General features: G+C 34.5%; 1 protein-coding gene and 1 long non-coding RNA gene across 5 annotated transcripts; one reads left to right on the top strand and one right to left on the bottom strand.

The window, feature by feature from the left end:
- The first annotated feature begins 20201 nt into the window (after nucleotides 1-20201).
- LOC139904009 (uncharacterized) lies at nucleotides 20202-24003 on the top strand. Of its 4 annotated transcripts, XR_011778626.1 has the most exons (7): nucleotides 20205-20528; nucleotides 20775-20849; nucleotides 20925-21553; nucleotides 22194-22240; nucleotides 22478-22561; nucleotides 23126-23301; nucleotides 23658-24002. It is a non-coding gene; the product is annotated as an uncharacterized lncRNA (long non-coding RNA). The 4 variants fall into 4 exon arrangements; XR_011778625.1 differs by having other exon boundaries at nucleotides 20202-20528; nucleotides 20775-21553; nucleotides 23658-24003; XR_011778627.1 differs by lacking the exon at nucleotides 20775-20849 and having other exon boundaries at nucleotides 20208-20528.
- Nucleotides 24004-24294: 291 nt separating this feature from the next.
- Nucleotides 24295-26704, bottom strand: LOC139904008 (endo-1,3;1,4-beta-D-glucanase-like). The gene is made up of 7 exons (XM_071885943.1): nucleotides 26493-26704; nucleotides 26295-26316; nucleotides 26024-26141; nucleotides 25443-25533; nucleotides 25249-25338; nucleotides 24838-24938; nucleotides 24295-24752 (listed from the first exon to the last, which is right to left on the bottom strand). The coding sequence occupies exons 1-7, from the start codon at nucleotides 26698-26700 to the stop codon at nucleotides 24594-24596; spliced, it is 789 nt and encodes a 262-aa protein (XP_071742044.1). The 5' UTR covers nucleotides 26701-26704; the 3' UTR covers nucleotides 24295-24593.
- Nucleotides 26705-60948: the final 34244 nt, after the last annotated feature.

Raw genomic sequence — 60948 nt, 5'->3', positions numbered from 1 at the left:
GATAATATAATAATTTAAAATCTCATTTGATATTATAAACATTGGGTTAACAACATTTAACAAGATCGTTAACCTAAAGGTTTCAAAACAACACTTACATGTAACGACTAACGATGACTTAACGACTCAGTTAAAATGTATATACATGTAGTGTTTTAATATGTATTTATACACTTTTGAAAGACTTCAATACACTTATCAAAATACTTCTACTTAACAAAAATGCTTACAATTACATCCTCGTTCAGTTTCATCAACAATTCTACTCGTATGCACCCGTATTCGTACTCGTACAATACACAGCTTTTAGATGTATGTACTATTGGTATATATACTCCAATGATCAGCTCTTAGCAGCCCATGTGAGTCACCTAACACATGTGGGAACCATCATTTGGCAACTAGCATGAAATATCTCATAAAATTACAAAAATATGAGTAATCATTCATGACTTATTTACATGAAAACAAAATTACATATCCTTTATATCTAATCCATACACCAACGACCAAAAACACCTACAAACACTTTCATTCTTCAATTTTCTTCATCTAATTGATCTCTCTCAAGTTCTATCTTCAAGTTCTAAGTGTTCTTCATAAATTCCAAAAGTTCTAGTTTCATAAAATCAAGAATACTTTCAAGTTTGCTAGCTCACTTCCAATCTTGTAAGGTGATCATCCAACCTCAAGAAATCTTTGTTTCTTACAGTAGGTTATCATTCTAATACAAGGTAATAATCATATTCAAACTTTGGTTCAATTTCTATAACTATAACAATCTTATTTCAAGTGATGATCTTACTTGAACTTGTTTTCGTGTCATGATTCTGCTTCAAGAACTTCGAGCCATCCAAGGATCCATTGAAGCTAGATCCATTTTTCTCTTTTCCAGTAGGTTTATCCAAGGAAATTAAGGTAGTAATGATGTTCATAACATCATTCGATTCATACATATAAAGCTATCTTATTCGAAGGTTTAAACTTGTAATCACTAGAACATAGTTTAGTTAATTCTAAACTTGTTCGCAAACAAAAGTTAATCCTTCTAACTTGACTTTTAAAATCAACTAAACACATGTTCTATATCTATATGATATGCTAACTTAATGATTTAAAACCTGGAAACACGAAAAACACCGTAAAACCGGATTTACGCCGTCGTAGTAACACCGCGGGCTGTTTTGGGTTAGTTAATTAAAAACTATGATAAACTTTGATTTAAAAGTTGTTATTCTGAGAAAATGATTTTTATTATGAACATGAAACTATATCCAAAAATTATGGTTAAACTCAAAGTGGAAGTATGTTTTCTAAAATGGTCATCTAGACGTCGTTCTTTCGACTGAAATGACTACCTTTACAAAAACGACTTGTAACTTATTTTTTCGACTATAAACCTATACTTTTTCTTTTTAGATTCATAAAATAGAGTTCAATATGAAATCATAGCAATTTGATTCACTCAAAACGGATTTAAAATGAAGAAGTTATGGGTAAAACAAGATTGGATAATTTTTCTCATTTTAGCTACGTGAAAATTGGTAACAAATCTATTCCAACCATAACTTAATCAACTTGTATTGTATATTATGTAATCTTGAGATACCATAGACACGTATACAATGTTTCGACCTATCATGTCGACACATCTATATATATTTCGGAACAACCATAGACACTCTATATGTGAATGTTGGAGTTAACTATACAGGGTTGAGGTTGATTCCAAAATATATATAGTTTGAGTTGTGATCAATACTGAGATACGTATACACTGGGTCGTGGATTGATTCAAGATAATATTTATCGATTTATTTCTGTACATCTAACTGTGGACAACTAGTTATAGGTTACTAACGAGGACAGCTGACTTAATAAACTTAAAACATCAAAATATATTAAAAGTGTTGTAAATATATTTTGAACATACTTTAATATATATGTATATATTGTTATAGGTTCGTGAATCAACAGTGGCCAAGTCTTACTTCCCGACGAAGTAAAAATCTGTGAAAATGAGTTATAGTCCCACTTTTAAAATCTAATATTTTTGGGATGAGAATACATGCAGGTTTTATAAATGATTTACAAAATAGACACAAGTACGTGAAACTACATTCTATGGTTGAATTATCGAAATCGAATATGCCCCTTTTTATTAAGTCTGGTAATCTAAGAATTAGGGAACAGACACCCTAATTGACGCGAATCCTAAAGATAGATCTATTGGGCCTAACAAACCCCATCCAAAGTACCAGATGCTTTAGTACTTCGAAATTTATATCATATCCGAAGGGTGTCCCGGAATGATGGGGATATTCTTATATATGCATCTTGTTATTGTCGGTTACCAGGTGTTCACCATATGAATGATTTTTATCTCTATGTATGGGATGTGTATTGAAATATGAAATCTTGTGGTCTATTGTTACGATTTGATATATATAGGTTAAACCTATAACTCACCAACATTTTTGTTGACGTTTAAAGCATGTTTATTCTCAGGTGAATATTAAGAGCTTCCGCTGTTGCATACTAAAATAAGGACAAGATTTGGAGTCCATGTTTGTATGATATTGTGTAAAAACTGCATTCAAGAAACTGATTTCGATGTAACATATTTGTATTGTAAACCATTATGTAATGGTCGTGTGTAAACAGGATATTTTAGATTATCATTATTTGATAATCTACGTAAAGCTTTTTAAACCTTTATTTATGAAATAAAGGTTATGGTTTGTTTTAAAAATGAATGTAGTCTTTGAAAAACGTCTCATATAGAGGTCAAAACCTCGCAACGAAATCAATTAATATGGAACGTTTTTAATCAATAAGAACGGGACATTTCAATTGGTATCAGAGCGTTGGTCTTAGAGAACCAGAAAATTTGCATTATTGTGTCTTATCGAGTTTGTTAGGATGCATTAGTGAGTCTGGACTTCGACCGTGTTTTCTTTAAAAATGATTGCTTAACATTTTTGTTGGAAACTATATATTTTTAACATATGAATATTATGTGATATATTAATCTCTTAACGTGTTTGATATTATGTGATAGATGTCTACCTCTAGAACAAGTCCCATTGACTCACCTAATAATAATGAAGAGTCAAATGTAAATTGGAATGATTTGTGGACTGATTCACAAGTTCCCGAAGAGGAACCGGAAGAAGAGTCGGAACCGGAAGAAGAATCGGAACCGGAAGAAGAATCGGAACCGGATGAAGAAATAGAACCGGTGGGGGAAATAATAAAACGGTTAAGTAAAAGAAAATCCTCAACCAACCGACCAAAGTTAATTATGGTCAATGGTGTTTCCGCCAAGGAAGCAAAATATTGGGAGGATTACCAATTCTCCGATGAATCGGATTCCGACGAGAATTCCGATGATGTTATAGAAATTACCCCAACTGAATTTAAAAAGGCAAAAGAAAATAATAAGGGAAAGGGCATAAAAATAGAGAAATCTAATTCCAACCCCGATGAACTTTATATGTATCGTCAACCCCCGAAGTCCTTAAGTTGTAACAATGACCCGGGAACCTCTAAACCACCAGGTTTTTCTAAACCAATGTGGACAACGACGGCTCGTATTAGGGGAACATCATATATCCCTAGAAACTTGGCAAAACGAATCAAAACCGAAGAAGAAGAAACGAGCGAGTCGGAATAAGATAGTTGTATTCGTGTGGTGTAATATATGTAATATAGTGTTCTTATGCTTTATGATATATGTAAAAATTGCTTGTATTAATAAGTATTTTTTTTATGAAACTAACTCTTGTCTATTTTACAGTTTAAAAACACAAAATGGATAGACAACCCAATATTTTAAGAGACCTACCCGGAGACATGATTGATGAAATCTTGTCTAGAGTCGGCCAGAATTCTTCGGCACAACTATTTAAGGCAAGATCAGTTTGTAAGACATTCGAAGAACGTTCCAAGAATGTCTTGGTTTATAAGAGACTTTCGTTTGAAAGATGGGGGATATCACATTGGGAAACCCATAAGTTACGATGTGTTTACTTTGACGCATATATTGCGCGGAACCCAAATGCTATTTTACGCAACGGGTTAAGAAATTATTTTGACTCAATATATCCGAATATTGGACTTCGTGATTTAGAAAAAGCGGCTAACATGCAACATAAAGAAGCATGTTATGCTTACGGATTAGTAATGTTCGCTTCTCACCAAAGTGAGAACAAGAACATCGGGCTACAACTATTAAACAAAACGTTTCCACAAGTGACGGAGTCGGTAATTGGGGTAAGAAATGAGGTTTTTAGATTATTACGGGACTGTTGGACATTACGTAACCCTCGTCCCTTTGATGACGTTACAACACGCTATCTTATCAACGGCCATAACGGTTATGTTGCACAAGACCAAGGATGGGAAGTAGTCCTAGTAAAACCAGAATGCATGACTTGTTTCTGGACGTATGAATTACGTGTCTTTATTGCCTTTGCCGAACGACTTGTGTACTAGCTAGAATTGTCTTCACAACTATCTTGTATCAAAGTTATTGTGTGCTATATTTCATGCTTTATGTAAAATAAGCGGTATTGTAAATTTGTAAAATATTGTATAAAAGTTTGAACGCGAAATATTATTACAATCAGTTTTTCATATAGAATTGTAGTAGTTGAATTGTATATTAGCTACTAAGTATGAACTTAACGGGTAGGTACTACCCGAATTTAAACTTATAAAACGCTAATATGAAGAAAAAGCTTTTATAAATGAGTTCATATTATGCTACGAAATACTATTAACTACTCTTAATATTCTGTATGATTAACTTGTTCCATTTAACTATTTTGAAGGAAATGGCACCGACTACTCGACACACCGTGAATATGAATGAAGAGGAATTCCGTACTTTTCTAGCTTCAAACATAGCCGCAGTACAGGCTGCGCTACATACCAACAATAACCTTGGATCTAGCAGTACAGGAAATCGTGTAGGATGCACCTACAAAGAATTCACTGCCTGCAAACCTTTGGAATTTGATGGAACCGAAGGACCGATCGGATTGAAACGGTGGACCGAGAAGGTTGAATCGGTGTTTGCCATAAGTAAGTGTACTGAAGAGGACAAAGTGAAGTACGCTACGCATACCTTCACAGGTTCTGCGTTAACATGGTGGAATACCTATCTAGAGCAAGTGGGACAAGATGATGCGTACGCACTACCGTGGTCAGCATTCAAGCACTTGATGAACGAGAAGTACCGTCCCAGAACCGAGGTCAATAAGCTCAAGACAGAACTTAGAGGGTTACGAACCCAAGGATTTGATATTACCACGTACGAAAGACGATTCACAGAATTGTGCCTATTGTGTCCGGGAGCATTCGAAGATGAGGAAGAGAAGATCGACGCGTTTGTGAAAGGATTACCGGAAAGAATCCAAGAAGATATAAGTTCACACGATCCCGCCTCCATACAACAGGCATGTAGAATGGCTCACAAACTAGTGAACCAGATTGAAGAAAGAATTAAAGAACAGACTGCTGAAGAGGCCAATGTGAAGCAAGTCAAAAGAAAGTGGGAGGAAAACGGTGATAAGAATCACCAATACAACAACAACAGCAATTACAACAATAATCGCAACAATTATCCCAACAATCGCAATATCAATCGCAACTACAACAAATGGCCCAACAACAACAACAACAACAACAGCAACTACAACAATCATCCCAACAACAATAATAACCGCAACAACAACAACAATCAGAAGCAGCTATGCCAAAGGTGTGAAAAGAATCACTCGGGGTTCTGCACCAAATTTTGCAACAAGTGTAAAAGAAATGGTCATAGCGCGGCGAAGTGTGAGGTCTACGGACCAGGGGTTAATAGAACGAAAGGAACAAATGGTGTCGGAACGAGTAATGGCGGAGCAAGTAGTGTCGGAGCAAGTTATGCCAATGTAGTTTGTTATAAATGTGGAAAACCAGGCCACATTATTAGAAATTGCCCGAACCAGGAGAACACGAATGGACAAGGCCGTGGAAGAGATTTCAATATTAATGCGGTAGAGGCACAGGAAGACCCGGAGCTTGTTACGGGTACGTTTCTTATTGACAATAAATCTGCTTACGTTTTATTTGATTCGGGTGCGGATAGAAGCTATATGAGTAGAGATTTTTGTGCTAAATTAAGTTGTCCATTGACGCCTTTGGATAGTAAATTTTTACTCGAATTAGCAAATGGTAAATTAATTTCAGCAGATAATATATGTCGGAATCGAGAAATTAAACTGGTTAGCGAAACATTTAAGATTGATTTGATACCAGTAGAGTTAGGGAGTTTTGATGTGATAATCGGTATGGACTGGTTGAAAGAAGTGAAAGCGGAGATCGTTTGTTACAAAAATGCAATTCGCATTATACGAGAAAAAGGAAAACCCTTAATGGTGTACGGAGAAAAGGGCAACACGAAGCTACATCTTATTAGTAATTTGAAGGCACAAAAACTAATAAGAAAAGGTTGCTATGCTATTCTAGCACACGTCGAGAAAGTACAAACTGAAGAAAAGAGCATCAATGATGTTCCCATTGCAAAAGAATTTCCCGATGTATTTCCGAAAGAATTACCGGGATTACCCCCACATCGATCCGTTGAATTTCAAATAGATCTTGTACCAGGAGCTGCACCAATAGCTCGTGCTCCTTACAGACTCGCACCCAGCGAGATGAAAGAACTGCAAATCCAATTACAAGAACTTTTAGAGCGTGGTTTCATTCGACCAAGCACATCACCGTGGGGAGCTCCTGTTTTGTTTGTCAAGAAGAAAGATGGTACATTCAGGTTGTGTATCGACTACCGAGAGTTGAACAAACTTACCATCAAGAACCGCTACCCACTACCGAGAATCGACGACTTATTTGATCAACTACAAGGCTCGTCTGTTTATTCAAAGATTGACTTACGTTCCGGGTATCATCAAATGCGGGTGAAAGAAGATGATATTCCAAAGACTGCTTTCAGAACACGTTACGGTCATTACGAGTTTATGGTCATGCCGTTTGGTTTAACTAATGCACCAGCTGTGTTCATGGACCTTATGAACCGAGTGTGTGGACCATACCTTGACAAGTTTGTCATTGTTTTCATTGATGACATACTTATTTACTCAAAGAATGACCAAGAACACGGTGAACATTTGAGAAAGGTGTTAGAAGTATTGAGGAAGGAAGAATTGTACGCTAAGTTTTCAAAGTGTGCATTTTGGTTGGAAGAAGTTCAATTCCTCGGTCACATAGTGAACAAAGAAGGTATTAAGGTGGATCCGGCAAAGATAGAAACTGTTGAAAAGTGGGAAACCCCGAAAACTCCGAAACACATACGCCAGTTTTTAAGACTAGCTGGTTACTACAGAAGGTTCATCCAAGACTTTTCCAGAATAGCAAAACCCTTGACTGCATTAACGCATAAAGGGAAGAAATTTGAATGGAATGATGAACAAGAGAAAGCGTTTCAGTTATTGAAGAAAAAGCTATCTACGGCACCTATATTGTCATTGCCTGAAGGGAATGATGATTTTGTGATTTATTGTGATGCATCAAAGCAAGGTCTCGGTTGTGTATTAATGCAACGAACGAAGGTGATTGCTTATGCGTCTAGACAATTGAAGATTCACGAACAAAATTATACGACGCATGATTTGGAATTAGGCGCGGTTGTTTTTGCATTAAAGACTTGGAGGCACTACTTATATGGGGTCAAAAGTATTATATATACCGACCACAAAAGTCTTCAACACATATTTAATCAGAAACAACTGAATATGAGGCAGCGTAGGTGGATTGAATTATTGAATGATTACGACTTTGAGATTCGTTACCACCCGGGGAAGGCAAATGTGGTAGCCGATGCCTTGAGCAGGAAGGACAGAGAACCCATTCGAGTAAAATCTATGAATATAATGATTCATAATAACATTACTACTCAAATAAAGGAGGGAAATTTAAAGGATGAAATACCCAAAGGATCGGAGAAGCATCTTAATATTCGGGAAGACGGAACCCGGTATAGGGCTGAAAGGATTTGGGTACCAAAATTTGGAGATATGAGAGAAATGGTACTTAGAGAAGCTCATAAAACCAGATACTCAATACATCCTGGAACGGGGAAGATGTACAAGGATCTCAAGAAACATTTTTGGTGGCCGGGTATGAAAGCCGATGTTGCTAAATACGTAGGAGAATGTTTGACGTGTTCTAAGGTCAAAGCTGAGCATCAGAAACCATCAGGTCTACTTCAACAACCCGAAATCCCGGAATTGAAATGGGAAAACATTACCATGGATTTCATCACTAAATTGCCAAGGACTGCAAGTGGTTTTGATACTATTTGGGTAATAGTTGATCGTCTCACCAAATCAGCACACTTCCTACCAATAAGAGAAGATGACAAGATGGATAAGTTAGCACGACTGTATTTGAAGAAAGTCGTCTCCAGACATGGAATACCAATCTCTATTATCTCTGATAGGGATGGCAGATTTATTTCAAGATTCTGGCAGACATTACAGCAAGCATTAGGAACTCGTCTAGACATGAGTACTGCCTATCATCCACAAACTGATGGGCAGAGCGAAAGGATGATACAAACGCTTGAAGACATGCTACGAGCATGTGTTATTGATTTCGGAAACAGTTGGGATCGACATCTACCGTTAGCAGAATTTTCCTACAACAACAGCTACCATTCAAGCATTGAGATGGCGCCGTTTGAAGCACTTTATGGTAGAAAGTGCAGGTCTCCGATTTGTTGGAGTGAAGTGGGGGATAGACAGATTACGGGTCCGGAGATTATACAAGAAACTACCGAGAAGATCATCCAAATTCAACAACGGTTGAAAACCGCCCAAAGTCGACAAAAGAGCTACGCTGACATTAAAAGAAAAGATATAGAATTTGAAATTGGAGAGATGGTCATGCTTAAAGTTGCACCTTGGAAAGGCGTTGTTCGATTTGGTAAACGAGGGAAATTAAATCCAAGGTATATTGGACCATTCAAGATTATTGATCGTGTCGGACCAGTAGCTTACCGACTAGAGTTACCTCAACAACTCGCGGCTGTACATAACACTTTCCACGTCTCGAATTTAAAGAAATGTTTTGCTAAAGAAGATCTCACTATTCCGTTAGATGAAATCCAAATCAACGAAAAACTTCAATTCATCGAAGAACCCGTCGAAATAATGGATCGTGAGGTTAAAAGACTTAAGCAAAACAAGATACCAATTGTTAAGGTTCGATGGAATGCTCGTAGAGGACCCGAGTTCACCTGGGAGCGTGAAGATCAGATGAAGAAGAAATACCCGCATCTATTTCCAGAAGATTCGTCAACACCTTCAACAGCTTAAAATTTCGGGACGAAATTTATTTAACGGGTAGGTACTGTAGTGACCCGAACTTTTCCATGTTTATATATATTAATTGAGATTGATATTTACATGATTAAATGTTTCCAACATGTTAAGCAATCAAACTTGTTAAGACTTGATTAATTGAAATATGTTTCATATAAACAATTGACCACCCAAGTTGATCGGTGATTCACGAACGTTAAAACTTGTAAAAACTATATGATGACATATATATGGATATATATATATATATATAGTTAACATGATACTATGATAAGAAAACATATCATAAAGTATATTAACAATGAACTACATATGTAAAAACAAGACTACTAACTTAATGATTTTTAAACGAGACATATATGTAACGATTATCGTTGTAAAGACATTTAATGTATATATATCATATTAAGAGATATTCATACATGATAATATCATGATAATATAATAATTTGAAATCTCATTTGATATTATAAACATTGGGTTAACAACATTTAACAAGATCGTTAACCTAAAGGTTTCAAAACAACACTTACATGTAACGACTAACGATGACTTAACGACTCAGTTAAAATGTATATACATGTAGTGTTTTAATATGTATTTATACACTTTTGAAAGACTTCAATACACTTATCAAAATACTTCTACTTAACAAAAATGCTTACAATTACATCCTCGTTCAGTTTCATCAACAATTCTACTCGTATGCACCCGTATTCGTACTCGTACAATACACAGCTTTTAGATGTATGTACTATTGGTATATACACTCCAATGATCAGCTCTTAGCAGCCCATGTGAGTCACCTAACACATGTGGGAACCATCATTTGGCAACTAGCATGAAATATCTCATAAAATTACAAAAATATGAGTAATCATTCATGACTTATTTACATGAAAACAAAATTACATATCCTTTATATCTAATCCATACACCAACGACCAAAAACACCTACAAACACTTTCATTCTTCAATTTTCTTCATCTAATTGATCTCTCTCAAGTTCTATCTTCAAGTTCTAAGTGTTCTTCATAAATTCCAAAAGTTCTAGTTTCATAAAATCAAGAATACTTTCAAGTTTGCTAGCTCACTTCCAATCTTGTAAGGTGATCATCCAACCTCAAGAAATCTTTGTTTCTTACAGTAGGTTATCATTCTAATACAAGGTAATAATCATATTCAAACTTTGGTTCAATTTCTATAACTATAACAATCTTATTTCAAGTGATGATCTTACTTGAACTTGTTTTCGTGTCATGATTCTGCTTCAAGAACTTCGAGCCATCCAAGGATCCATTGAAGCTAGATCCATTTTTCTCTTTTCCAGTAGGTTTATCCAAGGAAATTAAGGTAGTAATGATGTTCATAACATCATTCGATTCATACATATAAAGCTATCTTATTCGAAGGTTTAAACTTGTAATCACTAGAACATAGTTTAGTTAATTCTAAACTTGTTCGCAAACAAAAGTTAATCCTTCTAACTTGACTTTTAAAATCAACTAAACACATGTTCTATATCTATATGATATGCTAACTTAATGATTTAAAACCTGGAAACACGAAAAACACCGTAAAACCGGATTTACGCCGTCGTAGTAACACCGCGGGCTGTTTTGGGTTAGTTAATTAAAAACTATGATAAACTTTGATTTAAAAGTTGTTATTCTGAGAAAATGATTTTTATTATGAACATGAAACTATATCCAAAAATTATGGTTAAACTCAAAGTGGAAGTATGTTTTCTAAAATGGTCATCTAGACGTCGTTCTTTCGACTGAAATGACTACCTTTACAAAAACGACTTGTAACTTATTTTTTCGACTATAAACCTATACTTTTTCTTTTTAGATTCATAAAATAGAGTTCAATATGAAATCATAGCAATTTGATTCACTCAAAACGGATTTAAAATGAAGAAGTTATGGGTAAAACAAGATTGGATAATTTTTCTCATTTTAGCTACGTGAAAATTGGTAACAAATCTATTCCAACCATAACTTAATCAACTTGTATTGTATATTATGTAATCTTGAGATACCATAGACACGTATACAATGTTTCGACCTATCATATCGACACATCTATATATATTTCGGAACAACCATAGACACTCTATATGTGAATGTTGGAGTTAGCTATACAGGGTTGAGGTTGATTCCAAAATATATATAGTTTGAGTTGTGATCAATACTGAGATACGTATACACTGGGTCGTGGATTGATTCAAGATAATATTTATCGATTTATTTCTGTACATCTAACTGTGGACAACTAGTTATAGGTTACTAACGAGGACAGCTGACTTAATAAACTTAAAACATCAAAATATATTAAAAGTGTTGTAAATATATTTTGAACATACTTTAATATATATGTATATATTGTTATAGGTTCGTGAATCAACAGTGGCCAAGTCTTACTTCCTGACGAAGTAAAAATCTGTGAAAGTGAGTTATAGTCCCACTTTTAAAATCTAATATTTTTGGGATGAGAATACATGCAGGTTTTATAAATGATTTACAAAATAGACACAAGTACGTGAAACTACATTCTATGGTTGAATTATCGAAATCGAATATGCCCCTTTTTATTAAGTCTGGTAATCTAAGAATTAGGGAACAGACACCCTAATTGACGCGAATCCTAAAGATAGATCTATTGGGCCTAACAAACCCCATCCAAAGTACCGGATGCTTTAGTACTTCGAAATTTATATCATATCCGAAGGGTGTCCCGGAATGATGGGGATATTCTTATATATGCATCTTGTTATTGTCGGTTACCAGGTATTCACCATATGAATGATTTTTATCTCTATGTATGGGATGTGTATTGAAATATGAAATCTTGTGGTCTATTGTTACGATTTGATATATATAGGTTAAACCTATAACTCACCAACATTTTTGTTGACGTTTAAAGCATGTTTATTCTCAGGTGAATATTAAGAGCTTCCGCTGTTGCATACTAAAATAAGGACAAGATTTGGAGTCCATGTTTGTATGATATTGTGTAAAAACTGCATTCAAGAAACTGATTTCGATGTAACATATTTGTATTGTAAACCATTATGTAATGGTCGTGTGTAAACAGGATATTTTAGATTATCATTATTTGATAATCTACGTAAAGATTTTTAAACCTTTATTTATGAAATAAAGGTTATGGTTTGTTTTAAAAATGAATGTAGTCTTTGAAAAACGTCTCATATAAAGGTCAAAACCTCGCAACGAAATCAATTAATATGGAACGTTTTTAATCAATAAGAACGGGACATTTCACCGTCAAACATGATTTGGTCGGGTCGCTACAAACTCAAACCTCTGTTCTTGAACGTTTTTGCCAAATCCTTGAATTCGAATTAAATTTCAAAAAGTGTTAATGCAGTCTTGTTAGGAATCTCATACCTAAACTTTCTGTAAAGTTTCAATCGTCAATTTTTCATATTGAGTTCGAATTTGAAGGTTAAACTTTTATTTTCAAAAGTCAAACATTATGTTCTAAGAAGGTTTTAAAACATATTTCATGAAGGAATCGTGAGCCAAAACGTCCTCAATTGCAAAATCATTATTTTTTTAAGTATATCGCGACAGCACATTAGTTTATTTATTTATTTTTATTTTACTCTTTTCTGTTAATTTAAATTACCACAACCAAATAGTTTCTGTTTAAATTCCAAGCTCTAATCATATAAATAAATCGTTGTTATGATTTTGTTTTGATTTGGTCGAATCACTTTTGAGAAGATGAAGAATAAAATAGAACAGATAGTAATGGATTATATAAATTCTAAGTGAGGTTTAATCAGAAATGGAAGGAACGGATGAATGGTCTTGGGTGTATTGGGTGAGCGATAGGTCTCGGGTTCGAGCCCGGTCTGGGGCTATTTTTTTTAGAAAATCTTTTAAAAAAAGGGTATACCTTTTTCTTTCATTTTTTTTTATTATTATTAGTATTATTATTATTATTATTATTAAGTATTACGAGAATTATTATTATTATTATTGTTATTGTTATTAAGTATTAGTATTATTATTGTTAGTAGTATTATTATTATTATTACTACTAAGTATTATTAATATTATTGTTATTATTATCATTATCATTATTATTACTTTTACCATTATTATGATTATCACAACTATATCATTATCATTAGTAATAAAAAATTACTATTATTATAGTCGTTATTATTATCGGTATTATTATGATTATCATTATTAATAGTATCATTATTTTAAAAATTTATAATTCGTATTTTCATTGAAATTAATATCCTTATTAAAACTATCATTTTATTATCATCAAAACTATCATTATTAACAAATAAATAATTTTGTATATAAAAATATATTTATTACATATACTATAATTAAATTAATATTTCATATAGTTATATATCAGACATATTGATATTACTTATATAAATAATTACACATAACGGAAAATAATATTTTTATATAACAAAATGAATATATGAAATATATATATATATATATATATATATATATATATATATATATATATATTACTAATATAAAAAGGATATATAATAAATTTATATATATATATTTGTTCGATTACAACTATGTATATTAATAAATATACAAATGATATATGTTCGTGAATCCGAGGCCAACCTTGCACTTGTTCAATGCCATTATATGCTTAATTACTACGAAATACAATATTGTGAGTTCATTTGATTCTCTTTTACTCTTTACATTTTTGGGACTGAGAATACATGCGCTGTTTTTATAACTGTTTTATTAAATGTTTTTGAGATATATTTTTGAACTGAGAATACATGAACTGTTTTTTATAAATGATTGACGAAATAGACACAAATATTCAAAACTACATTCTATGATAGAATTATTTGGATTCAGAGGTTCGATTTCTATAAAGTTTATATTATCGACCATCGGTGTGATGATTTTGCATTGCACGCACGCATTAGCTACCGAAATGTTTCAATTTAGTAGTTAGTAACGGTGTGATGATTTTGCATTGCACGTACGGATTAGCTAACGTTTTAGCTGCCCTCGGTGAGATGATTTTGCATTGCACGCACGCATTAGCTACCATTGTAAAATTATTTATGGGGAGATGATTTTGCATTGCACGCACGCATTAGCTCCCGTTATTGAAATTATATTGTATTAACTACCACGGTGAGATGATTTTGCATTGCACGCACGCATTAGCTACCGTTGGTGAGTTGTTTTGAAAAGTTCCGGTGTTCTTCATATGAATGATTTTACAGGAGGAGAAACCTGCACATATTGTTTTCTAAATATGAGTATCTTGTGGTCTATTATATAATTGGAAATGATTGATTATGATAAACTAATGAACTCACCAACCTTTTGGTTGATACTTTAAAGCATGTTTATTCTCAGGTATGAAAGAAATCTTCCGCTGTGTATTTGCTCATTTTAAGGATATTACTTGGAGTCATTCATGGCATATTTCGAAAGACGTTGCATTCGAGTCGTTGAGTTCATCAAGATTATTATTAAGTCAATTATAGTTGGATGTATTATGAAATGGTATGCATGCCGTCACTTTCGATTTAAAGAAAGTTTGTCTTTTAAAAACGAATGCAATGTTTGTAAAATGTATCATTTAGAGGTCAAATACCTCGCGATGTAATCAATTATTGTGAATCGTTCATAATGTATATGAACGGGTCCTTTCACCCTCCCGGGACAAGCATGCTATCCCGGAGAAAGTGCACTGTCGCGGAACAGACACCTCATCCCGGAACAAGCATGCAAGCAAATTGCATGTCACGTCAGCCCACGAATCTAGGAAAGTTTGTTAGGATCTGCTTGATTATTCCCATGAAAAAGACAGGTGCCACGTCACCCCTCGGGATTGGCAAAGTTCGTTACAACCATGAAAGGGACATGTGCCACGTCATCATTTCCTCCTAACATCTATAAATTCATGAACAAGATCGTTTATTACACAACACTGCATGCATTAATGTTACTCTGCCCAAATTAATCACGATAGCATTACTCCAATCGTTAACTCAATTCTGATCAACGCTCCGATCATCATCGGAGCCAATCTTTACTTTAAGATATTAACTTATTCGATTCCGATCGAATAAGGTTAACTCAATCGATTGTTTTACGCCCTTGGAATCCAGATTCCAAATCGGGGTTCGTACAATTATTGGAGTTAAAACATTCGACTCACTTTTTTCCCAAATCAAGCACTCAAACCCGAAATCTATTTATCATAACGATTTTGGTTTGATCATTGATGAGTGGCGGGACTTGAACGTAAGTTTCGGGGACCAAAACTATACTGATATTAATTGCTTTATACACATTTTATAAATATTTTTGGTTGCAACATTGATCTGAAATGCACATCTAAGCTACTTTCTTCAACTTACGATGCTGGCAGTTCAAAGATGACCGTAATATATGGAAAATATAAGTGTAATTTGTTGATAAATGCAAATTATGTTAATCCATTTTAGTCTTATCTCCCTCACACGAATTTCGATTTAGTTGATTAAAAAGTTCAAACGTTTGTTAATTCACATAGCTACGTATTTTATTACTTAGTCAAATTCAAAAGGGCCGACGATCTCTCCCTACCCTACATAAGATCCACCCGTGATGTTGATACATAAGGTTTGGAAAAAGTATAAAATCAACTACCGTTCTATACTACGTACAATAGTTCTTTTAGTAAAATATTCGTCCTCTTCGAATACGGAGTAGTATTTTGAGAAAGTTTATGTTGAATACTCAAGGTATAACCATAGTATGACACTGAAGACTAAGGACTAAATATGTATGTATATCATAGTTTTTCATGAAATATCTTGATTTTGATAACTGGGAAAAAATGTTGGTTTTAAAGTCAATCTAGTTTTAAAATCAATGTTTCATTTTCATGGAATAATAAGTGGCATATACTTTTATTAAATGGCACTAAATGTGTACAACTACTTTAATAAACTGGTAGCTAGATTTGAATTGTATGGATAAACAAAAAACATCAAACATCTAACCAAACGAAATACTAATAATATTGATATATAAATACTACTCCACTCTGTAGGTCTCACAATTTTCACAAGTGTTGTCTAAATGTCATTATACTGTCATATTTTCACATTAAACACGTATAACAAGTTAATGAAGGGGATCTAAAAGAAGTGAAACCGACCCGACCTGACCGACCCTTCACCAGCCGATCTCATTGTTAGGGTGTAAACTAAAGTCTCACATCAGTCATGGGACAAAACAAATGTATGTATATAAGTCTAAGGGAAAGTCATTCCATCACCAATTGGTTTTAGAATAAGGATAAACTCTTGGGCTTATATTGCAGGACATTGTGTTTGGGTTATGCGATCCTTACAGAGCTAGGCTATAGCCCCGATGTGATGACCCGGAAATTTCGACTAAATTTAAACTTAATCTTAAATGATTAATGACTTCGACACGATAAGCAAAGCCTATGAAGTTGAATCTCAAAATTTTGAACTATTCAATTACCCTTCGGTTGTTCTCAACGATTCGCGAACCATTATATGTAAACAGATACATATATATACTATAACTTGAAAACGTAACAAAGTTTTAATTGCATGATACCGTACATTAAACTTATTGGTTTATATATCTATTTGAATATATATGATTTCAAGTTATTTAGTAAACGATAGTAACATTCGATTATTGATTCGATTGATATTTAGATAAGTTAACTAAAGCGTTTAAGATGAACCAGTTAAACACTAATTTGTTACAGTGTTTTCAAATTGCCACATTACTCAAAATGCTACAGTGTTTTCGAAAATCACTATTTGCTACAGTGAAATTGACTTTGCTACAGTGAATTGCTACAGTAAAACGCTATTATAAAAATGTATTTTAACAAATAGCGAGACGATGATTTATAGAAGTAAATGACCAAAACACTCGAAAGTTTAAGATACACTTTGAGTGATATAATTAAGGGATAATTTAAGGCTATTGATAAGGCTAAAAAGGAACATATATTTCATAGCATTATCCCCCAAGAAAGACAGGATTTTAGTTGTAATTGTTCCATATTCAAGTAATATTCGTTTATATTTAATAAGTGCGAAGACAAAAGGCGAAAACGAAGAATTGAAGACGGAAAGGTCCAAAATGCTCAAATGTACAAGATACAATTAAAAAGGTTCAAATTATTGATGAAGAACGTCTAAAAATGACAAGAGTACAAGTTGCGGAACGCAAAGTACACGATATAAAATAGTACGCAAGGACGTCTGAAAATCCGGAACCGGGACCCGAGTCAAGAAGAAACGCCCGACGCAACGGACCAAAAATATCTAGTCTACTATGCACAAGAATAAAATATAATATATAAATAATTATATTAATTATTTATATATTTATATTTATTTTATATTATGTCGACAAGCTAGGAGCCAAAACAATGTGAGCTGTCCCTGGTCCTCATGCGAGTCGCATGGCCAGAAGGCCATTTCCATGCGAGTCGCATGACTCCAGATTTCAGGCCAAGTGCTATAAATTTTCGAGTTTTGGCTAGATAAATCACACACACATATATATTATTTTTACTCCGTATTTATTTATTTTATTATTATTATTATTATTATTATTATTAATAATAAGATTATTATTAATCTTATTATTTTTATTATTAGTGTTATTATTTTTGCGATACAAAAATAATAATGTACATAAAATATTACGACGGAGTGCTGTCCAAGTAATTTTTCAAAACGAGTTTCCGAGAAAGCTAGAGCTAAGGAAAATATGGGTTATTGCCAAGGAGGTTATGGGTAATATTCGGGGGTATTTTTGTGAATCAAACCTCGTGCTTATTATCTCCAATGCGTCTACGTGCTTTCCTGCAATATTGTATATCAATATTAAACTGTGAGTTTCATATGATCCCTTTTTCAAATTATATTTTTGGGCTGAGAATACATGCGCAGTTTTATAAACTGTTTTACTAAATAGATACAAATACTAAAACTGATTTTGTGTGAGTTTCATATGATCCCTTTTACTCCCTACATTTTTGGGCTGAGAATACATGAAAATGCTTTATTAACCGATATACAATATTTATATGCGTGAGTTTCATTTACTCCCCTTTTACTCTTTACACTTTTGGGCTGAGAATACATGCAAATGCTTTATTAAATGTTTTACAATATTTATATGCGTGAGTTTCATTTGCTCCCTTTTTAAATGATTTTGCAATATATATTTTTGGGCTGAGAATACATGTACTTTATTTTAAAAACAATGGACACAAGTACATACTAAATTCTATACTGAGTTTGAACCAAAAATCCCTTAGCTTTGGTAACTAGTAACTGCCGGTTATAAGAACTGGTGGGCGCGAGTAGTAGTATATGGATCCATAGGGCTTGACATCCCCGTCTGTTCCAGGTATAGAAAGAAACTCTAGCCTGAACTATAAAACAGACGTATGCTATTTGAAGTTAGTACACGTTGGATTGCGTGTATTGTACATGTTGGTTGCATGTTAAACGAGGGGTACTTATTATATACGTTAAAGTTTGGTTACCAGGGTGCTCAACTTCGTAGAATATTTTGATAAACGTTTCGGATGAAACAACTGAAATCTTGTGATCCCCCTTTTATGTAAAACCTATTGATAAACGTTTTGAATAAAACAACTGAACTTTTGTAATCCACATTGATATACGGATTATGTGTAATATTAAAACTATGAACTCACCAACCTTTGTGTTGACACTTGAAGCATGTTTATTCTCAGGTTGCCTAGAAGTCTTCCGCTGTTTGCTTATATGTTAGACAAGCTATGTGCATGGAGTCATACATGGCATATTTTTCAAGGAAACGTTGCATTCACCAAATCATCACCATGTATCTTATTTTGACTGTACTGTCAACGGAAGTACTATTGTAAACTATTATTTACAGTGATTGTCTATATGTAGAAATCATCAGATGTTGAAAACCTTTGATTTAAATATTCATTTATGGTGTGCCTTTTCAAAAGAATGCAATGTTTACAAAATGTATCATATAGAGGTCAAATACCTCGCAATGAAATCAATGAATGACGTATTGTCCATATGGATTTGGAGCGATCGTCACAGTCGATGTAGTGGACGGCGTAGTAGGGCGCACCCATGAGTGCACGGTGTGACGTGGCGCACCCCTCGGTGCTGTCAGCGATGAGTGGACCCAGCTATCGTTCGAGAGGACCCTGGCACGATGAGTTGATCCTGGAAGCCTTGTATCGAAATCTCCCTGCCCTTCCACCAGGTTGAGAGTTCCGAGTTGGCGGCGGTAAAGGTTGGATCTAGACTATCCTTGGAGGGGAGGCCCAGATGACTTGGGTTTGAGGGGAGGTTTGTTAGGGTGCAAACCAAAGTACTACATCGGTCATGGGACAAAACAAATAAGAATAGACTCTTGGGCTTATATTGCAGGACATTGTGTTTGGGCTATGCGATCCTTACACCCATGGCCAACACAAAGAGGAAACAATACCAAATATAAAATTGAATAACTGAAAAAGAATACTACGGAGTAGTAGAGATCTGAAACAAAATACAAAAACAATGGAATCAAATACAAAAACAAGAATACACATGAAATATCATTGAAATTTGCCAGAATTTATAAGCAAACAATGTAGAACAGCGGAAACAGCACTTTAAAACTGTTTTTTTTAAAGGGACACAATCCCTTCCTCACATAAATCATGGTGTTTAAATCCATGTGTCAGACCCACAATCCTAGACTCCATCCAATCGCCACATGTCTTCATTCTCTGATTTTCTAATTTTTTTTTTATTTTAAAAACCAACTAAAATTACGAATTATCCTCCGTTCCACAATTTTTTTCACCGAACCCTCTCCATTCTTTTCATCTCCTTCATCCTCCTTTCTGCTATTATCGCCGAACACGGTTTCCCAAGGAGTGATAAACCTTAAATTACTGCACGCTTATTCAATTAGTACCCATTCTTGGTAGTTACAACCACACCGTTACCATCTCCGTCGCAACCACGTCGCCTTATCCCCGGTTGTAATCCAATCTGTCACATCCACCGTTGTTGTTTCCACCGTCGTGGTAAGTGAATTCTCTTTTGTTACGATTTTGTAAAAGTTAGGGTTTTAAGATTTGCCGATCAAAATGACGGACGAATGTTTAACAGATTTTGTAAAAGTTAGGGTTTCAAGATTTGGATCAACAGATTTGTTCGTTATTTAATATGCTGAATTGAGAAAATCATTTTTATATTTATGTTAAGCTTTTTTCTTAACATTTGGTTTAATTTATGTGGTTGGATATTCCTTTATATTTGATTCATTGTAGGTCGTCTGAGTTTTTGTTCAGCAATTGGGAATAGACTTCTCTAATATGTTGTTCATCCAGCGATTTCTCCAATTTGTAATTATATTTGATTCTTTTATTTTTTTCTTACAATTTTTGATTTTACTTAATATTGAGATTTATTTTTTCTAGGGTTTGGTGATTTCCTGATATGAGGAATGAATAGAACAGTCACAAGAGCTGCTTGATTTCTTTATATGTAGTGTTGAGGTATATATTTGAGTTATCATTTGTATCAATAGATCTTAAGAACCATGTGTGTGTAGGCTCTATTTTATTTTTTTCAAAGTCTGTTAGACTCTGCTGATGGAATCCCAATTGTTGGTGCTTGACATTTGGTACAAGTATATGTGTAATATGAATGCCATTTGTGGTGGGATCTGAAATAATTGGCTGTTTCATTTCACAATGTCTTTGAAGTAAATTTTGAATCATAGATTGACTGATTTGTTGGTACATGTGTATGTTATTCATTTACATGTACATGGTATCTTTACCCATTTACTGATTTACATACTAATTAATGAGACTAAGTCAGGTACAGGTACATGGTATCTTTACCCATTTACATACTAATAGATGTTAAAGGTATATAAAACAAAGGTGGCTATCTTTACCCATTTATAGAATGATATGTTAAAGATATACAAGAAATGGGCTATCCTTACCCATTTACACAGTGATAGATGGATCTGAATTGCGCATTCTCTCCAAGTTGGTGTCTCGGTACTGTTACTACGAATATTGGCGATATAGCAAAGGTATGTATACAACAACAAATGTACATTGTCCCCATTTTCGTAGGTATGATTAGATTTGGATTTCGTATTATCTTAAAAAAAGTGTTGTAACATTTGTGATTTTCATAACTTGGTTTATATTATTTCATTATCACTATTTAGAACTTAAGATTTTTAAGAGTTATAATATAGTGTGGTTTATATTACTAATTATTTTTAATTTCTGATGTTACTTGCACCTTTTTTATTTTTATATACACTAATTGGTTTGCTCCTTACAATTAAAGAAATACTCTGTATTTTTGCTCTTTATGAAACACCAGTTTTTTTTTTTTTTTTTTTTTTTTTTTTTTTTTTGCTGATTTTTTATGGCTTATATTTAAATGGAAGTTGTGCATTTGTTCATGGGTTTCTGTTAAGTAAAAAAAATTAGAGGTTGAACATAATGGTGTGTGTAAGATTGTCCACAAATGTGACATATTCATGATTGGTTATATAAAAAAGGTGCAATTAAACTATTGATGACTTTCTATGTAATTAGTTAATAGGGATGATATGTGTATCTCCAGGTTTTAAATTTTGCTCTGTTACACGATAAGTTGCATCATAACATTGAAATCTAAATGGAATGGGGAAATAATTTCGAATAGCCTAATTGCAGGTTGGTAGCGATGCTCACTCAGAAAGATCCGTACCTACAACTACAAGGTATATATTTATTACAACGTGACACTATATTATTTTTATAATAGGTGTAAATTTTGAACCATTTGGTAATTAATGGGTTCATTTGGGTCAAATGAGTTGAAAGTAAAAGTGGCACTCTAATGCTCATAAATATTATATTACTATTTATAACTTGTCATCTATTTATACATTTTCTCTACCCTATATTCGTGTTAATTTGTCAATAACACATTGTGTACATTGTAATTTATGTATCAGGACAATAGGGTTACTGACCACAGATTAAAAATGAACTTCGAGCTCACTTCATTTCTTGACGGTGATATAGACACACCTATTCAGGTACCATTACTTGTATGATTTCCATCCACACCACACACCGATGAGCATATCCGGATGTAAACTGTCAAATAACCCATTTACATATATGTGAAAATGGAGGTGGCAATTGTAACCCATTCACCAAAGATGTAAATTAGAGGTGGCTATTTTAACCAACAGCAATTGTTGGTTAAAAGTGCTACCTCTTTTCAAACCCATTAACTTATATGTGGGTCTATTTGGGTAGTTTATAATCTCAACGGGTCAAATCAAAATAGCTGTAAAATGGCTAACGAGTCAAATAACCAAATTAGTTGAATGGTTCAAAATATTCCAGTGTCTATTTCTTAAAGCTTACACCTTCTAAATCATTATTTTATTAAAAGAAAAAATTATTCGTCTGATTCTATTAGTTTTAATAAAATTTAGGGTTTTTTTTGTTGACTCTGCTAAATACAGCAAGTTAAAGTATCCAATTTTTTTTGGATAAAAGGGTTTGACTCATTAATATGTAATTGTGTATAATTGGTCTTTGAAATACATGCTAATGTTGTTTACTAATTTAATTCTATCATTATAATGCAGGTATAGAACCAGTCACATAAATGTTAGTAAATCGTGTATTACACGAGATCGAGAAGATACTACAAGGCAATACTTTGTAGGTTCTTTGCGATATTTGGAGATCGGGTGGTCTTCCGTGTGAGAAATCTGAGCATCAAAGACATGTTTTTTTTGCAGCTGTTGATCTTGAATATCAGGTCATTAATTACATACATATTTTGTTGACGAAAGGGGTATAGAGTCATTTGGGTGGCAATTTTCCCCAATTAACATATGAAACGGTCAATTTAGGTCAATGTTTTTTTATTACAGTCAAATTGAAAAGATATGCAAACAAAAGGAACATAACACTGAGTTGAAAGTTACTCTAAGTAGTATTAAAATTAATATTATTTCCTACCATTTCTTTATATAAAAAACTTTTATGATTTTTGAATTTGAAATATGGGTAATTACTTTCTAATTTATTTAACATTGTGTTCAAACTTTCGTTTAAAGGACGGGCTCATAAAACTATTAACACACATACACTTACTTTTAATGTTATTTGCAGGGTTATAAATTTGTAAAAAACGAACAAGGAAATCTGGACCAGTACTTTGAAAATGTAGTATTCAAGGTTGAAAACCTACTAACTTCAAGTAACGCAATAGCTTATAGCTGGAAGACATGGCGGTCCTTTTATCTATAAATACATTCCTTTTTAGTCTAGCATAGTAGTTGTTAGTGATGTTAGTGTTTTATCTCTTATGCCATTAACTATGTTACTTTATTTGTTCTAATTTCATTTTGAGGTAGTACCATCATTTGTTTGTGGGTTGTTGAGTATACCAAATTGTTATGGAGTGAATTTAAGGATATGTGATGGTATTATTTCAGTAAGTCAAACATGCATGCATATGATATTTGGAGATTTGGCTATTAATATCCAGTTAATGATCAAAATGTTGCATAAAATAGTGGTACGATCATACATATATATAGTTACTACTTATTCTGTTACTACCAATCTTATACTTAGTCTTTATAGGGCCCTCCGTGCAACGCACGAGCTCTTTAAGGCTAGTAAGGATATAAGGGATATAATGCTACTATAAAAAATTAAAACACACACATAGAGGATTAGAAATTCATATGGATTCACATTATGCACACTTTTGTAGGTGAAGTCTCCTTATTTGAACTTATTATTATCACACCCAGTTTATATGTTAAAAAAAACAGATTACACGTAACCCAAATCATTTCACCAAATAAAACTAGTCACATCAATTCATAAATGATAACAGATGAAGTCGCTTGATATGAGCCTGAAATTATCTTATAGCATCTTCAAAATCAAGAATATAAACTCAACCTTGGATAAGCTAAATAACTAATTATTTGCACAAAGAATTGAACATGTGACATAGCATCTTCAAACACAACTTTATAGTTCTAATGAGGCTTTCATACGTCTTTATCGCTCTGTTGTTTCATGATTTGCGCTTTAGAGGGCCGAATGAGTCGTCTTAAAGCACTTACCAAACCAATCCAAAAGATCCTGATGTGCCTCTTGTGCATATTTCGTAGATGTAATGTCTTCATCTCTATATCGGACAGTCCAACCATGAGATACACCTGGATATATTTTCACAAAATGATCAACCTACAATAAAATGATTATATGTGTAACGGGTCAAAATAAGTTCAAGTTGAAACGGGTCAAGTTGGGTTGACCCACAAACACTTACCTCAGGTTTGGCTTGCAACGCAGCCTTAAACTGTTTAACAACTTCCGGAGGAGATATTCTATCAATCTCTGCCCCTAGTACTGCAACTGGAACCTTAACACCTAATACGTTATATCAACCACACAAATTCTCAAGTTTGCTAGGAGATTTTAATTACAAAATTTGAAAAATTAAAGAGAAAAGCAAATTCTAAGAGGACCCACATTGCGATACAACGTATAAACTAATATGAATTCATCCAATTTCTTACTAAACTGATAGCTAGATTGAATTGAATCATAGTATAAAAGAAACAGACGATACTCTACAACAAAAAACAAACTTTTTGACAATCAATACGAGATATTATTAGAAAATTGATCAAATGTTAACCCCTTTTAAAAAACGGAGGGATTATGATGGAAATTGTACCCTTGATATCATCTAAAGTGACAAAAGTAGGATGCAAGAGTGCAGCAGCTTCTATATCAGCATCCTTTGCGAGCTCTACAACGACCTTGGCTGTTACAGACATTTGTTGCAATTAAATCAGTCACTTATGATTGAATTAATATTATTATAAACCATGAAAAATTAATAAACTCGTCACAAACTAGTGATCTTACCACCCCAACAAAAACCTGCAGCGCCAATTTTAGATATACCCTTTTCTTTGAGAGCCTGAACAACCCGTTTTGCTAATTCAACTGCAGGTTTCTACAGAAATAATAAAATACATAATTTCTTAACTTTAACATGAAGATCCAGGCACATTTTAAGGACTAATATCATATCAAGCAGAAAACGAAATGTTATAGCATCTATGAACTATCTATCTATTAACCATACTTTCTTTATTTGTTTAATGTATATAAATGTATCACGTATATTGATAGCCCAGTGGTTGGGGCCCTGAGTTCCTTGCAAGAGGTCTCAGGTTCGAATCCCGTCTGGGACGAATATTTAGTGGTGGCCAGGGAAGGGTTGGAAACAACCAGGGAGTAATCCTGCTGGGCTGCGTACATCAAAGTATGGGGTCGGATTACACGCCCTCCCGGGTAGCCCGAACAGGGAAAAACTTCTACCTTTCACCTTTTAAATGTATCACCTATATATCTTCTATAAGTTAAGAACATGTAACCATGAAAGTCACACTTTACGTATTTCTCATTCGAATAAATAACATGTTAATTAGGAGATTACGAACCGTGGGATGAATTTTAATCCAATCTGGTAAATGAGTTTTAGGAATAAAAGGATGACCATCAAAAAAATCAGGAACAACTACATAATATCCAGCAGATGCAATTTTGTCTGCAAGTATCCTGCAATGTCAAATATAACACCATAAATTAATTTATTTTTTTCAAAAAAGAGAATATCATACATATGTCATATTGTGATTTATATTGTCCATACAACAAACTAACTGCCATTTTGCATAAATTATTTTATGAAATTGTTGTTACATGGCATACCTCAATTTTGGAGCTTCATAACCTGCCCAAAAGACCAAATAAACTTATAAGCTAATAATAATAATAATAAGCATAATAAATTCAAGAGCATTTTAACATAAGAAGTATAAGAAAATTATTAATTAGCTAACCCAAACACCCAAAATGGTTAAGAGTTAAAATAAATAAGTAGAACATAGTTGGAAAGTGAATAAATACCATAAACATCAGAAGCAAGAATAACAGATACTTTTGAATCATTGTTGCCGGATATATATGAATTCAAGGAGGCAATCTGCACAACCTCGCCGGATTCACTGCCGGAGGAGGCTGCCGCAGGTGGGTTGTCACAGCAGGCTGGGCCAGACATATGAAAGATACTGGTGTAGTTTGTGGAGCAAGTTTTTGGGTCAATAGTCAATACCATCCGGTGTTTTTGTCAAGTTAAAAGTTTGGACTTATCGTGCAATTTGATGCCCTAAAGTTCCATAGATCTTCCTAATCTGGTACCTGAAGTTCCATAAATGTTCAGAAAAAGTCCATGATACAAATACCCTAAAATTACCCGCAAAAAATAATAAAAACCGAATGAAGGGGAAGATAAAATAAATTACAAAAACTGTTATGTTGTGCGAGTTATATAAAGGGGTTTTTGTAGGGTTTTGCGACAATTTATTCAAGACTATTTTATCCAAACCCAACGTATCTAAAAAATGGGTTCTTTGAAGAATGAAACAGAGCATAAAAATGGTGAAGAAGGTGAACAAGAGTCAATATTAATGAAGCGGAACCAGAAAATTTGTATGTTCCCAATTAGATATCATCAACTTTGGGAGATGTATAAGAAGAAAATATTTGGGCTGGTAATAATATTTTGTTAATATAATTTTAATTTAATAACTTAGGCTCTGTTTTTATTGCTTTTGATTATGGTAAGTTCAATTAATTGTTGATATTTTGTTGTTTCTGTTTGATATATTTGATATGATGAATATCTATGCATTTTATTAAAATCCTAAAATTAGAATCACGGTTTTGGTCTTCATTATCCAAATTTTAGGTTAAAACCGTCGTTGCCCTATTCCTCACCATCTTCTACATCGTCATCCTCCACCGAAGCTTCGAACGATTTTTATATATCTGTTGTCTCTAATTTTTGGCAGGTATTTTTATCAACAACTCTTCTCTATTGCGAATCTCTTCCCTAAATCAAAACATGTGATTTGTCAGGTATGTTCATGTTTTAAATCGTAATCGTATCTGTACGAAACTATGAACACACAAAGAAATTACACCAAACCTTGAAAATTATATGATTAAAACCAAAATTACAGAAGTAGAATCAATAACAAAATGTAGAAAAGAACAGCTCTAAGATCTAGCAGACTAAAACAATCTCTCAAAAGAACACTAAGTATCAAGATGATACTTCTCAAATCAACCGATTTTATGAACTAGGGTTTGGAGATTAAACGAGAGAAAACAGAAGATGAACAAAAGAGCTGTGTGTGAATTAATGAAAAGAAACCAGAAAAGGTGTGTATATATATATATATATATATATATATATATATATATATATATCCACATATTGCACTTTGGTCCTTGCAGCATATAGACTTCACAAAATGATCCCTCAAGTCTTCAATATCACCATTCAGCAACATAACTCTTTAAATCATTAAAAATAAAAAACCTACAAGATAAAACAAATATAAGAATAAAATACAAATATAGAAAAACAAAACATTTCAGAATAAGATTGAATATATATGTATAAATTTAACATTCCCCCTCAATCTTATTCTGAAAATAATCCAATAATTCCAATCTTTGAGAAAGAAAATGATGTTGAGCCTTGCATAATCCTTTAGTGAAAACATCTGCAATTTGATCTTTTGAATCAACATATTCCAACCTTAAAAGTCCAGAAAGATTTTTTTCTCTAACAATATGAACATCAGTTTCAAAATGTTTTTATCTTTCATGAAATACAGGATTAGCAGCAAAAAGAATAGCAGATTTATTATCACAATATAGATGAACAGGTAACAGGTTATGAATGCCAAAATCATCAAGAAGTTTAAGAACAAATATAATTTCACAAGTAGTAGCAGCTAATGATCTATATTCAGATTCAGTTGAAGATCTAGAAACAGTAGGCTGTTTTTTACTTTTCCAAGACACAAGAGAACCACACAAAAACAAACAGAAACCTGAAACAGACCTTCTAGTACTTAAACATTTTCCCCAATCTGCATCTGAATATGCAACAAGATTAAACATATCATCAGCTTTTTTTTTATACATACTCCTTTTCCAGGAGATCCCTTAAGATACCTTAAAACCCTTAAGGCAGCCTTAACATGTGATTGTAAAGGAGCATGCATATGTTGACTTAAGGTTTGAACAGAATAAGATATGTCAGGTCTGGTATGTGTAAGATAAATAAGTTTTCCAATTAATTTTTGAAATTCAGTAATGTTTTCCAAAAAATCATCACCTTTTGATGCTTCAGAAGCTAAAACTGAATTAACTTCCAAAGGTGTATCAATAGGTTTGCAAGCAGACATACCAAACTCATCCAACAAATCCAAAAAATATTTTCTTTGTGACATGCACAAACCTTCTTATTAGAATCAATACCTTTATCACAATCAAAAATATACAAGCCCCCTACTTCATTACCAATCCCTACAACCTTCTTTAGATTCAAATCCTGAATAAAACAGTTATTACTAGTGAAACCAATGAACATAGGATAATCTTTTGAAAGCTTATTTACAGACAGCAAGTTAACACAGTATACAGGAATCACAAGAACATCTTTTAGCACACAATTATTAGTTAAGTGAAGGTTACCAATTTTTGTAATTTTAGCAAGAGTACCATTTGGATGACCTACAGTCATATTTAATTTTGACACATCAAAAACATTGACTAAACCTTCACTTGAACATGTCATATGTCTAGTTGCTCCATAATCAATAATCCATTTCTTATTAAAATCATTGTTACTAGAACCATTTTGTTTAAAAAATGTATCAAACTTTGAGTTAAACACAATATTAAAATTTAAAAAAGTACCTGCCATATTGGCATGTACATTTCCTTGTGTAGATTGATCATGCAATAAACTCATAAGCTGTGAAATTTGCTCAGAAGAGAAAGGATGAGAACTGTTATCACTAGTATTCACAGCAGGCACAAAATTATGACTAACAGCAGACTTAGTATCATTCCTTTTAACCCAACCAGGAGGATAACCAACAATTTCATAACATCTTTCAATAGTATGACATAATCTTTTACATTTAGTACACTTAAGATTAGGATTAGGTCCATTACCAATTCTCCTTTTGTTATCAAAAGTCTTGGATACTAAGAAAGCAGAATTTTGATTTTTAACAGAACCAGGACTACTAGTTTGAGAAGAGGTTCTATGAGACTCTTCTCTTTAAACAATAGCAAAAGCAGTTTTAACACTAGGAAGAGGATCAATTAACAAAATATTACTTCTCACAGAAGAATAAGACTCATCTAAACCCATTAAGAACTGCATTAGCTTAATTAAATCATTATGAGTCTTAAATTCTTTATTAGCTTCACAAACACATGTGGGTAGTTTAACAAGAGCATCAAACTGTTTCCATAAAGCATTTAACTTATGATAATAATCAGATACAGTAGAGTTACCCTGTGTTAATGAATTAAGTTTTTGATGCAGATTAAAAGTAACAGAACCATCTATCTTATCATAAGTTTCTTTAAGTTCTTCCCATACAGTTTGAGCAGATTGAGCAAAAACTTGACCACAATACAATTCATCAGATATAGAATTTAAAATCCATGAACGAACCACAGAGTTGCATCTATCCCATTGTAACATTAGCACATTATCTGTTTTACTTTTCTTACAAGAACCATCAATAAAACCAAACTTATTTTTGGTATGTAGGGCTAGAGTCATAGCCCTACTCCAAACATTGTAGTTCTCTGTCCCCTTAAGTTTTAAGGAGACAAGAGCAGTAGTACTAGTATCACTAACATGTAGATAAAGAGGATCACCAAAATCAAGATCACTCACTTGAGTGATCTTGGTGTATCACCAGAACCAGAATCCTTTGTCATATTAACAAATAATCAAGAAACATAGAAAACAGAGAGCAAATAAGCACACAACAAATAATAAGCAAAAAATCACAACCACAGCAACAATTGCTGGCCAGACACCTGTAAGGAAGAAAACAACTTACAAATCTCCGGTAGCAATTGGTTACTAACCAAGCACCCTGTAAGGATAAGAACACACAAAATATATAATATAAACAGGTCAGAATCAACCAAGTGCTTGATCAGGTATTCATACGTTTCAAGAACGTAGATCAAGAGTTGGGCGCTGGGATTCAGTCAAAATAGGGTAAAAATAAAAAACTAGAAGATAAACACAAGAAAACTCCCCTATCAAGAATAAATCCTGAAAAGAAGAAGAATAACAGCAGCGGAAGACAAGAATCAACTTAGATCGCCCAAAATGAAGAAAAACCTAATTTGACAAATTAGGGTTTGAAGAAGAATCACCGAAAAAAATCAACAATAGTTGAGAAGATACACCGGATAGAAAGAATAATCAGAACAGCAGCAATAGAACATCAATTTAACCAACAGAACCCCAAATAACGAAACCCTAGAATCAGATCTTCAACCCAAATCTAAATCTTCAACCCACAACGTCTCAGATTTGAACGTAGACGCTCTGATACCATGTACGAAACTATGAACACACAAAGAAATCACACCAAACCTTGAAAATCATATGATTAAAACCAAATTTACAGAAGTAGAATCAATAACAAAATGCAGAAAAGAACAGCTCTAAGATCTAGCAGACTAAAACAATCTCTCAAAAGAACACTAAGTATCAAGATGATACTTCTCAAATCAGCCGATTTTATGAACTAGGGTTTGGAGATTAAACGAGAGAAAACAAAAGATGAACAAAAGAGCTGCGTGTGAATTAATGAAAAGAAACCAGAAAAGATGTATATATATATCCACATATTGCACTTTGGTCCTTGCAGCATATAGACTTCACAAAATGATCCCTCAAGTCTTCAATATCACCATTCAGCAACATAACTCTTTAAATCATTCAAAATAAAAAAACCTACAAAATAAAACAAATATAAGAATAAAATACAAATATAGAAAAACAAGACATTTTAGAATAAGATTGAATATATATGTATAAATTTAACAGTATCTTTCTCATAGTTTTTTAAATTGATGTTGATTCATTTAGGGTTTTTATTGCGTGAATTGCTGAATGATTTTGTTAAAAACCATTGTTTTATCAAAGTTAATTTCATGTTCATGTGCTTTGATGTAGATTCCGATAATTTTAACTTTTGTTGCTTTTGTTGCGATTCAGAATGAGGTTAATATTATATTCTCTTGTGTAAATCAGGTTTGCAATTCTTTAATAAATCGTTGATTATTAACATAATCAGTGTGTGCAAAGGTGTATCTGATATGTACAAGCCGAACCTTTTGCTATTACTGACTGTCTTTTTTTCTAAATATTTCATTATTATTTCAACTACTGCTTTTGTAAATTGATAAAAGTATTGTAGTGACTAATGACTATCCGTGGACACTCATCTACAATGGCTTCTATCTATTAGTGATTATGAAGATACAATGGCTTCGATGTAATCGATCGAATTATCCATTTGTCTAAATGAGGTTGATCATTTACAACTTACAACTTAACTCACTTTGACTCGTTATCTTGCAGAGGAACTAGCACTTGGTGAATTACTTATTCTGAAACTTTGATGTTCTTTTTCTATGTAACATCCCGCCTTTTTCCATTTACTTTCCGTTTAAATAATTTAAAGTCCGTTATTTAATTATAACATCTCTCGTTTACTCTACATATTTAAGGTAATTCGTTTGGTTAATTCACGCACCTGTATTTGAACTTGAGGGACTAAAGTTGTCAAGTGGGCAAAGTCATGACTAGGTCAACTAGTCAACCTTCATCCTCCTCCATTCATTTCATCCTCCCCATTCTAATACTTTCACCTTTTTGCTCTCAAACCTACAAACAAAGATTCATCATCTATTCAAGATCTAGCAAGCATCAACTCAAACAAATTACATATTTGGAATCCTTGCAACTTCCTCTTCGAATCCATACCAACTTCATCTCATTTGGGTAACTTTCTAAAAACACTAAATTTCTTGTTCTTGATCTTTTAAACTTAAAAGTGTGTTAATTAGTGTCTATGGCTCAAGTCTAACATGAATATGTGATTTATATGCTTGTTCTTGTCATTTTGATGTAACTAGCTTAAACTTGAAAGATTACTTGCTTAATCTTGGGTTTTGGTTGATCATATGTTGTTAGATGTTAAAAGTGCATGTATTAAATATGTTACTAGCATCACTAGCTTCAATTTGGTATGTAGGTTGACTTGAAAAAGCCTCATTAACATGATTAAGGATTTTATGATTTTTGGTTAGGGTTTGGTAGCTTTAAATGTGATTTTTGATGCATTAAAAGCCTTGCAATGTTGTTTGTAAGTGTTTAGTAGTATTGTATGCGTAATTAGCTACAAAACGGCGTATTATATGTGTGTATTAAGTTCCCGAATCATCTTATGCAATTTATGAACTTGAAACTTTGAAAATGAACCTTTAATGATCACTTGATGAGGATTCGATTATTTTAAATAATGTTTTTGTTTGATGAAATGTGTTTAGTTGTATTCCTCGTTAAATTACCTTTCCAACGATATAAGATACGTGTCCTAATTGTTTACGGTTCATAAATTGTGATTGTTTGAAGTTAAATTCGTGCACTAGTCAAAAATTCAGCAAACAGCATGGAAAACCACAACCTCGCGATCGCATGATCTGGACCTCGCGATCGCGAGGTGCCCCTGACCAAAAAACCACTTTGTTTTTCACAGTTTCATTCCCGCTTAACCGCAACTTCGTTTAACATGAAATTTTGCCAACATGCTTATATATGACTACGTTTTTATGTGGAATGGTCGGAAACCCGACCCAACCCCGTTGACTTTGACTTTGACCAAGTTTGACTTTTAGTCAAACTTAACCAAACGCTTATGCAATCGTTCTAACATGCTTTTATACTTATACCTTGCATGAAACTTGACAATTTGACTCACATGCTAAAATAATCGAGTCGTAACGAGCCATAGGACTAATTGAACACTTTGACCGACTTTATACTTTACCGATATTGATACAACCTATTGTTTAGGTCAAGACTAGCATTCGTTCTTACACACGTTAACTTTGTGAAGTATAATTATTCTCGTGCACTCAAGGTGAGATCATAGTTCCACTTTTACTCTTTTATACTTATACTTAGGATGAGAAAACATAAACGTTTCGTTTTACAAAGTGAACACTAGTACGAAAACAAACATTCTACGTACGAGTTAGAACAAAAAGCCTCAATTCAATTATCATTAGTTACACTTGTAGGGTGTAAGCGAGAACTTATGTTGTGTGGCCATATGAGTTTGACGAACCCTCATTCGGACGGTTCGCTACCGTCAGCGGATGAAATGTATTTTCGGGTATAGTGTAGGTTCTAACACTATGATTCAGAGGTACTATTCAGTTAAGCCTTGATAATTGGGTGCTCGTGATACAACAACATCTTTTGGAATGTAAACGATTTGGATAATCAATTTCTATACTAAATCTTGTGGTTCAATACAATATACTTACTAAACCTATGATTTCACCAACGTTTTCGTTGACAGATTTTCTATGTTTTTCTCAAGTCCTTGAATGCTAAGTGATACATGCTTCCGCACTCTACTTTTTGACTCTTGCTTGGATGTCGAGTATACATGCATACATGGAGCGTCTTTTGACTTACTTTTAAATTGTGTCGCATCCGTTTCATTTGTACTTTAAACGTTGTAATGTAACTAGTCGTTGAACTACTTTTGTAAACTTTGAAACATCTTTACATTTGAAATGAATGCGACATATTTTGGTCAAACGTTGTTTTAAAGACTTATGACCACGTAACGGTGTAGTGACCCGAACTTTTCCATGTTTATATATATTAATTGAGATTGATATTTACATGATTAAATGTTTCCAACATGTTAAGCAATCAAACTTGTTAAGACTTTATTAATTGAAATATGTTTCATATAGACAATTGACCACCCAAGTTGACCGGTGATTCACGAACGTTAAAACTTGTAAAAACTATATGATGACATATATATGGATATATATATATAGTTAACATGATACTATGATAAGTAAACATATCATTAAGTATATTAACAATGAACTACATATGTAAAAACAAGACTACTAACTTAATGATTTTTAAACGAGACATATATGTAACGATTATCGTTGTAAAGACATTTAATGTATATATATCATATTAAGAGATATTCATACATGATAATATCATGATAATATAATAATTTAAAATCTCATTGATATTATAAACATTGGGTTAACAACATTTAACAAGATCGTTAACCTAAAGGTTTCAAAACAACACTTACATGTAACGACTAACGATGACTTAACGACTCAGTTAAAATGTATATACATGTAGTGTTTTAATATGTATTTATACACTTTTGAAAGACTTCAATACACTTATCAAAATACTTCTACTTAACAAAAATGCTTACAATTACATCCTCGTTCAGTTTCATCAACAATTCTACTTGTATGCACCCGTATTCGTACTCGTACAATACACAGCTTTTAGATGTATGTACTATTGGTATATACACTCCAATGATCAGCTCTTAGCAGCCCATGTGAGTCACCTAACACATGTGGGAACCATCATTTGGCAACTAGCATGAAATATCTCATAAAATTACAAAAATATGAGTAATCATTCATGACTTATTTACATGAAAACAAAATTACATATCCTTTATATCTAATCCATACACCAACGACCAAAAACACCTACAAACACTTTCATTCTTCAATTTTCTTCATCTAATTGATCTCTCTCAAGTTCTATCTTCAAGTTCTAAGTGTTCTTCATATATTCTACAAGTTCTAGTTACATAAAATCAAGAATACTTTCAAGTTTGCTAGCTCACTTCCAATCTTGTAAGGTGATCATCCAACCTCAAGAAATCTTTGTTTCTTACAGTAGGTTATCATTCTAATACAAGGTAATAATCATATTCAAACTTTGGTTCAATTTCTATAACTATAACAATCTTATTTCAAGTGATGATCTTACTTGAACTTGTTTTCGTGTCATGATTCTGCTTCAAGAACTTCGAGCCATCCAAGGATCCGTTGAAGCTAGATCCATTTTTCTCTTTTCCAGTAGGTTTATCCAAGGAACTTAAGGTAGTAATGATGTTCATAACATCATTCGATTCATACATATAAAGCTATCTTATTCGAAGGTTTAAACTTGTAATCACTAGAACATAGTTTAGTTAATTCTAAACTTGTTCGCAAACAAAAGTTAATCCTTCTAACTTGACTTTTAAAATCAACTAAACACATGTTCTATATCTATATGATATGCTAACTTAATGATTTAAAACCTGAAAACACGAAAAACACCGTAAAACCGGATTTACGCCGTCGTAGTAACACCGCGGGCTGTTTTGGGTTAGTTAATTAAAAACTATGATAAAATTTGATTTAAAAGTTGTTATTCTGAGAAAATGATTTTTATTATGAACATGAAACTATATCCAAAAATTATGGTTAAACTCAAAGTGGAAGTATGTTTTCTAAAATGGTCATCTAGACGTCGTTCTTTCGACTGAAATGACTACCTTTACAAAAATGACTTGTAACTTATTTTTCCGACTATAAACCTATACTTTTTCTGTTTAGATTCATAAAACAGAGTTCAATATGAAACCATAGCAATTTGATTCACTCAAAACGGATTTAAAATGAAGAAGTTATGGGTAAAACAAGATTGGATAATTTTTCTCATTTTAGCTACGTGAAAATTGGTAACAAATCTATTCCAACCATAACTTAATCAACTTGTATTGTATATTATGTAATCTTGAGATACCATAGACACGTATACAATGTTTCGACCTATCATGTCGACACATCTATATATATTTCGGAACAACCATAGACACTCTATATGTGAATGTTGGAGTTAGCTATACAGGGTTGAGGTTGATTCCAAAATATATATAGTTTGAGTTGTGATCAATACTGAGATACGTATACACTGGGTCGTGGATTGATTCAAGATAATATTTATCGATTTATTTCTGTACATCTAACTGTGGACAACTAGTTGTAGGTTACTAACGAGGACAGCTGACTTAATAAACTTAAAACATCAAAATATATTAAAAGTGTTGTAAATATATTTTGAACATACTTTGATATATATGTATATATTGTTATAGGTTCGTGAATCAACCAGTGGCCAAGTCTTACTTCCTGACGAAGTAAAAATCTGTGAAAGTGAGTTATAGTCCCACTTTTAGAATCTAATATTTTTGGGATGAGAATACATGCAGGTTTTATAAATGATTTACAAAATAGACACAAGTACGTGAAACTACATTTTACGGTTGAATTATCGAAATCGAATATGCCCCTTTTTATTAAGTCTGGTAATCTAAGAATTAGGGAACAGACACCCTAATTGACGCGAATCCTAAAGATAGATCTATTGGGCCTAACAAACCCCATCCAAAGTACCGGATGCTTTAGTACTTCGAAATTTATATAATATCCGAAGGGTGTCCCGGAATGATGGGGATATTCTTAAATACGCATCTTGTTAATGTCGGTTACCAGGTGTTCACCATATGAATGATTTTTATCTCTATGTATGGGATGTGTATTGAAATATGAAATCTTGTGGTCTATTATTATGATTTGATATATATAGGTTAAACCTATAACTCACCAACATTTTTGTTGACGTTTTAAGCATGTTTATTCTCAGGTGATTATTAAGAGCTTCCGCTGTCGCATACTTAAATAAGGACGAGATTTGGAGTCCATGCTTGTATGATATTGTGTAAAAACTGCATTCAAGAAACTTATTTTGTTGTAACATATTTGTATTGTAAAACATTATGTAATGGTCGTGTGTAAACAGGATATTTTAGATTATCATTATTTGATAATCTACGTAAAGCTTTTTAAACCTTTATTGATGAAATAAAGGTTATGGTTTGTTTTAAAATGAATGCAGTCTTTGAAAAACGTCTCATATAGAGGTCAAAACCTCGCAACGAAATCAATTAATATGGAACGTTTTTAATCAATAAGAACGGGACATTTCAGTTGGTATCCGAGCGTTGGTCTTAGAGAACCAGAATTTTGCATTAGTGTGTCTTATCGAGTTTGTTAGGATGCATTAGTGAGTCTGGACTTCGACCGTGTTTACTTGAAAAATGATTGCTTAACAAATTTTGTTGGAAACTATATATTTTTAACATGTGAATATTATGTGATATATTAATCTCTTAACGCATTTGATATTATGTGATAGATGTCTACCTCTAGAACAAGTCCCATTGACTCACCTAATAATAATGAAGAGTCAAATGTAAATTGGAATGATTCGTGGACTGATTCACAAGTTCCCGAAGAGGAACCGGAAGAAGAGTCGGAACCGGAAGAAGAATCGGAACCGGAAGAAGAATAGGAACCGGATGAAGAAATAGAACCGGTGGGGGAAATAATAAAACGGTTAAGTAAAAGAAAATCCTCAACCAACCGACCAAAGTTAATTATGGTCAATGGTGTTTCCGCCAAGGAAGCAAAATATTGGGAGGATTACCAATTCTCCGATGAATCGGATTCCGACGAGAATTTCGATGATGTTATAGAAATTACCCCAACTGAATTTAAAAAGGCAAAAGAAAATAATAAGGGAAAGGGCATAAAAATAGAGAAATCTAATTCCAACCCCGATGAACTTTATATGTATCGTCAACTCCCGAAGTCCTTAAGTTGTAACAATGACCCGGGAACCTCTAAACCACCAGGTTTTTCTAAACCAATGTGGAAAACGATGGCTTGTATTAGGGGAACATCATATATCCCTAGAAACTTGGCAAAACGAACCAAAACCGAAGAAGAAGAAACAAGCGAGTCGGAATAAGATAGTTGTATTCGTGTGGTGTAATATATGTAATATAGTGTGCTTATGCTTTATGATATATGTAAAAATTGCTTGTATTAATAAGTATTTTTTTTATGAATCTAACTCTTGTCTATTTTACAGTATAAAAACACAAAATGGATAGACAACCCAATATTTTAAGAGACCTACCCGGAGACATGATTGATGAAATCTTGTCTAGAGTCGGTCAGAATTCCTCGGCACAACTATTTAAGGCGAGATCAGTTTGTAAGACATTCGAAGAATGTTCCAAGAATGTCTTGGTTTATAAGAGACTTTCGTTTGAAAGATGGGGGATATCACATTGGGAAACCCATAAGTTACGATGTGTTTACTTTGACGCATATATTGCGGGGAACCCAAATGCTATTTTACGCAATGGGTTAAGAAATTATTTTGACTCAATATATCCGAATATTGGACTTCGTGATTTAGAAAAAGCGGCTAACATGCAACATAAAGAAGCATGTTATGCTTACGGATTAGTAATGTTCGCTTCTCACCAAAGTGAGAACAAGAACATCGGGCTACAACTATTAAACAAAACGTTCCCACAAGTGACGGAGTCGGTAATTGGGGTAAGAAATGAGGTTTTTAGATTGTTAAGGGACTGTTGGATATTACGTAACACTCGTCCCTTTGACGACGTTACAACACGCTGTCTTATCAACGGCCATACAGGTTATGTTCCACAAGACCAAGGAGGGAAGTAGTCCTAGTAAAACCAGAATGCATGACTTGTTTCTGGACGTATGAATTACGTGTCTTTATTGCCTTTGCTGAACGACTTGTGTACTAGCTAGAATTATCTTCACAACTATCTTGTATCAAAGTTATTGTGTGCTATATTTCATGCTATATGTAAAATAAGTGGTATTGTAAGTTTGTAAAATATTGTGTAAAAGTTTGAACGCGAAATATTATTATAATCAGTTTTTCATATAGAATTGTAGTAGTTGAATTGTATATTAGCTACTAAGTATGAACTTAACGGGTAGGTACTACCCGAATTTAAACTTATAAAACGCTAATATGAAGAAAAAGCTTTTATAAATGAGTTCATATTATGCTACGAAATACTATTAACTACTCTTAATATTCTGTATGATTAACTTGTTTCATTTGACTATTCGAAGGAAATGGCACCGACTACTCGACAAACCTTGAATATGAGCGAAGAGGAATTTCGTGCCTTTCTTACTTCAAACATAGCTGCAGTACAGGCTGCGCTACATACCAACAATAACCTTGGATCTAGCAGTACAGGAAATCGTGTAGGATGCACCTACAAAGAATTCACTGCCTGCAAACCTTTGGAATTTGATGGAACCGAAGGACCGATCGGATTGAAACGGTGGACCGAGAAGGTCGAATCGGTGTTTGCCATAAGAAAGTGTACTGAAGAGGACAAAGTGAAGTACGCTATGCATACCTTCACAGGTTCTGCGTTAACATGGTGGAATACCTATCTAGAGCAAGTGGGACAAGATGATGCTTACGCACTACCGTGGTCAGCATTCAAGCACTTGATGAACGAGAAGTACCGTCCCAGAACCGAGGTCAATAAGCTCAAGATAGAACTTAGAGGGTTACGAACCCAAGGATTTGATATTACCACGTATGAAAGACGATTCATAGAATTGTGCCTATTGTGTCCGGGAGCGTTCGAAGATGAGGAAGAGAAGATCGACGCGTTTGTGAAAGGATTACCGAAAAGAATCCAAGAAGATATAAGTTCACACGAGCCCGCCTCCATACAACAGGCATGTAGAATGGCTCACAAACTAGTGAACCAGATTGAAGAAAGAATTAAAGAACAGACTGCTGAAGAGGCCAATGTGAAGCAAGTCAAAAGAAAGTGGGAGGAAAACGGTGATAAGAATCACCAATACAACAACAACAGCAATTACAACAATAATCGAAACAACTATCCCAACAATCGCAACATCAATCGCAACTACAACAAACGGCCCAACAACAACAACAACAACAGCAACTATAACAATCATCCCAACAACAATAACAACCGCAACAACAACAATAATCAGAAGCAGCTATGCCAAAGGTGTGAAAAGTATCACTCGGGGTTCTGCACCAAATTTTGCAACAAGTGTAAAAGAAATGGTCATAGCGCGGTGAAGTGTGAGGTCTACGGACCAGGGGTTAACAGAACGAAAGGAACAAATGGTGTCAGAACGAGTAATGGTGGAGAAAGTAGTGTTGAAGCAAGTTATGCCAATGTAGTTTGTTATAAATGTGGAAAACCGGGCCACATTATTAGAAATTGCCCGAACCAGGAGAACACGAATGGACAAGGCCGCGGAAGAGTTTTCAATATTAATGCGGCAGAGGCACAGGAAGACCCGGAGCTTGTTACGGGTACGTTTCTTATTGACGATAAATCTGCTTATGTTTTATTTGATTCGGGTGCGGATAGAAGCTATATGAGTAGAGAATTTTGTGCTAAATTAAGTTACCCATTGGCGCCTTTGGATAGTAAATTTTTACTCGAATTAGCAAATGGTAAATTAATTTCAGCAGATAATATATGTCGGAATCGAGAAATTAAACTGGTTAGCGAAACATTTAAGATTGACTTGATACCAGTAGAGTTAGGGAGTTTTGATGTGGTAATCGGTATGGACTGGTTGAGAGAAGTGAAAGCAGAGATCGTTTGTTACAAAAATGCAATTCGCATTATACGAGAAAAAGGAAAACCCTTAATGGTGTACGGAGAAAAGAGCAACGCGAAGTTAAATCTTATTAGTAACCTGAAGGCACAAAAACTAATAAGAAAAGGTTGCTATGATGTACTAGCACACGTCGAGAAAGTGAATTCTGAAGAAAAGAACATCAATGATATTCCCGTCGCAAAAGAATTTCTCGATGTATTTCCGAAAGAATTACCGGGACTACCTCCACACCGATCCGTTGAATTTCAAATAGACCTTGTACCGGGAGCTACACCAATAGCTCGTGCTCCATACAGACTCGCACCTAGAGAAATGAAGGAACTTCAGAGCCAATTACAAGAACTTTTAGAGCGTGGTTTCATTCGACCAAGCACATCACCGTGGAGAGCTCCTGTTTTGTTTGTCAAGAAGAAAGATGGTACATTCAGGTTCTGTATCGACTACCGAGAGTTGAACAAACTTACCATCAAGAACCGCTACCCACTACCGAGAATCAACGACTTATTTGATCAACTACAAGGCTCGTCTGTTTATTCAAAGATCGATTTACGTTCTGGATATCATCAAATGCGGGTGAAGGAGGATGATATTCCAAAGACTGCTTTTAGGACGCGTTACGGTCATTACGAGTTTATGGTTATGCCGTTTGGATTGACTAACGCACCAGCTGTGTTCATGGACCTCATGAACCGAGTGTGTGGGCCATATCTTGACAAGTTTGTCATTGTTTTCATCGATGACATACTTATTTACTCGAAGAATGATCAAGAGCACGAAGAACATTTGAGAAAAGTGCTAGAGTTGCTGAGAAAAGAAAAACTGTACGCTAAGTTTTCAAAGTGTGCATTTTGGTTGGAAGAAGTTCAATTCCTCGGTCACATAGTGAACAAAGAAGGTATTCAGGTGGATCCAGCAAAGATCGAAACCGTTGAAAAGTGGGAAACCCCGAAAACTCCGAAACACATACGCTAGTTTTTAGGACTAGCGGGTTACTACAGAAGGTTCATCCAAGACTTTTCCAGAATAGCAAAACCCTTGACTGCATTAACGCATAAAGGGAAGACATTTGAATGAAAAGATGAACAAGAGAAAGCGTTTCAATTGTTAAAGAAAAAGTTAACTACGGCACCTATATTGTCATTACCTGAAGGGAATGATGATTTTGTGATATATTGTGACGCCTCAAAGCAAGGTCTCGGTTGTGTATTAATGCAACGAATGAAAGTAATTGCTTATGCGTCTAGATAATTGAAGATTCACGAACAGAATTATACTACGCATGATTTGGAATTAGGTGCGGTTGTTTTTGCATTAAAGACTTGGAGGCACTACTTATATGGGGTCGAAAGTATTATATATACCGACCACAAAAGTCTTCAACACATATTTAATCAGAAACAACTGAATATGAGGCAGCGTAGGTGGATTGAATTGTTGAATGATTATGACTTTGAGATTCGTTACCACCCGGGGAAGGCAAATGTGGTAGCCGACGCCTTGAGCAGGAAGGACAGAGAACCCATTCGAGTAAAATCTATGAATATTATGATTCACAATAACCTTACTACTCAAATAAAGGAGGCACAACAAGGAGTTTTAAAAGAGGGAAATTTAAAGGATGAAATACCCAAAGGATCGGAGAAGCATCTTAATATTCGGGAAGACGGAACCCGGTATAGGGCTGAAAGGATTTGGGTACCAAAATTTGGAGATATGAGAGAAATGGTACTTAGAGAAGCTCATAAAACCAGATACTCAATACATCCTGGAACGGAGAAGATGTACAAGGATCTCAAGAAACATTTTTGGTGGCCGGGTATGAAAGCCGATGTTGCTAAATACGTAGGAAAATGTTTGACGTGTTCTAAGGTCAAAGCTGAGCATCAAAAACCATCAGGTCTACTTCAACAACCTGAAATCCCGGAATGGAAATGGGAAAACATTACCATGGATTTCATCACTAAATTACCAAGGACTGCAAGTGGTTTTGATACTATTTGGGTAATAGTTGATCGTCTCACCAAATCAGCACACTTCCTGCCAATAAGAGAAGATGACAAGATGGAGAAGTTAGCACGACTGTATTTGAAGGAAGTCGTCTCCAGACATGGAATACCAATCTCTATTATCTCTGATAGGGATGGCAGATTTATTTCAAGATTCTGGCAGACATTACAGCAAGCATTAGGAACTCGTCTAGACATGAGTACTGCCTATCATCCACAAACTGATGGGCAGAGTGAAAGGACAATACAAATGCTTGAAGACATACTACGAGCATGTGTTATTGATTTCGGAAATAGTTGGGATCGACATCTACCGTTAGCAGAATTTTCCTACAACAACAGCTACCATTCAAGCATTGAGATGGCGCCGTTTGAAGCACTTTATGGTAGAAAGTGCAGGTCTCCGATTTGTTGGAGTGAAGTGGGGGATAGACAGATTACAGGTCCGGAGATTATACAAGAAACTACCGAGAAGATCATCCAAATTCAACAACGGTTGAAAACAGCCCAAAGTCGACAAAAGAGCTACGCTGACAATAAAAGAAAAAATATAGAATTTGAAATTGGAGAGATGGTCATGCTTAAAGTTGCACCTTGGAAAGGCTTTGTTCGATTTGGTAAACGAGGGAAATTAAATCCAAGGTATATTGGACCATTCAAGATTATTGATCGTGTCGGACCAGTAGCTTACCGACTTGAGTTACCTCAACAATTCGCGACTGTACATAACACTTTGCACGTCTCGAATTTGAAGAAATATTTTGCTAAAGAAGATCTCACTATTCCGTTAGATGAAATCCAAATCAACGAAAAACTTCAATTCATCGAAGAACCCGTCGAAATAATGGATCGTGAGGTTAAAAGACTTAAGCAAAACAAGGTACCAATTGTTAAGGTTCGATGGAATGCTCGTAGAGGACCCGAGTTCACCTGGGAGCGTGAAGATCAGATGAAGAAGAAATACCCGCATCTATTTCCAGAAGATTCGTCAACACCTTCAACAGCTTAAAATTTCGGGACGAAATTTATTTAACGGGTAGGTACTGTAGTGACCCGAACTTTTCCATGTTTATATATATTAATTGAGATTGATATTTACATGATTAAATGTTTCCAACATGTTAAGCAATCAAACTTGTTAAGACTTTATTAATTGAAATATGTTTCATATAGACAATTGACCACCCAAGTTGACCGGTGATTCACGAACGTTAAAACTTGTAAAAACTATATGATGACATATATATGGATATATATATAGTTAACATGATACTATGATAAGTAAACATATCATTAAGTATATTAATAATGAACTACATATGTAAAAACAAGACTACTAACTTAATGATTTTTAAACGAGACATATATGTAACGATTATCGTTGTAAAGACATTTAATGTATATATATCATATTAAGAGATATTCATACATGATAATATCATGATAATATAATAATTTAAAATCTCATTGATATTATAAACATTGGGTTAACAACATTTAACAAGATCGTTAACCTAAAGGTTTCAAAACAACACTTACATGTAACGACTAACGATGACTTAACGACTCAGTTAAAATGTATATACATGTAGTGTTTTAATATGTATTTATAAACTTTTGAAAGACTTCAATACACTTATCAAAATACTTCTACTTAACAAAAATGCTTACAATTACATCCTCGTTCAGTTTCATCAACAATTCTACTCGTATGCACCCGTATTCGTACTCGTACAATACACATCTTTTAGATGTATGTAATATTGGTATATACACTCCAATGATCAGCTCTTAGCAGCCCATGTGAGTCACCTAACACATGTGGGAACCATCATTTGGCAACTAGCATGAAATATCTCATAAAATTACAAAAATATGAGTAATCATTCATGACTTATTTACATGAAAACAAAATTACATATCCTTTATATCTAATCCATACACCAACGACCAAAAACACCTACAAACACTTTCATTCTTCAATTTTCTTCATCTAATTGATCTCTCTCAAGTTCTATCTTCAAGTTCTAAGTGTTCTTCATATATTCTACAAGTTCTAGTTACATAAAATCAAGAATACTTTCAAGTTTGCTAGCTCACTTCCAATCTTGTAAGGTGATCATCCAACCTCAAGAAATCTTTGTTTCTTACAGTAGGTTATCATTCTAATACAAGGTAATAATCATATTCAAACTTTGGTTCAATTTCTATAACTATAACAATCTTATTTCAAGTGATGATCTTACTTGAACTTGTTTTCGTATCATGATTCTGCTTCAAGAACTTCGAGCCATCCAAGGATCCGTTGAAGCTAGATCCATTTTTCTCTTTTCCAGTAGGTTTATCCAAGGAACTTAAGGTAGTAATGATGTTCATAACATCATTCGATTCATACATATAAAGCTATCTTATTCGAAGGTTTAAACTTGTAATCACTAGAACATAGTTTAGTTAATTCTAAACTTGTTCGCAAACAAAAGTTAATCCTTCTAACTTGACTTTTAAAATCAACTAAACACATGTTATATATCTATATGATATGCTAACTTAATGATTTAAAACCTGGAAACACGAAAAACACCGTAAAACCGGATTTACGCCGTCGTAGTAACACCGCGGGCTGTTTTGGGTTAGTTAATTAAAAACTATGATAAACTTTGATTTAAAAGTTTTTATTCTGAGAAAATGATTTTTATTATGAACATGAAACTATATCCAAAAATTATGGTTAAACTCAAAGTGGAAGTATGTTTTCTAAAATGGTCATCTAGACGTCGTTCTTTCGACTGAAATGACTACCTTTACAAAAACGACTTGTAACTTATTTTTCCGACTATAAACCTATACTTTTTCTGTTTAGATTCATAAAATAGAGTTCAATATGAAACCATAACAATTTGATTCACTCAAAACGGATTTAAAATGAAGAAGTTATGGGTAAAACAAGATTGGATAATTTTTCTCATTTTAGCTACGTGAAAATTGGTAACAAATCTATTCCAACCATAACTTAATCAACTTGTATTGTATATTATGTAATCTTGAGATACCATAGACACGTATACAATGTTTCGACCTATCATGTCAACACATCTATATATATTTCGGAACAACCATAGACACTCTATATGTGAATGTTGGAGTTAGCTATACAGGGTTGAGGTTGATTCCAAAATATATATAGTTTGAGTTGTGATCAATACTGAGATACGTATACACTGGGTCGTGGATTGATTCAAGATAATATTTATCGATTTATTTATGTACATCTAACTGTGGACAACTAGTTGTAGGTTACTAACGAGGACAGCTGACTTAATAAACTTAAAACATCAAAATATATTAAAAGTGTTGTAAATATATTTTGAACATACTTTGATATATATGTATATATTGTTATAGGTTCGTGAATCAACCAGTGGCCAAGTCTTACTTCCCGACGAAGTAAAAATCTGTGAAAGTGAGTTATAGTCCCACTTTTAAAATCTAATATTTTTGGGATGAGAATACATGCAGGTTTTATAAATGATTTACAAAATAGACACAAGTACGTGAAACTACATTCTATGGTTGAATTATCGAAATCGAATATGCCCCTTTTTATTAAGTCTGGTAATCTAAGAATTAGGGAACATACACCCTAATTGACGCGAATCCTAAAGATAGATCTATTGGGCCTAACAAACCCCATCCAAAGTACCGGATGCTTTAGTACTTCGAAATTTATATAATATCCGAAGGGTGTCCCGGAATGATGGGGATATTCTTAAATATGCATCTTGTTAATGTCGGTTACCAGGTGTTCACCATATGAATGATTTTTATCTCTATGTATGGGATGTGTATTGAAATATGAAATCTTGTGGTCTATTATTATGATTAGATATATATATAGGTTAAACCTATAACTCACCAACATTTTTGTTGACGTTTTAAGCATGTTTATTCTCAGGTGATTATTAAGAGCTTCCGCTGTCGCATACTTAAATAAGGACGAGATTTGGAGTCCATGCTTGTATGATATTGTGTAAAAACTGCATTCAAGAAACTTATTTTGTTGTAACATATTTGTATTGTAAACCATTATGTAATGGTCGTGTGTAAACAGGATATTTTAGATTATCATTATTTGATAATCTACGTAAAGCTTTTTAAACCTTTATTGATGAAATAAAGGTTATGGTTTGTTTTAAAATGAATGCAGTCTTTGAAAAACGTCTCATATAGAGGTCAAAACCTCGCAACGAAATCAATTAATATGGAACGTTTTTAATCAATAAGAACGGGACATTTCAAACGGGACCTAAGTAGACGGCGCCGTCAATGACGATTTTGTCGGGTCGCTACATTCTATTTGATTATTAAACTAAATTACTTCTATATGTTGTGTTTTAGTCAGTTGAAGAATCTCTTGGAAGTGTCAGTCTGGATTCTGAACAAGAAACAATCTATGTAATTTATTGAAGCCGGCAAAACAAGTAGAGTCTTCAACAATCTATCTTATAGGTATATAATTATTCATCAGGGATGGATTACAGTACCATCGATGTTAATTACATTAAAAATAGTGAATCATCCGGACTTTCATGCTGTTCAAAAGATACAACCACCTTGGTATCATCATTTGTCACTTTATTTAACTTTAAATATTGTAAATGTATAGCATGATGGTGATGATGATTGATTGATTGTTTAGGTCCTGGATCAAGAGTTTTTGCTGTAGGTTTTTTTGTGAACACAAACTTTCGCTTGCACTCCAAGTGTTTGTTTGAATGCCTGGAAGAAAAAAGGGAAAAACAGTCTCTATTGTCAGTTTAACTATATCTTCATAGCATATTATTTGCTTAATGTTCTCATGAATTAACATATTTCACTTTACTTTTCAGGCATTACATGGTCTACTTAACTGATCATAAGTTGATGATATGCGAGATGATGGTGATGGCAATACTGATCATATAGAAATAACTCTATTGACATAAAGGCAGCGCAATGTCCATTCGTGTTTTAGTTCTGTTTATTGTAAACTCATATGATTGAAATTTATCTTTTTTGATATTATTCTATATATCTAAAAGGTATAGGGTAAATGAATATTAACTTTTACAAGTTTCACAAATCCACCACAAACTTTTTATTTTTTTACAATTCATACACACTTATTATAATAGTTCACTTTATCCATTTTATAAACTTACCACAAACTTTTCACATTTTACAATTTACCCATTAAACTTCTCATTCATTATAAATTAACCACATAATTTTTTCCATCTAATAACTCTTCATTATAATTATTATTATTACTACTATTACTATTATTATTATTATTATTATTATTATTATTATTAAATCAATCACATAATTTTCCACTTTATTACTGTTTAACTTTTTCCCTTATTATAAATTAACTACGTAACTCATTTTTTTAATAACTGTTTTATTGTTATATATATATATACATATATATATATATCTATATATATATATATATGTGTACATATATATATATATATATGTGTACATATATATATATATATATATATATATATATATATATATATATATATATATATATATATATATATATATATATATATATATATATATATATATATATATATATATATAGTTTTTCCTATTTTATTAAATAGTTTGTACCAATCGTTGATGTACGTCTCACGTAATTGATTGAGCATTTGAATCTTTTCTCTCGACAAGACGACACGCTTATTACAAATCAATCACATAACTATTTTTGGTCCTTCCTCGGCAAAACGAAAAAGAAAAAAAATGATAAATAATTACTTTCTCAATGATTAGTTATGTAATTAATGTTAATTAAGGGTGAAGAACCGGCACAAAGCCAGGTCGCCCAACTAGTTTTAACTATATCGTATCAATATTATCTCTATTGATATTAATAAGTATCTTATATTTATATTTCTTTTATATTTCATTTCAGTTGATGGCCTTAAAGTGTCAAGAACTAAACAGTTTATTACCCATGGTGAATTCAAACAAAGAAACAGAAGGATCGTGGAGCAATAATGGAAGTCCCGACAACCCTTGTGAAGATAACGAAGCCGTATTTTACAACCAGAGTTCAAAGAATCATCCAACCAGTTCATCGATCATTTGTGGTATCGTAAAAGGCGCCTAATCTTCTCGACGAGTCGTTCACTCAAACCATGGTTAATGGTGGTAATTAAGGTAATTGCCACATGCTTATTGTTTTGTAGGATTACCAACTTCTTGGCCAACTTACTCCTGAATTTACGTTTGCGAAATTGAGTAACTAGACCATATTGATATTGTTTTTGAGGATTTTTATCTAATTACTATTAGGTAGTTTTTTTTCCTTTGGATTCGTGTTGGTGATGGTTTGATTGAAATTTGAAACAATGACACTGGTAAATCTATGGCATATAGATAAAGCTTAAAACTTGTGTGTAAACTTCTTATACTAATGTATATATAGAATTTATTCCAAACACTTTGATTTTGTTCAATTGAATGTATATTTTAGTAAACTTGAAGAATGTTTGTATTATGAGTAGTTTACACGTGACTTTAATACACGATAATTAGAGTCCGTTTATTATTTATTTAGGATAATTCTTCCATCGGTTTCAATACGTTTGGATGTTAGTCATTTGCACTGGGTTACCGAATATAAACTTTTGGTCATTTGCGCTGTAAGCAAATAAATTCATCAGATGGAACATTCTGTAATATATCATATGTCCAATAGGTCTTGGTATGGGTTGAACAATTCGTGATTTGGCGGGGTCGGGATGCTAGGGAAATAAGTTGATATGGTTTTGTTAGAACCGATATTGATCAATAGGCAGTATCTTATATATCCAACAGGTCTTGCCGTCTTATTATGTTGCATTATCCTAACTTATCCAATAAAGTTACGTATTCAACATTTCATGACAAGTGGCACAAGTATTTTTTTTATGATTCAAAGTTACATCATGACCATCTCATGACAGGTTCACACATTTTACAACAACAACTAATGTCTTTAGTTAGTTAACTAATTTCTCTTTCTTAATGACTTCTATTGTTGATATTAAGGACGAATGGGCGTTCGACCGGGTGCGTGGAATGGTAGAGCTATTTGAATGTGTAGTATCAATCACTGCCAATTGATTATATCGGAGTACGTTAATTTGTTCATTTTCACTTTTTTTTTAGATCCCGACATGTTAGAAATTGGTAATGCCTAATTGCTTTATTTGGAATACTGATCACGTTTTAGCATGTGGGCTCTAATGAAGGTGGGATTTACTCTCATTTCCTTTGAATGCAATCTACACTCAACATGTGTTATGAAAGTTCATTTAATGATGTTTCAAATGTAATTACTTTGATTTAATAATTTATTTAGTTAGAGGTTATTGTTTCAAATCCATGAATTTACAGGTCATTAAACTATTATAACTTATATCTTCAAATTTTGAAAGAAGAAAGTGAGATTTTTCCTGCTTTATTTTGTTTTTAGTCATTACCATATAAATAAGATGTTTATCTAGTGTTTTCTTAAATGTGTTTGATCGTACATATTTCAGATAGGGCAGACGCACGAGACGCACGAGTAAACTGATTCACGTTGATGGTGAACAACTTAACATAAGTTGCTCTTCATTAACAAATAATTCTCGGATCTAAATGAGATTGAAATCCTATAATGATGATGTCATTAATAGACTATTTTCTTTGTTAAAAAAAATCAAAAAGAAAAAGAAAAAAATTTAAGCCATCTTGATGATGTCATTAACATTAATTAAATATTTTATTATTTATTTAGAGTTTTTATCATATATACCCTTCTTAACTTTAATAATAACATATTTACCCACTTAAATATGATTATATCATATGAGCCCATTTTAAACATATAAACTCATCATATTTACTCATTTATTCAATCTTAATGTGATACGTCTTTATGCCCTAATTTTTTTAGCGGCAATTATTCATGCTTGCTTTTTCTTCTTCTCCGAGCTATGTACTATGATATTAACTACCATAATCAATACATGCTAATCATCTAATTCTCCTCAACGATATAAAGCTATTATAAGGCGAGAATACATAATGTGATCACTATTAGTTATCTTTATATATCTTTAGCTGACTGGAATTTTTTTTATTGTTGTTAATTTCTGTTAATTGATAGACTACAGATACTATAAATCACGTTTCGTCAAAATATTGATATGTACATCTAACTAATTACAATTGTTTACTTCTTTTGCTCACATCACTGGTAGCATTTCAGTTATTGTTTTGACCAACAATATGATGAGATAACAATACTGATTTACATACATATACAACGATGTTACTACAATAATGATAATGATCCAAATTTTGTATTTTGGGCTGTCCATTTCAAGTATCTACTTGATATTTCAATCAATCACAAGAGGTTATTCTGGAGAGAAAAGATTTCTGATTGGTGGAGAATGAAGTTAGTGAAATTTTTTAAAACTTTATGCAAAAAGTAACTAGATACTTGTAGTCGAACGAAGGGAGTATTATTATATGTTAAATGTAGTTTATTTATTCTGACTAAGTTAAGTATATCAATATGTTTGTAAAAACAATGACAAGTTTCTTAGTTAGAATATGTGGTTCCACGGGCCATTAAACTAAATTACTTTAGCATTTACGTTCACTTAATACATTAAACACATCGTTAAACTGTTTTATTTAAACAAACCCGTAATTTCACGGGTCATTTCACTAGTTTATATTATTCCTTTTATCAGTTTTAATTACATAAACACCAATCAAACATCCGATTATCTAAAACCTTATCTTGAATAACTAATTATCCAAGTAAGCTCTGTTTCAAATTCGATCGTCTTGAAGAGCGAACCTAGATCATACTTAGCACATATTAACTTTAGGTGTAACTAGTCCGGACCGGACCGCGCGTTGCGGCGGGTGCTTTCGGCCTGCGTATTCATATTTAACGTAGCGTTATGTATTTACAGAGGGGAACACGACCCATGTGTTAAGTGCCGTTTTAGATGCCGTTGTGTTAAGCATTTTTTAAAAAGTATCCGTTTCTAACGTAGTTAGTTTTGTTCAATAAATTTTTTAGAGTGTAACGGTGCTGTCGGAAAAATTTAACTCCCGGCGAACAGAAAGATACGGGCTGTCGTTGTGTTTAGCGTTTTTTAAAAAGTGTTCGTTTCGAACGTGGTTAGTTTCGTTTTGTTCATAAAATTATTTCGAGTCTGACGCTGCCGTCGAAAAAATTTAACTCGTGGCGAGCGGGAAGATACGGGTTGTCGTTGTGTTTAGCGTTTTTTAAAAAGTGTCCGTTTTGCATATAATTAGTCCCGTTGGGTTGGTAAGATTTTTTCGAGTTGAACGGTGGTCTCTAAAAAATTTAACTCGCACCGAGCGAGAAGATAGAGCCCGTTATAAATTCGGGTGGAATTAGTTTCTTTTGTTTTAATAAAATTATATATTTACACTTTTTACCCCTGAAAAAGTGTAAATTTGAGGGGCCGTTGTGTAAATATAGTCGAAGTTGAGGGACCGTTTGTAATGTGAACGCAAACTCAAAACGACAATCCGATATAACTGAAGCGACGACTCGCCACCACTTTTAGTATATAAGTGTTAATTGCAATATGAGATAACAATTCTAGGCTTTAACGCTTACAGATTATAAAACACCACGAGTATGTGCCTCTCGTTATCAATCACGCCCCGAAAATGTGACCTGAGTGTTAGAGAAATACCAAGTTTTTAGCGTAGCTGACAGGATGCTAGTACGATTTAGAACATATTTAGATTAATTGAGTTTAAAGATATCTTTTTTACTATGACTCACTATCACTCTCAGAAGTTACTAATTTGTCGTACTTAAGATTATATTAGATTCTTTAAGATTAATTTCCCTTCTCGGCGTGATTTATTGTAAGTGAATGCATCCTGAAAAACATGCCCGATGAGTACTTTCTGATATGGCAGACGTCTTTATTGGTATAAAGGAGCATGATGTAAGTGAGCGCATCCCGCGATTGTTGTGGATGATTGTGTCCCACAAACCCTTTAAGCTGATTCATTTACTATTTTAGATTACACTGTAATGACCCGGCAAAAACGTCATTGACGGCGTCGTTAACTTAGGTCCCGTTACGTGGTCATAGTCCCAAAATGAGACGCGTTTGACCAAAATTATGTCGCATTCATTTGAAACGTGTAAGACTTACAAAGTTTAGTTACCAAACGGTTCGACAAATAGTTTAAGTTTATAAAAGTTATAAAGTATAAATGAAATAATTTGCGACGTAATATAAATTGTAAATCTCGAATGCTATCAATAGTGTATGTATGTATGTATGTATGCTTGACCCCAAGCAAGAAATCAAAGTGTATGCATGTATGCTTGACCCCAAACAAGTATAAGTGTAGGCGAAAGCATGTATCAAGTAGCCAAGTATGAACCTGAGAAACATATAGAAAATTGTCAACGAAAAACGTTGGTGAAATCATAGGTGTATTTATAAACGTTGTTTTTGAACCACAAGATTTTGTATAGTTGATTATCCAAATCGTTTGCATTCCAAAAGTATGTTCGCGAGCACCCAATTATCAAGACTTAACTGTATACGAACCCCATTGAATTAGTGTTAGAACCTACACTATACCCGAAAATATATTTCATCCACTAACGGTAGCGAACCGTCCGAATGAGGGCTCGTCAAGCCCATGCGATCACATAACATAAGTTCACGTTTACACCCTGCAAGTGTAACTAATGATAATTGAATTGAGGCTTTTTGTTCTAACTCGCTGTGGAATGTTTGTTTTCGTACTTGTGTTCAAAGTATAAAAATATAAACCGTATATGTTTCTCATCCCATGATTTAAAGTATAAAAGTTGTTGAAAAGATGGGACTATGATCTCACCGTAGTTGCATGCCAAAGTACTTGTAATTAAACGTTGTGCAATGAAAGTTGTTTAGCCTTGACCTAAACAATTCAGTTGTATCAATTACGGTTATGACACAAGGTCGGTCTGTAAGACCCGAATAATTGAAGTGTACACATGTGTATATAAGTGTATTGTGCGATACTCGAATCGGGGTTTGGTTGTATATATTTTAAAAAGGCAAAAGGAGCTGGACTGGGAGAGTTGCGCGCCGCGCGGCCTGGTAGCGCGCCGCGCCATCTGTCTGTGACAGATTCTCTCTTTCTTTTAAATTAGATATTTTGAGGGTATTTTGGTAAAATCACTTGGAGGCCGGATTTAATGCCTTAGATCAGTTTTGGGGAGTTCATTTACTCCTTCCACAACTACCAACACTTATCCAAATCAATTCTAGAGAGAGAGTGGCTTTTAGTGAGGGAAACCCCATTTTGGAGAAGAAGAAGAAGGTTTCTTGCTTAAGTCCAAGCATTAAAGTTGTTCGCCTTCCCTCTAGCTTCGTTGTGATAGTTGTGGTATGCTCTAATCTTAATTTCTTTGTTTAATTTGATTTAGGGCTAGGGTTTGGGGTGCAGATGAACATAAAACCCATTTTGTTAGTGTTTTGGGTGTTCTAGGGTAATTTGAGTCATGTAGACTCAATATTGGGTTAACTAGGGTTTGGAAGAGTTAATTGTTGTTAGAGAACCCTAATTAGCTAGTAAAATTGCTAGAACACCATGATTTATGTAAATGGGTGTAAATGGGTTAGTGGTTGACCCAAAATGGGTAGGTTGACTTTGAAAGTGTCAAATGGGTCAAAATGAACCCAAGCTAATTAATATGTGTGGTTGAAGCCTAAAACTAGTGTTAAAATGTGTAATGAACCTACTTTGGTTAATGATAGGGTTTTGTGATGAGTTAACCCGATTTTAGGGTTAAGGGTGCAAATGGGTCGGATTTGCACCATGGGTCAAATTAACACTAGGAGTGAGCTTTAGAGTGTTGACCAACTCGAGTTGTGATTTTGATATTGTGATAAATGTAATAGGTGCGTTACATTGAAGTGTTCAAGCTCGGTTATCTTTCACCAAGAGATTTTGAGGTGAGTGGAATAATTATGCATTCGTGTATATGGCGTGTTTATTTGTGGGTGTTATGGTATGAACCATCGAGCCGGTAGTACCATAGCATGTGTGTAAATTGATGTGAACCACGAGCTGATAGCATCGAGTGTGAACCACGAGCCGGTAGCACTATAAAATAATTGATGTGAACCACGAGCCGGTAGCATCGAGTGTGAACCACGAGCCGGTAGCACTATAAACAAAGTGTGAACCACGAGCCGGTAGCACTATAAACGAGTGAGACTCAATGCGTATGGTGTGAACCACGAGCCGGTAGCACCATAGCGTCATGGTTAACCATATTAAGATTTGTTGATATTTAGCATGCTAAATTATTTATGGTTGTGTTGAGTATATGCTAACTCGGTTATGCTATAGTATGACTTGTTAAGTGTTTGAGGTTGATGACATGCTTTTGTGTTACACGTTTCGTACGAGGTATCTTGTGTTGTGATTGCAAATAGATGGGCGATATATATGTATGTGTAATTATTGCATTCACTAAGCTTTGCTTACCCTCTCGTTGTTTACCACTTTTATAGGTTCGGTGTTGGACAAGGGTAAGGGCATCGTTTTGGACTAGGGATCCCGCTTGTTGCTAAGGGACGCTTTTGGTTTTAGTAGCTCTCGGAGTTTGACCGATAGTTGGGTAGTTTAATCCCAAACGCCATGCTCATTGTGTAGTTTGGAACTTAAACTTTTTGGTGGTCGAAACTCCTAAATTGTACTAAACTTGTAATTTGGGTCGTGTGGGCCCCGCTTGTAAAACTTTAATTTTATGTTTGAAACATGTTAGTTTTACATATTTGGTTGTATGGTAAAAAGCGTTTTGTCTAAAAGTGCCGGGAACTAGTCAATCTTTTTGCGGTTAAAAGTCCCGAGGACAGCCAGATATGGCGCGGCGCGCGGGCCATATGGCGCGGCGCGCCGATGGTCTGCAACAGATTTTTTTTTTTTATTTCGTATTTTCACAAGGTTTTGTCGGGTGTTGGTTTGGGTTGTTACAAGTGGTATCAGAGCATGGTCTAAGGGATTTAGGTGACTTGAGATAGGCGCCTAGACTTAGACTTTTGTGTGCGTGATTATGCGGGACTTGTAGGACTTTGGGTCGGATCGGAATGATTAGTGCATAGGTTTATGTGAACTAATCATGCGCTATTTGTTTGTGTTGTGTTTAGCAATCATCAAGCGAGATGGACGTTGTACTAGCGAGTTAGCGCGACGTGCTCGCGTAGTAATGACTAGCTACCATTACTACGGGTGCAAATCGGGTCAAACAAGCAATGTACGACGATTGTTGAGCGAGATGGGGTAGTGAGGCGTATATGTATGTAATTGTGTATATTTGCCCTTTCGTTTCGTGGTTTAAGCTAATTCGTTTTATAGAATGAAGACGAGAAATGGTCCCGATCACGATAACGGAAGTACAAGTGAAGACGCCGAGTTCTCGACCAAGGTCGAGGCCGTCTTTAAGAAGTTGAAATCGGATTTTCTTGCGGACGTTCGAAAGGTCTTCCAAGAGTCGGTCGATGGGCAAGTGACCGAAATGATAAACGAACGAATGAAGGCCACTATTGAAGAGGCCCTTGATGCTAGAAACGTTTATCCTCGAGGTGAAGGGGGTGATGGAAAGAGAGACTTCCACTACAAAAATTTTAAGGATACTCAACCTCCGACGTTTAATGGGGTGAGGGATCCGTTGAAAAGTACTTGTTGGATTTCGGACATCGAGGGGGCCTTCCGTACCGCGGAGTGTCCTCCCGAAAAGAAGACGAGGTTTGGGTCTAACATGTTACATGAAGAGGGCAAGTTGTGGTGGGATGATAAAATCAATTTGTATGGCGAAGAGCAATGCATGGACTTGACATGGGAGGAGTTCAAGAAAGAGTTTTTCAAGGAATACCGAACTTCATCCGATCTTGATCGAATCCGGGACGAGTTGCATCATTTGCAACAAGGTTCCATGGATTTAGTTACCCTCAAGTCTACATTCTTGGCAAAGACTCGTTTTTGCCCGGAGTATGTGGGTGATGATCATAAGCTTATGAAAGATTTTTATCATACCTTGAATGCCGACTACAAGGGCAAGATTAGCCGGGGTATGGCTAAGACTTTTGATGAATTGTTTGAGTTGGCTCGGGGTTTTGAGCCGGAGGTGCCTAGGAAGAGTGATTTTACTTTTTCGAAAAGGAAGTTTGAAGGATCGAGCCATTCAAATTTTTCAAACAAGAAGTCCAAAAGAGGCGCCGAGAGCGTTAATAGTGCGAAGAAGGGTGGTTCCGGGAGTTTTGGACCCACTTGCTTTAATTGTAATCAAAGAGGGCACATGGCTCGCGAATGTCCTAAGGCGTCGACCAAGGTTACTTGCTTTAATTGCGGCAAAGAGGGGCATAAGAAGCCGGAGTGTCCCGACTTGCGAAATGATAATGTGAAAAGGTTGGAGAGGGCGGCGGGTACGGCTAGGGGTCGCAACTATTTGATGACTAATGATGAAGCCAAACAATCGAACGAAGTTGTCTCAGGTACTTTTATGGTTAATTCTAATCAGGCGAGAATTCTTTTTGATAGCGGTGCAAATTTGTCGTTTGTTTCTCCTAAATTTGTGCCTAAACTTGATAGACCGTTAGCTAAGTTAAGTCGTCCGGTAGAATTCGAAATAGCGGACGGCAAGACGGTGCTAGTGGTTGATGTGTGTAGGAATTGTGATGTTGTTTTTGGTGCCGAAACTTTTAAAATTAATCTCATTCCAATGACCTTGGGCGATTTTGATATTGTCGTTGGTATGGATTGGCTCGATCATTACAGAGCCGATATTGCATGCCATGACAAGTTTATTCGTGTTAAGGCCCCAAGTGGGAGAGAAATGATTATTCATGGTGATAAGAGAAGAAGAACGGTGCCGATATGCACTTTTGCACGGGCGCGTCGTTCCGTTGTTACCGGTGGCATGGCTTTCCTTGCTCATGTTGTTGATACTCGTAATGAGCCACCACCTATTCGTGAAATTCCGGTAGTTAATGAGTTTGAAGACGTTTTTCCGGATGAGTTACCGGGTGTTCCGGCGGAAAGACAAGTCGAGTTTCGCATTGAGTTGGTTCCGGGGGCTACCCCCATCGCTAAAACTCCTTATCGTTTAGCACCAACGGAAATGCAAGAGTTGTTGAATCAAATTCAAGAGTTGCTTGAGAAAGGTTTTATCCGACCGAGTGCTTCGCCGTGGGGCGCTCCGGTCTTATTCGTGAAGAAGAAAGATGGTAGTATGCGTATGTGCATCGATTACCGTGAGTTAAATAAAGTGATGATCAAGAATCGTTATCCGTTACCTAGGATTGACGATTTGTTTGATCAACTTCAAGGCGCGACGTATTTCTCTAAGATCGACCTACGGTCCGGCTATCATCAAATGCGGGTCTGTGAGGAAGACATTGAGAAAACGGCTTTCCGAACGCGTTATGGGCATTATGAGTTTGTGGTTATGCCTTTTGGTCTTACGAATGCACCGGCGACATTCATGGATCTTATGAACCGGGTGTGCCAACCTATGTTGGACAAGTCGGTCATTGTGTTCATTGACGACATACTAGTCTACTCGAAAAGTATGCACGAACATGAACGTCACTTGCGTGAAGTTTTGAAGACATTAAGAAAGGAGAAGTTGTATGCAAAATTCTCTAAATGTGAATTTTGGCTAAGAGAGGTCCAATTTCTTGGCCATATTGTGAACGAAGGCGGTATCCAAGTGGATCCGGGGAAGATTGAGACGGTGAAGAGTTGGGGACGACCGACTACGCCTACGAAAATCCGGAGTTTTCTCGGGTTGGCCGGTTATTATCGTCGGTTTATCCAAGATTTTTCTAAGATCGCTTCTTCGTTGACGAAATTGACAAGGAAGAATGCGAAGTTTGTTTGGGAGAACGAGCAAGAAATTGCTTTTCAATTGTTAAAAGAGAAGTTATGTCAGGCTCCGGTCTTAGTGTTACCGGAAGGTGTCGAAGATATGGTAGTTTATTGTGATGCTTCCTTAAATGGGCTCGGGTGTGTTCTTATGCAAAGGGGTAAAGTCATTGCTTATGCCTCTCGACAATTAAAGGAGCACGAGACGAGGTACCCGACTCACGATTTAGAGATGGCGGCGGTTGTGCATGCGTTGAAAATTTGGCGCCATTACTTGTATGGTGTCAAGTGTACGATATATTCGGATCATAAAAATTTGAAACATCTTTTCACTCAAAGAGATTTGAATTATCGTCAACGTAGGTGGATGGATGTGGTGAAGGACTATGATTGTGAGATACTTTATCATCCGGGTAAGGCGAATGTGGTCGCGGATGCGTTAAGTCGAAAGACTCAACATCCGGCGATACGTGTAGCATCGTTACGTTTGGTTATCACTAACGACTTTCTTGAAAAGATGGGTGAAGATCAAATAGAGGCTTATGTTCACAATAAGCATGCAGAACGAATTGTGGGCCAATCGGAATTCATTACTATAGGCCCGCGGGGTTTATTGTCGTTTCAAGGAAGGGTGTGGGTGCCTAAGATGGGTGATTACCGACGGGTGCTACTTGACGAGGCACATAAGTCAAAATATTCTATTCATCCGGGCGCGACAAAAATGTATCACGACTTGAAGAAAGACTATTGGTGGCCGGGCATGAAACGCGATGTTGTGAAATATGTTGAACGATGTGTTACTTGCTTGCAAGTTAAAGCCGAGCACCAAAAGCCGTATGGTAAGTTGCAACCGTTAGAGATCCCGAAGTGGAAATGGGAGCACATTACCATGGATTTCATCACTAAGTTACCTAAGACGGCGAGGACTCAATATGATTCGATTTGGGATATAGTTGATCGATTGACGAAAAGAGCTTTGTTTCTTCCCATTAAAGAAGCAATATCGTCGGAGACCTTGGCTAAGTTGTTTATCAAGGAAGTGGTCGCTCGTCATGGGGTTCCTATATCTATTATCTCGGATCGAGATACCCGTTTTACATCTCGATTTTGGGAAAAGTTTCATGAAGATATGGGTACGCAATTGAAGTTGAGCACGGCGTATCATCCTCAAACGGACGGTCAAACCGAACGTACGAACCAAACTCTAGAAGATATGTTACGGGCGTGCATTATTGATTTTGGTGGTAGTTGGGACGAGCATTTGCCTTTGGTGGAATTCTCGTACAATAATAGTTATCATACTAGTATCGGGATGCCACCGTATGAGATGCTCTATGGGCGTAGATGTCGAACTCCCGTTTGTTGGGGAGAAGTGGGTCAACGAGAGATCGGGAGTACCGATTTGGTTTTGGAGACGAACAACAAGATTGATATTATTCGGGAACATTTGAAGAAGGCTCAAGATAGACAAAAGTCGTATGCCGACAAACGTAGGCGAACGATCGAATTTCAAGAAGGCGACATGGTGATGCTTAAAGTTTCACCATGGAAGGGTATTATTCGATTTCGAAAACGGGGAAAGTTAGCTCCTCAGTTTATTGGGCCATTCAAGGTTTTAGCTCGTGTTGGGGAAGTTGCATATCGATTGGAATTACCCGAAGAGCTTGCGGGGATCCATAATACATTCCATGTTTCCCACCTCCGTAAGTGTCTTGCGGATGATTCCTTATGGATGCCTTTAGACGAGATCGAGCTAAACAACAAGTTGGAATATGTCGAAGAACCGGTCGCCATACTCGATGAGAAAGTTAAGAGGTTGAGACATAAAGAAG

This window comes from Rutidosis leptorrhynchoides, chromosome 4 (assembly GCF_046630445.1).
Source record: "Rutidosis leptorrhynchoides isolate AG116_Rl617_1_P2 chromosome 4, CSIRO_AGI_Rlap_v1, whole genome shotgun sequence".
NCBI lineage: Eukaryota > Viridiplantae > Streptophyta > Magnoliopsida > Asterales > Asteraceae > Rutidosis > Rutidosis leptorrhynchoides.
Note: the sequence above shows the minus strand (reverse complement) of the source record. Positions and strands in the feature narration are given on the sequence as shown.

What these genes read in the sequence shown, in the direction of transcription:
- LOC139904008 (XM_071885943.1), bottom strand. Translation starts at nt 26,700, where the DNA reads ATGGTATTGACTATTGACCCAAAAACTTGCTCCACAAACTACACCAGT. An exon ending in GGATTAAAATTCATCCCACG is followed by an intron (nt 25,534 to 26,023) that starts GTTCGTAATCTC and finishes TTATTTCTGTAG; the next exon opens with AAACCTGCAGTTGAATTAGC. An exon ending in CACTTTAGATGATATCAAGG is followed by an intron (nt 24,939 to 25,248) that starts GTACAATTTCCA and finishes ATAACGTATTAG; the next exon opens with GTGTTAAGGTTCCAGTTGCA.